The 72089-nt window shown below is 37.7% G+C and overlaps 2 protein-coding genes and 1 pseudogene across 5 annotated transcripts; 2 read left to right on the forward strand and 1 right to left on the reverse strand.

The window, feature by feature from the left end:
- Positions 1–9362: 9362 nt before the first annotated feature.
- NSL1 (NSL1 component of MIS12 kinetochore complex) lies at positions 9363–43041 on the reverse strand. The gene is given in 9 exon segments (XM_044004910.1): positions 9363–10488; positions 10490–10546; positions 10548–10699; positions 12014–12035; positions 12037–12077; positions 30965–31019; positions 35558–35688; positions 39105–39186; positions 42751–43041. Coding segments are annotated over 9 exon segments (918 nt in total). The 5' UTR covers positions 43009–43041; the 3' UTR covers positions 9363–10368.
- On the forward strand, positions 27442–27798 carry LOC122755943 (annotated as a pseudogene).
- Positions 43042–43103: 62 nt separating the features above from the next.
- Positions 43104–59951, forward strand: TATDN3 (TatD DNase domain containing 3). Of its 4 annotated transcripts, XM_044003708.1 has the most exons (11): positions 43104–43213; positions 46021–46136; positions 47743–47775; positions 48348–48421; positions 48703–48787; positions 50247–50309; positions 53110–53219; positions 54036–54091; positions 55193–55305; positions 56349–56429; positions 59362–59951. In XM_044003708.1, the coding sequence occupies exons 4-11, from the start codon at positions 48405–48407 to the stop codon at positions 59503–59505; spliced, it is 669 nt and encodes a 222-aa protein (XP_043859643.1). In that variant the 5' UTR covers positions 43104–43213; positions 46021–46136; positions 47743–47775; positions 48348–48404; the 3' UTR covers positions 59506–59951. The 4 variants fall into 4 exon arrangements, with proteins under 4 accessions (XP_043859643.1, XP_043859644.1, XP_043859645.1 ...); XM_044003709.1 differs by lacking the exon at positions 46021–46136 and having other exon boundaries at positions 43117–43213; XM_044003710.1 differs by lacking the exon at positions 46021–46136 and having other exon boundaries at positions 43117–43213; positions 56352–56429.
- Positions 59952–72089: the final 12138 nt, after the last annotated feature.

Raw genomic sequence — 72089 nt, forward strand, 5'->3', positions numbered from 1 at the left:
AAGTATCTAGACCAAACTTTGCCAGAATTACTGTTAAACAAGTAACAATTATGTAGACACAAAATATACGTTGGTCTCCTCACTAGAGGAGATGAAATGTCTTGAGGAAGGTTTCTCTACAATTTATCAGAAAAAAAAAAGCATCTCTTGAAAAACAGGAGGAAATACCTCAAGGGGAAAATTTTTAAAAATCTGAAATGGCAATAGAGAATCAGAAGGTTGGAAAGAAAATGAATAGAAAATAAGACAGAGAAGGAAGACAAGAATGGCCACAGTACCTTTGGAACTATATAGTTATAGAAGATGGGACATCTTTCCTCATTCCATAGAATTAAGATTAGGATTTACAGATGTTGCCAGAAGAGCATCTAGTCATCATAGAAAGGACAGATGAATTCTGGTGAGATGGAGATAAGGTGAATTTATGTGAATAGATAAGAGGAATGCTATCTTCCCCAGGCAGGTGTCTGACAGGTTAGAAGGAAAATGTTATTCTGGAATTGATTTAGACTAGGAAAGCAGGAACTATTTGCCAAAATACAAATGTCGGGAACCTAGGAGAAGTGACCATCTCATCTCAGAGTTTATGATTGATAAGGAGAGGAATGCTACGGTATACAATGACTCATTTCCTAGATTCTAGGAGAATGGGTTTCAAAGAGTTCAAAGAAAAGAGAGTCAGGATCGTTCTAAAATTCTACAGGATAAAGTCGAGACAAGAGGGTAATATGCTTTCAAGAAGAAATGCTTAATTATGTACATACAACGGATTCTGATGAGGAAATAATGAAAGAAGCAAGCAAGAACAAGCAGCTGAGGAATAGAGGACTGAAGTGGTATGTGATATAGTGCACAGGAATGCCTGGAAGGAGAATCAAGTGCCTCTGAACATCTACTAGTCGTGAGATCTTGTAAGCTACTTCACCTTTTGGAAGAATGATTCCCAAAGTTGAAGCCTTGGCCCTTGGAGTCCGATGGGAAGATGCAATATGGTACCAAATGGCGGCTATGGGACTGACCTCAGGTTATCAGCTGGTCAAGAGAATGGGAAAATGGGTACATCCCACCCTCACCACCCCAATAAATAGTCAGAGGTCTTGTGTCCAACACACCTATATTCTTTTATCCTTTACCTCATATCCACCACAACTTCCCTTCTGAAACTAGGGACAGGCAGTTATAACTTAACCAGGGCCCACTGGGACAAGTCCCATCTCCCCTTCTCCCTAATTGCCCCCCCCTTTCCTCCAAATCACCTCAGGGCAGGGGCAGCCATCTTTCAAGAGGCAGGCTTTGGGGACTCTGGGGCAGGTAGTGATTTAGATCCCTACTACCTCTCCTTTTTTTCCTTTTGAGTGAGAACAAAATGGGTCATACCAGGATGAAATGAGCATGATGGGTTGTGATCTAATTATAAATCTCATTACAAATCTTTGGGGCCCTGAACTACCCCTATGAACTTCTCTATTTCTGTCAAGGATATACACCATCCTTCCACTCACCCAGACTTTCAACCTATCATCTTAAATTCTCCTACTTTCATTCACCCTACCTAGTCAGTTGCAAATTTTGTTGTTTGTACTCCCACAATATTCTTGCATCCATCCCCCCTCTCTCCATTCACACAATCACAAGCCTAGTTAAAGTATAGTTTGATAGCCCTTGGGCATGGTTCCAAATTGCTCTCCAGAATAGTTGGATCAGTTTCACAATTCTACCAACAGTGGCATTAGTGCCCCAGTTTTTCCACATCCTCTCAACATCCACATTTTCCTTTTTTGTTATATTTGCTACTCTGATAGGTACCAAGGTAGTACCTCAGAGTTGTTTCAATTTGCATTTTTCTGATTTAGAGCATTTTTTTCATGCTTTGATTACTTTGTTTGAAAACGTGCTGTTTCACTATCCTTTGACTATCAATTGGGGGATGAATTCTATTTTTATAATATATTTGATTCGTTTTCTATATATTTGAGAAATGAGGACTTTATCCAGAGATACTTGTAAAAATTCTTCCCCAGTTTCTTGCTTTCCTTATATTTTGGTTGCATAGGGTTTTTTTGTGCAAAAGCTTTTTTAATTTTATGTAAACAAAATTATCTATTTTACATTTTGTAATGCACTCTATATATTTCCTAAATTCTTCCCTGTCCATAAATATGACAGAATAACAATATTCATGATGAGTTTACAATTCTAATGGGGAAGACAGCAACTTATAAAAATTAAATATATAAATATAAAAGTTAATAAATGTAAATAAATACAAGGCAGTTCAGAAGGAAGGTAATGGAAGTTTGGGGGAATTCAGGGAGGCTTCATGCAGAAACTGGTTCCTGAGATTCATTTGGAAGGAAAGAGAGGACTCCATGAAGAGAAAGTAGGACGGATGGAATAGAAGATATGACCCTCATTTGTAATCTTTTAGGAAAGTAGGGTTAAGTCACTGATGAGGCCTTTTGACTCCAGTGTTTCTCCTGCATCCCTTTCCCCTCTTTAGAATGGGGATGGACTGAGGGATAACCTAGCGGTTTCAGCCCTGAACTATGTGCTGATTTTGTTGGGTGAGCGGGTTGAAGATTAAAAATTCCTGCCACCTTTTGGTTTAAGTGGGGCAAGACAATTGGGAAGGCTCCCAAAAGCTTTGGTTCTTAATCACACAAATAAGGGTTCCATTAGGGCTGGCTGCTCAAGAATGGTGGCAGACAATTCCTGGGTCCTCCATGGGGATTTATCCTCCCAGGATGGTAAGAGAGTCGGGGAAGATCAGGAACTGGACCTAGGCCAGAATGTAGGTAGGGTCAGGAAGTCAGGAAGTCTAGGCCTGACAGGATGGGCAGGGTCTTATCTGCAGACACGATATGAGCCACCCTGAAGTGAGAGAGGTGGTGGGGTGAGGTGAGCCCATTGCCTACCAAGGAAGCAGCTGTCATAATTTCTCCCCATCTCCAGGTGGTTTACTCTATTTTCCTTTTTTTTCGAGTTTTTTTTTTCATTTTTTTTGTTCATCCTACTTAATTCTGGTAGAAATGAGAGAAATTTCAGGGTCTGTGAAGGGATTTCAGGAGGATCTGACTTCCTTGGCTTTAAATTTAATAAATGTATTTCAACTGTTTATAAAAAAGATCTAAATTATTTAAAATCAATTTATAATATTTATTATTTATTTACTGCTTTGCCATATTCACCAGAAGTCTAGCCTATTATCTATTATTTTACATTTTCACTTTTTTTCCTCTTTAAAATCTTAGACAATGTTTGCCCATCTCCAGGCCAATTCTCCTCTTAATTGATTCCTCAAAGATTACTAACAGAAGTTCAACAAACATATATTTTTTTAAAAATTTTAAACATTTTTATTAAAAGTTTTGAGTTCCCAGCAAGAGATAGAAAGAGAAATTCTATTTAAAGTAACGGTAGATAATATAAAATACTTGGGAGTCTACTTGCCAAGACAAACCCAGGAACTCTATGAACACAACTACCAAACACTCTTCACACAAATCAAATCAGATCTAAATAATTGGAAAGATATCAATTGCTCATGGATAGGCAGCACCTAATATAGTAAAAATGACATATACTGCCTAAATTAATTTTACTTATTCAGTGCCATACATACCTCAGACTACCTAAAAATTATTTTATACAGCTAGAAAAAATTAATAACAAAATTCATCTGGAACAACAAAAAATCAAGATATCCAGCGGAAATAATGAAAAAAAATTCACAGGAAGGTGGGTTTAGCGGTACCAAACCTGGAGCTTTACTATAAAGCGGCAGTCATCAAACCTATCTGGTTACTGGCTAAAAAATAGAGTGGAGGATCAATGGAATAGGCTAGGCTCAGGAAATGCAGTGGTAAATGACACTAGTAATGTAGTGTTTGATAAACCCAAAGACTCCAGCTTCTGGGATAGGAACTCAGTAATTTGACAAAAACTGCTGGGAAAACTGGAAGATAGTATGGCAGAAATTAGGCATAGACCAGCATCTTACACCTTATACTAAAATAAGGTCAAAATGGATACAAGATTTAGACATAAGAGGTGATACCATAGGTAAATTAGGAGAGAAAGGAATAGTCTACCTATCAGATCTTTGAAAGGAAAACAGTTTTGACCAAAACAAGAGGTAGAGTATATTATAAAATGCAAAATGGATGATTTTGATTACAATTAAATTAAAAAATTCTTGTACAAATAGAAGCAATGCATCCAAAATTAGAAGGGAGGCAGAAAGCTGGGAAACAATTTTGAGGCCAGTACTTCTTATAAAGGCCTCATCTCTAAAATATATAGGGAACTAAATCAAATTTATAAGAATCCAAGTCATTCCCCAACTGAGAAATGGTCAAAGGATATGAACAGGCAGTTTTCTGATGAAGAAACCAAAGCTATCTATTCCCATATGAAAAAATGCTCTAATACTTCTAAATGATTAGAGAGATGCCAAATTAGAAATAACGCTGCAGGTACCACCGGACACCTATCAGATTGGCTAAAAATGGACAAAAAAAGAAGATAATAAATGTTGGAGAAGCTTGTAGGAAAATTGGAACACTAATGCATTGTTGGTGGAGCTGTGAACTGATCCAACCATTCTGGAGAGCAATTTGGAATTATGCCCAAAGGGCCATAAAGCTGTGCATACCCTTTGACCAGGCTAATTCCACTTTTAGGTCTTTTTTCCCCAAAGAAATCATGGAAAGGGGAAAGGGACCCACATGTACAAAAAATATTTATAGCTGCTCTTTATGTGGTAGCAAGGAATTGGAAGTTGAGGGGGTGCCCATCAATTGGGGAATGGCTGGACAAGTTGTGTATATGAATACAATGGAATACTATTGTGCTGTAAGAATGATGAGCAGGAGGAGTTCAGAAGAACCTGGAGGGTCTTACGTGGCTGATGATGAGTTGAGATAAGCAGAACCAGAAAGAACAGTGTACACAGTATCATCAACATTGAGTGTTTGACCTACTGTGATGGACTATATTCTTCTCACCAATGCATGGCATGAGTTCCAGGGAACTCGTGATGGAAGAGGATCTCCAAATCCAGGGGGAAAAAAAAAAAAAAAAAGAACTGTGGAGTATAGATTGCTGATTGAACCATACTATTTCCTTTTGTTTTGGGTGCTATTTTTTTTTTCTATTTTGAGGTTTTGCATTACTGCCCTGATTTTTTTTCTCTTATACAGGATTAATGCAGAAATAGGATTAATGTTATTATGTGTATATATATATATATATATATATGTATATAGATTATATAGATTATATCCTATATCAAATTACCTGCTGTCTAGGGGAGGGGGGAGGGAGGGAGAAAAGTCTGAAATTGTAAAGCTTGTATAACAAAAGTTGAGAACTATCTTTACATGTAACGGAAAAAATAAAATACCTATATGTAAAAAAAAAAAAGTTTTGAGTTCCAAAATTCTCTTCCTCCCTCTTCCCCCTCCTTGAGGAGGTAGCATTCACATATAGGTTATACATGTGCAATTACGTAAAACATTTCCATTTTTGGTCATTTTTGACCAACATATTTACAAATTCTTTACATACCCTGGGATGGAGTTTCTCCTATTCAAATGATACCTCCTCATTTATCTTGTGTTTCAATTCCCTGTTTACAATTTTTGCCCTATCTGGGACTCTCCTATCCTTGAACCGACTTAGAATTTCATGTTTCAACCTTCTCTGAGCTCTTTGAATACAATTTAGTAAACTCTAGGATACATGCTAGATTATGCATAGTATTACTCTCTATGTCCATTACAAGGTTCCTGTTATTTGCAAAGTCATTAACTATTAATCATAATCATTCAGATTAAATATATCCTTCCATTGGCACATTCCAGTAAGAGTAGCAACTCTAAACATTTTTTTAAAATAAATTTTTTTTTTGGTGGGGGCAATGGGGTTAAGTGAACTTGCCACAAGGTCACACAGCTAGTAATTGTTTAAGTGTCTGAGGCCGGATTTGAACTCAGGGACCTCTGAATCCAGGCTGGGTGCTTTATCCACTGCGCCACCTAGCCGCCCCAAATAATTTATTTTTGACATTACATTTTTAAAATTTTTGACCTCTGAATTCATTCCCCCCCTTCCTGTTCTTTCTCTACCTCTGAGAACACAAGCAATAGGATATCAACCATACATGTGAAATCAATGCAAAATATATTTCCATCTATATACATTAAAAAAAATAAAAGACTGGATTCTCCCCAACTTATCCAGGCCACGAAGTATAGGGGCTATTCATAGGCCTGATCCTTTTACTGATCATGCCTAAGTAAGAGTTGTATCTTGCTCCATTTCCACCTTGGCAAGTTCAGTTCTTTTAAGAAATCTGGTAGCACCTAATCCCAGGGCGGCTCATTATACTGATACCAAACTTAGTGTGAACAGCCAATTGACATAACCCATTGCAAACCTATGAATCCCAGAACTGCTCAGTCTCCCCCAATACCTGGGATGACAGGCATGGATTCACCATGCTTACCCATCCTATTAAATCTTAATAAAATACCTACTAAAACCCTCCTCTTAGAATTATCTCACTCACTTTATTACCCATTCTTCTGAATTGGTGCATTTAAGTCCATTATTACTACTTCTGACCCATTTTTTTTTATCACTGCCTCATTATATCATTGTGAACTACTTTTTGGCTACCATTTCTTGAGTATAAAAAAATTATTTTATTTTGCTAGAACTTTCCTCTCCTCCCCACCTCCCCCCCGCAACTTTCCATTAAAAGTGAAGCAAAACCATCTAAGATAGTGACTTAAGATAGTAATAGCATATGTAACATTTTTCTCAGTTACATTCCATTAATTTCTTAATGTAAAGGAAAGAAATGTGCATTAATATCAGTCATCTATAACCAGCATTGGTTATTTTCAGTTTGACCTGAGTTGTGTTATCTTTTAGTTAGTGCTACCTTCATTTGCAACTGGCATAGTAAATAGGGCACTAGATCTAGAGGCAGGAAGACTCATCTTTGAGTTCAAATCTTGCCTCAGACACTAACTAGCTGAGTGAGCCTGTTTTACCTCAATTTGCAAACTCCAATGTATCCCTCAAATCTTCCGCCTCTCCCTATCAACTGGTTCCTTCCCTACTGCCTTAAAACATATCCAAGTATCCCACATCATTAAAAACCTTTACTATACCACATTCTCTCATGTTATCATCTTATCTCTCTCCTCCCTTTCTCGGTCAGCTACTTAAAAAACTATCCTCACTGCCTTCCTACTTCTTCAGTCATTCCTCAGCCATTTTAATACTCTAGCTTGCAATCTTCATTCAGTTGAAACTGTTCTTTCCAAACTATCAAGGATCTCTTCATTGCTAAATTTTATTGGATCTCTTTTCAACCCTACTGTTGGGCACTTAAAACTGGGAAACCACTTTCTCCATACATCATACTCTCTTTTCTGGGTTTTTGTGATATTACTCTCCTGAGTTCACCTATCTCATCTCTCCTTCATTGCTTTTGATAGTGCATCATCCTTATCATGCACCATGTTTGTAGGTTTCTCCCAAGGTTCTAACCTAGTCCTTCTTCCCTCTACATTCTTGGTAAGATCCCATAGATTTAACTAACATTTTTGCAGATGATTCCCAGACATCTATCCTATTCAATTCTGGGTCATCCACTTTGAGATGTCCAATAAACGATGGGTCATGTGGGGACTGATGCTTAGGGAAAAAAAACTGCAGTATTTCCTAAGAAGACACATACTTTCAAATGCTCATACCCTACATCCAGCAATACTGTCCTTGCCAGTTCTTCGTAGGCCACACTCTCACCCTCAGTTCCATCCCTTTTCATCTCTGGAATGCTTCTCTCCTTACCAAGACTCAACTTAAATCTTACCTTCTGTTGGCCTTCCCCACTCTTCCCAGTTCCTTCGTTATTACGTTCAATTTATGCTAAATATATGTACAACTCACACGCACCATTTCTTTAATGGTCTCCCCCATTAGAATATGAACTCTTTGAGGGCAGGAGTCTTTCTATCCCTATACTTAATATAGTACTTGGCACATAGCAAGCACTTAATGAATGCTTATTGACAGTTGGTAAATTCTCCTCATTCTGCTGCAGAATGAAGTTGATTTCTCAAGTTCATATTTACCCTCTTGGCCTGAGGACTTTTATACCTGTTTACAACAGTTCTTTTACTTACTTTTTTTTTTTTTTGGCCATTTTGTTGGATTTTCCTCTCCTGTTTAGTCTACTTTTTTATTACTGAGCCTTTTCTATTATCCTTTTGGGAAACATTTCACTGAGTAATCTGCTGCAAAGTAGAAAGGGATTTCTCCTGCTCTTTTACATCCTAACTCTAGCATGAACTTTACTCTGCATGTATTTCATATATAAGTGCTATAGCAGGAAAGCAAATGTAGTATGATCCCTGTAGGTCATCAGAACAGTTCTTACCCTCCACAATTACTGAATTCCAGATCCTCTCAACTTTTATCTATTTGCTAACTACTACACTTAACTACCTTTCACCATGCCTATTAGATTGGCAATGGCCACTCTACCCCTTCCAAAGGAATTCTAATTTTTCCTTGAGCTTAACCACTCTAGCCTATGGTTACCAGTTTTTGCTTCAGTTTTCTCTCCTTAGGGATAGTCCAATCAATTTTTATAAACTTCTAGGCCTGGAAAACACTTATTAATACTTAGCCCTTAGGTAGTATACATCTAAACTATATGGAACAGATAATTTTCTACTTTAAAAAAAAATACTTTCTACTATTCAAATGGTGAAGAACCCTTACCTTTCATTCCTTTTGTTATGGCAGGAAGAAAAGATAATTCTGTTGTACAGTCCCACAATATTCCCTTCTTATCAAGTTGATGCAATAATCTTTCTTAGGTTCTCTTTACAGTTTTTGTATACAGATTTTTCCTAAAAGACTCAAGAGAGAATCTGATATCAGTTATTTGTACTTTAATAGAAGGTGAAGTTGAAATGACATTTCCTTATATGTATTTGCATTTTAAATTTTGTTTCTAACTGAGAAGTGGGAAATGTTATCACATTAAGTTAATTTTTAGAATGCTACATTTTGAAGCTTTAGAGAAGAAAAAAATCACCTAGGGCTGAAATACGGCACATTCCATAGATTAAAAGAAAATTTTATATATGTCTCTAAGTAAAAGATGAGTGTTATAGGAACTAGTGAATAAAGATAACAGACCCATCAAGTACAACTTAAAAATGCTTATGTAACAGCTCATAAACTGACAGATATTCAAGGCAACATGACTTCATTCTTAGTGTATTATTTTAATATAAACTATATTTCTATTTACAAATATACAGATTACAAATGAGGTACAAATATATACAAAAAACTAAAATATCACTATAATTTTCTTCACTAGGGAAATTTGATTCTATAAAAATCAGTTTTTATGCCTGACACTGTATGATTATCAATAAATATAGATTTTTCAAGTTCCATGATTAACAAAATCCTTTGAAAATGGAAAATATTGTCAGTCATCAAAAGAGAAAAACATATGGTATATTGTATGATTCTCATACTGTGACTAAAAGCTACAATAAGGAAATGTTAAAGGCACTGACTTGAGAAAACTGTGAAGGTAAAGGGTTTATTCATTCTCTTGGCAGACAATCTAACAGTGATTATATATTTATTATATCAAGATCTTTAAAATATACAATAGTTCAACATGAATTACATATATTTTTCCCTACAATATTTCAAAATTGTTTTTCAAAGTATTAATCTGACAAAACACCTGAAACTAGAACTAAACATGATATAAAATCTGATGATACTAGTCCACAGTAAAATGTTGTTTGACTAAAAGCTTTATGAAAATAAAATATACACATAGCATGGGAAAACACTGGAGTCTTCTTTTATTTACAAGAATACTGTCTGAAATAAACAATAAGTAAACCTTTGAAAGACTTACACAAAAAATATGGATCCATTAAGTCAAAAAAATTCTAATTAAGTGGAATAGGAATAGCGCTATTATATACCTATTTTCCCATCTGAACAAAGATTTAATTCATGGAAGCTTATACATTTACCTCAACCATGAAATTCCATGGAAAAGTGTCCATGAAAACAAAACATGATGGCACCTGAGGGACCCCATCACTGCCTACTGATGGGCCATCACACCTTAACTCAAACAAAGCAAGTTTTTTCATCTTATTGCAGATGAAATGGTGACTTAAGATAATCTATACATTAATCACATTTATTGATTAATTATACAGCTGGGATCTTGTTTAATGAATGACTAGTCAAAGAAATATAAATTATTTCCTATTCTATCTAAAATTCCAGGTCAGCTTAATGCTACTGATAAAGCCCTTTCACCACTTCTAGGACAAACAGGAGCATCTCATGAATTAAGATCATTCTCATCCGCCGCAATGGATACTGTTTTCTCTGTGGAGAGTTGTGAGGTTTCTTTCTTCTTCATTACTATCTTTGTGGTTTTCTTGGCATTAGTCTCTGTCGGGGTAGTTTCTATTTTGTGTTATAAAATTCTCAGGCTTTATAGCTTCTTTCGTGTGACTGCCAGAGAAAACTTCTTGGTGGAGCCTCTGAAGTTGTAGAGTGGGCTGCATCGTTAGAACTTTGGAGAACCCATCTGCTTGCTCAATCAACACTGGCAAGGACTTCAAAAACAAAATAACGATGCTTCAAGTTAATTCTCAGTGAAATAAAAACACAATACCCTAGATTCCACACGTATCAGGCTACAACCATTCTAAAGAAAATATGATGGAGTCACAACTCGTAGGTAGGCCAGAGTTTCTTCAAACTACCAAGAGACTGCATCAATGATAGCCGAGAAACTTCAGTTATAAGCTATAAAACCTTGATAAATGACTATGTGAAAATAAGCTTATAAAAAAAATCAGCTCAAGTAATACTAACTATTTATACACTATTTTTTGAACCTGGGAGCATGAAAGAAATCAATGGAAGAACAAAAACCAAAGGTAATGCCAATCTTGAAGTACTTAGTTTACTGGTATGACACATCCAACTTTCTATTGGAAATATAAACATTTGTTCTTTAGCAATATAGTCAGGGTAGAATATTTCAGAGAGCTAAAGGGGTATGGAATCTGAAGTGTTTTCAGATAACGATCTCAAGTTAGTTAGCTAGAGATTTATCCACTGCATGCAAGAAACAAAAGGAAGTCATGGTTTTTCAGGTAATCAGTTTAAATCACATCAAGGGTTAAAAGATTTAAAGCTAACCTCTGAAACCTGCCACAAACTGAAGCAACAGTTAATACTCAACCAGAAAGATGTTGAATAGTCAAATTTCAAAAAAAATTTTATAAAAAGAACTTTTTAAATTTATTTGATTTACTTTAAGTTTCAGGGGTGCTTTATTTTTGTTTTATTTTACTTTGGATAAGTAATTCAACAATATCAAGCTATGATAGTACTGTGAAGACTCCAAATTTTGAATGTAATCTATGAATCTGGTTGGATCAAAACCCAATACCCATAAAGACTAACTGACTATGGAGCCAATCCTTAGCTGCTGTTAGAAGCAGCTGGTGATACAGCAGATGGAGCACTAGGCCTGGACCTGTTATCAGGAAGACCTGTGTTTATATCTGGCCTCAGACACTACTAGCTGTGTGACACTAGCCAAAGCCACTCAAATGTTGTCTGCCTCAGTTTCCTCAATTGTAAAATAGGATAATAATAGCCCCTACTTCCTGGGTTTTTTGTGGTAGATCAAATGAAATATCTGTAAAATGTCTAGCACAGTGCCCTGATATGATCAGTGCTACATAGATGCTTTATTCTCTTCCTTTCCCTTGCTTCCCCTCTTAGACAAATGCAGAAAAATCAAGTAAAAAAAACCTGACAATTTCTGCTAAAACAGATTAAAAATACACGTCATGAATTTTCAGAGACCACCAAGCCACATATCTTCCATCTAAAAGCAGCATATAGATTTTACCTTCAATTACTTCAGTGATCTGCTTGGAAAGCTGTTTCTCCTCTACATTTCAAAATTTCCATGCGAGAATTCTGCAAAGAAAACCCCAAATACCACTTTATTTCCTTTAAAAAAAAAACAAAACCAAAAAACAAAACCCACAAAATAAAAGACTACTGGAAAATTTCTAAACAAATTTCTTTTATACGAACCAGTTAAAATGTTTTATTTTCTCTTCCATCGGTACCTCTATCCTTTATAACCTGTACATAACACTTAAGGAAATGGGTGAGAAAAAACAAAAAAATAGTGCCTTATACATGCATTTAAATTTCAAGTTGTTTGTTTGTTGCTTCATGCTCAAAGAGGACCAAAAAGGACACCAGGATGTTGGGGTCGATGTACAGTGTGTCTGGCTGTGGCTGATCAGCTCGGAAGGCTCTATTATTAACAGTTGGATACAAATAGGACATATGACCATTTGGGAGGGTGTATATCTCTAAATTTGTGCATCTTGTGTTTCTGTTGAGCTACTGCATTTCTGTTTTTGCTCATATAGCACAGGACCTTCTTTGATGTGGAAATGACCATCCCATGCCAGTTTCTCTCATGTCTCATAATCAATACCAAAAGTTCTTCAGAGAAACCTTGTGGGTGTCCTTGTATCACTTCTTTGGATCCCCATGTAAAATATATGCTTAGCACTGCCCATCTGAATGTGGCTCTCTCTGTAGTAGAGTTTGAATGCTTGAAGTTAGCTCAAGAAAAGACCTTAGCATCTGGTACCTATCTTGCCAGGTCATCTTCAGAATCTTCCTAAGACAATTAAAATGGAAGTGGTATCAATTTCTGGCACAATAGACTGTCCAGATTTCACAGGGTCATCACCAGGGCTCTGTAGCCCTTCATTTAGTAAGCAGCCTAATACCTCTTCTCTCCCACACATTCTTTTGGGGCCGCCCAAATGCTCAGCTAGCTTCCGGCAATGTGTGTGTTTAACTTCATCATCTACTTGTGCATCCCTGGAAAGTTAATCTGCCAAGGTAAGTGAACTTAACGACCATCATTCAAAATTTTTCCATTTACTGTAACTGATGGTTGCTCTACATGGAGAGGAGGGATGCTAGCTTGTGGAGAGCCCTCTGTTTTCTTGGTGTTAATGTTAGGTCAAAATCAGCCCAAGTGGCAAAAGAATAGAACCATACTTCGTTGCATCTCAGTTTCAGAGGCCACATTGAGTAGACAATCCTTTTCGAACAAAAAGTTGTGCACCACCTCCTCCCTCCACTTAGTCTTGGCTTATAGCTTTTCAAGTTAAATATTTTTGTTGGTGTGGTAGTTGACCTAAATTCCGTTTGCCATCCTCATTGAAGGCATCTGACAAAATTGCTGAAAACATGCTAAAAAAGATAGAAGCAAGCGCACAGCCCTGCTTCACTCCTTTCCATTAACTGGGAAAAATACAAAAGCATGATCCTTATCCAGAACCTGTTGCAGGAGAGAGAGCACTTTTCCATGTATAAAATTTCAAGCACATGGAGAAGACTGATTCAGCTTTCATATTTTATAAGGCTACTAATTCCAAAATTCTACTGTTCCATAATTATATTATTAATATCAAACATGACCATTTAAATAAGCATGACTACAAGCTAACTAAAAACCACACAAGAATGAAAAAATAAAACTAAATTTGCTGAAATAGGAAGAAAATTCTTGACAAAAAAAAAGTTGAAATGGAGAAAAAATGGAAAAGAAACTATTATTTTCTGAATGAAATTGACCCAAATGGCTTTTTTTTAATTATAAAAGTATTTTATTATTTTCCAGTTACATGTAGAGATAGTTTTCAACATTTGTTTTTATAAGATTTCTAGTTTCAATTTTTTTCCCTCCCTCCCCAAGACAGCAAGTAATCTGATATAGGTTATATATGTACAATAACATTAAACATAATTCTGCATTAGTCATGTTATAAGAGAAGAATCAGAGCAAAAAGGAAAAACCTCAAAAAAGAAAAACAACAGCACCAAAAACAAAAGAAACAGTATGGTTCAATCTGCATCCATATTCCACAGTTCTTTTTTTTCTTCTGGATTTGGAAAGCATTTTCTATCATGAGTCCTTTGGAACTATCTTGTATTGCTGAGAAGAATCAAGTCTATCATAGTTGATCAACACATAATGATGATACTGTGTACAATGTTCTCCTGGTTCTGCTCATCTCACTCAGTATCAGTTCATGCAAGTCTTTCCAGGTTTTTCTGAAATCTGCCCGCTCATCGTTTCTTATAGCACAATAGAATTCCATTACATTCATATACCACAACTTGTTTAGCCATTCCCCAATTGATGGGCAACCCCTCAATTTCCAATTCTGTGCCACCACAAAAAGAGCAGCTATAAATATTTTTGTACATGTGGGTTTTTTTCCCTTTTCTATGATCTCCTTGGGGAAAAGACCCAATAGTGGTATTGCTGGGTCAAAGGGTATGGACAGCTTTATAGCCCTTTGGGTATAATTCCAAATTGCTCTCCAGTATGGTTGGATCAGTTCACAGCTCCACCAACAATGCATTGGTGTTCCAATTTTTCCACAGCTTCTCCAACATTTATTATTTTCCTTTTTTGTTGTATTAGCCAATCTGATAGGTGTCAGGTGGTACCTCCCAAATGGCTTTTTTTAAATTTGAGATTAGATATTAGTAATAAATTTAAGAATGAAACCATATTTCAAAACCATCAAATGTTTGAATTAGATGACTTCTGTAGCATATTTTAACTCAAAAATTCTTCAATGAAAGCATTTAATTTAAATATGTGGCAAAATTACATTAAATTCTAACAGAAAAGTCCAAAATGTATAAACTTTTCACTAAACAGAAGACCTTTCATATTAAGAAAACTTCAATTAAATCTCTTTCTTTAAAGATCCTAAATTAACTCTCCATTATCTTTTTATTTAAGAAGATACTGTATAGGTAACATCATAATTTAGGAACATGGCCTAAATATACTAAAATATCTTGCTCATACCAAACCAGGAGATAGACTCCCTCAAGGGAAGAAGTATTTTTGATGTTGCTATTTTCCTGTCTGGGTGTAGTGGTAGTAGGATAGAAAAAATGTTCAAAGCACATTTATCTCCTCAGCTAGAACCATACAACAGGTTATGTTCCAATTAAAAAACATAAAGTTTACCAGGTTAGGTTACCAAGTTAACCCACAAAGATCCATTTAATGTATATTATTTCTGAAACATAACACACACAATAAAACTATTATTCACCAGGCCTGGAATGCTTTCTCTCCTCACCTCTACCTTGTAGAATCCTTAAGTTTCCTAAGTTTCCTCCAAGGCTCAAGTGTGACCTCCTAACAACAGGCCAATCCTGATCCTCCTAATCACTTGGTAATTATTTTGTACATAATTTCTATTTACCTTCATGTTACCTCTCCCGTCCCCTACTCCAACTCCAACAATTAGCCCAATTGAGGACTTTTATCTTTCCAGCCTAGCACCTGGCACATAGTAGGCATTAATAAAAGCTTGCTGAATTAAACTTTGGGTTAATAAACAGGCTTTTGTAGGGAACCAAATCACCATTTTTACTCCTCCTACAGGGGAATGAATTTTGAGTCTCAAACAACCAATTTGTAAATAAAACTTTAGGAACATAACAGGTTGCCTGTAAATGATGTGCCAGTGACTAAATAAATTTTGTTATAAAGAAAAAAAAAAAGAAAAGGAAATATAAAGATATCTATCTCTAAGACCACTGTTTGCAAGGTCAGCAAAAGAAACAGAAGCATCATGTCCTATTATGGTGAACCAAAGTTAGTTCTTTATATATCACTACAAATTCCATTAAGGATTAAGGATGTCTCTTGTCTCCTCCCCAACTGATAAATGGTCAAAGGATATGAACAGAGTTTTCAGATGAAGAAATTAAAGCTCTCTAAAGTTAAATAACTCTCTAAATTGTTATATAGCTCTCTATATAATATGCTCTAAATCACTACTGATTAGAGAAATGCAAATTAAAACAATTCTGAGGTACCATCTCACACCTATCAGATCCACTAATGACAGAAAAGGGTAATGATAAATGTTGGAGAAGATGTGGGACAATTGGAACAATAATACATTGTTGGTGGAGTTGTGAACTGATCCAACCATTCTGGAGAACTACTTGGAACTACATCCCCAAAGCAACCAAACTGCATACCCATGTGGAAATTTATTTTGATTTGGGGACCCTACCTTTAGGCTGAGATTAGAAAGCCTTAGGCCCTCAGGGTCTCTTCTGTGTGGGAGGTGCTGGTGCCCCCTCCCCCTCTGCTTCAGCTGAGCCAAAAAGCCCTGTGGGCTGTACAAGCCGCCAGGTCAGACAGCTGGGGAAAAAAAAGCCCCCAGCTCCCTCCAACCTGAGCAGAGCTATCCGAAAGATCCTGGATAGCCTGTGCTGTGGCAGGGGATGCTCGAGCGCACCCCCTGCGCCCCCACCAGCCACAGCTCTGGCTGGCGGATTAGCTTGGTCTGTGGGGGAGCAGGAAGCCCCGAGATTTGAGCGGAGAGAAGAAAAGGTATATATAGACCTGGGAGTTAGACAGCAAGGGGGGCGGACAAGGACAGTTTGGTTGGGACAAGGAGACGGGGCTGAGAAGAGGACTGGAGGCGGCAGACTAGAGACAGGGCTACAAGGACGCAGGAGAAGACAAGAAGGACTAGGAGCAGGGAAAAGAGAGGCCGAAGGGCAGACTGACGGAGCAGACAGACAGACAGACAGAAGGTCGGTGAGAGAGAAACACAGGGGTTCAGCGGTGGCAGTAAGGAGAGGAAAGTTAGAAGCAAGGGGATTTACAAAGTGAAAGGGGCTCAGAGTTAGAATAAAGGACCTGAGTGCCTTAAGGCAAGAGGCAGCCAAGGTACTTATTGTATTAAAAAAATTCCAGGCCCAGCAGGTGGGAAAGAGACACAGTGGAAAGAGAGGCACCGCAAATGCAGTCAGGTTGTACATTTTATTTCCCTGTATTCTTAATTTTAAATAGGATCTCATAAATAAACTCTGCTTTGATTATTTAGTTAATAGGCTTCTTAATATTTTGCTTATCAATTTGGGAGTGGAGCAGTGTGGTGGAACTTTATAAATGGCCCATGTTAAATTAATAGCAGTCAGATAGCCAAACAGTCAAAAGTCCCCAGATTAGTCCTCCAGTCAGCTTTAGCCCCAAAATTAGGCAAAGTCATCAAAATATTCCTACACCCAGCAATACCACTACTAGGTCTGTATCCCAAAGAGATCATAAAAGGGAAAAGGCCTCACATGTACAAAAATATTTATAGCAGTTCTTTTTCAGGTGGCAAAGAATTGGAAACTGAGGGATGCCCATCAATTGGGGAAATGGTTGAACAAGCTGTGGTATATGAATGTAATGGAATACTATTGTTCTATAAGAAATGATAAACAGCAGGGCAGCTAGGTGGCGCAGGGGATAGAGCACCGGTCCTGGAGTCAGGAGTACCTGAGTTCAAATCCGGCCTCAGACACTTAACACTTACTAGCTGTGTGACCCTGGGCAAGTCACTTAACCCCAATTGCCTCACTAAAAAAAAAAAAAGAAAGAAAGAAAAGAAATGGTAAGCAGGCAGATTTCAAAAAATCTTGAAAGACTTACATGAACTAATGCTGAGTGAAGTGAGCAAAACAAAATTGTGTTACTGTACACAGTAACAGTAACATTGCGTGATGATAGACTTAGCTCTTCTCAGCAACACAATGATCCAAGACAATTCAAAATGACTCCTGATGGATAATGCTATCCACATCCAAAAAAAGAACTATGGATTCTGAATGCAGATGAAAGTATACTATTTTGACTTTTTTTCCCCTCATGGTTTTTCACTTTTGTTCTGATTTTCTTTCACAACATGACTAATGTGGAAATATGTTTAACATGATTGTACATGTATAACCTATATCAGATTGTTTGCTGTCTTGGGGAGCGGGAAGGGGAAAGAGAAAAATTTGGAACTCAAAAATCTTATAAAAATGAATGTTGGGAAAAAAAAAAGGGTGTATCCTCAGTTACTAATCTCAAAGTAAGTAACCATTTAAAAGGAATAAGATGTGGAAGCAGCCTTTAAGATAGCCTAAAGATCATGAAAGCGGTTTTCTTAAAATAGCTTAAAAGGGAGGACTAAATGCTTGCCATTTGCTATCTAAATAGCAGGCTAATGCACTGTTACTTTAAAAAGTATCTTAGTTCTTAAAAATGTGGAAGTTGAGTGCTACCCCTGAGAAAATTGTTTTCCCCAGTTATTGGCTTTCCAAAACAAAGGGAAATGAAAAAGTGGAAACGAAAGATTGAGCAACTGAACCAGTTTTGCTTTCAGGACACTGAAGTCCTTCAAGGAGAGGCTGCCAGATGACCCACCTCCATTGTATTCTCTAATTCATTTACTAATCTAGGAAACATGAACTTCTAAGAGGCTATACAAATATATAAACTCAGCAAAAGTGCTCAACCATGTACTTCCTTTTCAATTCCAACTATATTTGATTAATATGACCAATCTAGCGTTTATTTTGAATTCACTTCAAAAGTGATAACTAAAGCTACAAATAAGTAATAGAAAGTAGTATCTCTGGTGATAATGAAACAAATAAAAATATAACTTCCTAACGAATAATCCTCAGTTGAATGTGTCTCGTAGGAATATCCAGATAATAAACACTATCTTATACTTCCAAAGAAACTGATACTTCTTAATACTTCCCATGATTTCTATAATTCAAGAAAAAAACCCTTTCAAAAAACACCCACTTAAAGTTTTCTTTTAAGTTTGCACAAAACTACAAGTACATTCAATCACTACATTTAGAGAACTGAACTCAAAGAGTCGACTAAATTTTTTTATTGAAAATTAATAACTTTCACAAAGTTACAAGATACAAAAAACTCAACACAAATCATCATAATTTACAAATCTGTAAATTACCAACAAAAAAGTGGGAATAGAGAAAAATTCTATTTAAAATAACTTATGGAATGGGTCAAATATCTGGGAGTCTCACACAGAGGAACTATATGAGTACAACTACAAAAACTACAGAAATAAAGACAGACCTAAATAACTGGAGAAATAATAATTGTACATGATTAGGCTATGTCAATATAATTAAAATGACAATATTAATTAACTTACCTATTCTGCCACACCATTCAAAAAACTACCAAAGGAAGAGTACTTTATAGAACTCTAGAAAATAGTAATGTCATCTGGAGAAACAAAAGGTCAATCTCAAGGGAAATTAGGAAAAAACAATGGGAAAGATGAGGACTTTGAAGTACAATATCTCAAACAATTGTACATAGTAACAATCATTGAAATGATTTGGTTTTGGTTAAGGAAGTCCATTCCATTAGGTATAAAACATACAGAACCAAACAAATTTGGTATAGCGTTCAATAAGCCCAAAGCCCCTCCAACTACTGTGGGAAATACTATTTAACAAAAACTGCTTATAAAAAGTAGTCTGGCAGAAATTTGGTTTGCACCTTAATCACATACAAAAATAAGCCCCAAAAGATTCTTGCCATTATATAAAAGGTCACATCATAAACAAATTGGAGGAAAAACAAAGGAAATACCCTTTCTTTTGCAGCTATGGATAAGGGAAGAATTTATGGTCAAACAAGGGATGGAGAGAATCACATACAATAAAATGGGCAATTTTTATTACACAAAATTTAAAAGGTCTCATATAAACAAAATCAATGAAGTTAAAATTAGGAGAGGAAGTTAACTGAGAAAAATCTTTAGAGCAACTTTCTTTGATAAAACGTCTGATATCTAAGATCTATAAGGAACTGATTCAAATATGTAAGAACAAGAGCTATTCCCCCAACTCCACAGTGACCTAGGATAGTGCCCAGGTAAATTTTGCTATGGTTGAAAAATATTCCTCACTTGGTAGCCAACCTGGGAATTAGTCTCTCAATTTAGCTAGCCTGGCCTTTGAATGATAAACATGCAGTACAATCGGATCTCTATTCAAAACTTTCCCAATTTGGCAAGAGCTTATTTTCCACTAGAATATCTTTGGAACTCAGTCAGTATCAGTGGACTAGTGGAAGAATGCTAATTCATATTTATGTAGTATTCAATGGCATATGAAGTACTTTCATCACAACAATTCTGTGAGGTAGGAAGTACAGATAGTATTTCCATTTACAAATGAAAGTCAAGTATAATCAGACTAAGTAACTTGTGACAATCTTTTAAGGAGAAAAATGTTTTCTGGGTCCTACGCCTAGCTGGCCAGATAACAGACACTATTCCTTCTCTTACCTCAATGTGGATACCTCAATTTCGAGTTATTAGTGGTGAGTCCCATCAAGTATACGGAGATTCCAGCATGGCTAACTTGGGGGTGAAAGATATGGAATGAGAATTATAAAGGGAGAGAAGGGAAGGAAAAGGATTAGGATTCAATCAAAGGCCAAGGGGAAAAAAGAGCTAAGGGGCATAGAAAGAGGTAGTGAATGGGGTTAAGTGGGAAGAGTCTGTGGGTACTAAAGAATCATGACAATAGTTCCCATTTTCATTCTCTTCCTACTTTCTTTATATCTCCCCTTCTTTACCCTTAGTGTTGCCTGTGACCAGCATTATAAGAGGAAGAACAGCTAGGGACAGAATAGCAAAGAGGGATGGGGAATGAGAACGTTAAGGCCAGTGAGGATGGTGGCAGAGCAGATGACCTTTTTCTCTACAGCCTATCAAGTCCCCTGAACACTACTCACCTTACTGGTATTAGAAAGAAGTAAGAAGTAGAGCTTGATCAGGGCCAAACTAGAGTGAGGAATAAAACTGAGGATGTTCCAGGCAGAAGTGGGAAGATGTGTCCTTAAAGCAGTTCAGCTAGGGCAACCATTCATCTAAATGAGTTGTATTTTAGTCAGCTACAAATATGCATGTTGAGAGTCTTCTATGTAGAAGTCTTCGACATAGAATCTTCCATAGAGAATTATATAAAATAAGGTATTTAAAATTACAAAGCAAAAGTATGCAAGTAAACCAAGTACCTGTATGATCACTTGATAGATCCTGTTTTTTTTCTAGGAGTATAAAAAAAGCCCTCTGACTACAGGGTACAAAGTTCAATATGGGTCACTGGGAAGGATTGATTCTTTTTCCCTGAAGCATGAATCTGAGATGTGATAGTGACTTGTCAAACCTGGAAATCAATATCCAACTGTGGTGATTCACATGGAAACAAATGATACTGTCAAAACAAACCTATATATTATCTCTAGGGATTATAAAATCCTGGGCAGGAAATTTAAGACTTTCCAGGAACAGGTAATATTTTCATCACTGCCATGAACTGAGGGAAGAAACTTCAAAAGAGAAGCAGATGTGGCTTCAATGGAATCAGAGAATGGGGTATGGATTTTTAAATAAGAAATTTGTATATAAAACATGCAAATTATGGGCTCTTAGCCAGAAATGAAGAATTTTTAATAAGCACCAGGAATACATTTGCCTTGAGATTTGAAGTTCTTTTTTTTAGTGAGGCAACTGGGGTTAAGTGACTTGCCCAGGGTCACACAGCTAGTAATTGTTAAGTGTCTGAGGCCGGATTTGAACTCAGGTACTCCTGACTCCAGGGCCGGTGCTTTATCCACTGCGCCACCTAGCTGCCCTGAGATTTGAAGTTCTAACGAAAAGTATTCAAAATCCAAAATGAAAGGGCAAAGAACCAATTTCCCATATTATAACTGTTGAACCAGAATCCAAAAAAGATATGACATTGAAAGAAAAAATATTAATATAAGTATTCAGTAAATTCACGGGAGACATATCCAAGAATAATACTAACAGTATTCAGTCATAGATTTCATCCAAAAATGTGAAAAATTTAGGCAGAAAGCAAAGTTGAATTAAGCCTCTTACTACAAAGAGATAAGTAGGCCTGGTAGGTGCCACTGCAATTTGATTAGGACATATGACTAAAATGACAGTAGAAGGGCATTCTTTATTCAAAAAGGGAATATATATATATATATAAAAGTAGTGGTTTAGTAATGCATACAAAGAAGACAAAAATCCGTAACTTCAGTGGGGAAGCACAGTGGGGAACTTTTGGGTAAGGATCAAAAGAGAAACAAAAGTTTGTTGTTGAAAAGTTTATTTGAAACAAAAAGAACATTTTAAAAATAAGATTTCTAAATTAGTACATTAGAAGAATGCTATGGAGATAATTGACATAAATCTTAGCAAAGCTTTTGATAAAGTATCTCATTCACATTTAAAAGAAATTACCAAAAAAAAAAATAATAAGGAAGATTGGAGAGATTATTAGATAATAACATAATTAGATGGATTCAGATTTGGATAGCTGAACCAGGTGTTCTGCTAGAATAACTGTTAACGGTTTTATTAATGTGGTAGATTTCCACTGGAGTGCCTGAGGGATCTATACTTGGCCCTGTGCTATTTAGTATTTTTAGCAAAGGCTTGAATAAAGGCATGCATGGTATGCTGACCAAATTTATAGTTGACACAAAACTCAGAAGTATATCTAGCACCGTGGATGGCAGTCAGATCTTGAAAGGCTAGAGCACTAGAATTATTATTATTATTAATAGCTAATACGTATATAGCGCTTGCTATGTGCCAAGCACTTCACAATTATTAGTTCATTTGATCCTCAAAACAACAGTGGGAGGTAGGTACAATTATTAGCTCCATTTTACAAACAAGGAAGCTAAGGCACACAGATATTAAGTAGCTTGCTCAGAGTTATACAGCTAATTTTTGAGGTCAAATTTGAATTCAGGTCTTCCTGACTCCAGGCTCCATGCTCTATCCACTGTACCACCTAGATACCCAATAAGATCTAATAAGATGAAATTCAATCAGAATAAATATTAAGTCTTGGGTACAAAATGGGGTGGGGTGAAGTGGATAAAGAGCAGTTTTTCTAAAAAAAAAAAAAATCTGTAAAAGACTACAAAATCAATGAGACAGCAGTATGACTGTGGCAGCCAAAAAAACAAATGTGATCTCAGGTTACGTTAAGGATGACACAGCTGGGATGATGTGTACCTTGTACTTTCCCACAGGATTTTTTTTTTTTTGGATGAGGCAATTGGGGTTAAGTGACTTGCCCAGGGTCACACAGCTAGTAAGTGTCTGAGGCCGGATTTGAACTCACAGGGCCGGTGCTTATTCACTGCGCCATCTAGCTGCCCCCCCACAGGATTTTAATTTATTCTGCTAGGTTCTATTTTGAAAGGTTTTCATTCCATGTAGTAGTAGGAAGCAAAACAGCCCAGCTCCCCCCACAACTACTCCAACAAAGATATGGAAGAGTACCAGACCAAGAAGTGATTGGAAATTCAGCCCATTGGAAAGTAACCAGGGCAGGAACCGCATGCAGCTCTCTTTCTGACTGCAGAATGGGATCCAGGATTCAATCCTTGAGCACAGATCAGGGAAGAGCCTGCAGTTATATCTCTGACCCCAAAGAAGAATCATGGATTCATGCCACAGCTGAATGACCAGAGGAGGGATTATGGGTCGGGGAAGTTGCTCTGAAGCTACAGAGCATGCCAACTAGCTGACAGGGCCCAGGGCCAGGAACTACCTACTATACTATTTAGGGGCAAGTTTATAGTTGTGTTGCCCCGATCCAAAACAAGGATCAGAATCTGCAAAACTTAGAAAAGGAGAAGAATGAGCAGACCATGCCCTTTATCAAGCCACTTATGGCTTGGTGAATTTCTTCTGTAGCTCCCTGGCCTGAATCATCCCCACGTTCCTTGGAGAAACGGGACTCTAGACCTGGAGAGTCAATGAACAGCAAAACCACATATTACATATCTATCTGGACCTTTCAAGGCCCCATCCTTCAAGAAGCACATGTGTAAAAAAAAAATTAATTAAAAAGAAAGAAGCACATGGGTGCACACACGAAAAAATGAGAAAAATTTTAAAATATCAATTAAAAGAGCTATTATGGAGACAGGGATACCTAATACATAAACACAGAGGAAAAGCATAATTCGAAAACATTAACAAGAAAGCCTTAAAGAAAAACACAGGTTGGCCATGAGACTGATTCTTGGAAAGAAGAGATACTTTAAAAAGTTTTAAAACAGTATTATAAATAAAATTAGATCTCTAAAGAAAATAGTTGGAAAAGAAATGAAAATGGAGGAAAGATTTTTAAAGATAATCAACAGCTTAGTACAAGAGGTATAAATTCTTACCCAAGTAACAGACTCCCTGACAATTAGAATGACTGAAATAGAAGTTAATGACTCCTTGAGACAATCAAGAAATATTAAAATAAAGTTAAAAGATTTTTTAAAATGTAAGATATATGTACCGTAAAACACATCAAGGAGACATAATGTAAGAATGACCGTTCTATCTAAAAACATGATTTAAAAAACTTGAATATCAAATTTCAAGAAAAAAATCAAAGATGTGCTGTAAAAAATAATGAAACAGACAATTTCAAAGAAAACTGGAAAAACTTATATGAACAGAATGAAGTGACAAAAACCAGAACAGTTTTATAACATTGTAAAAACAAAAAGGATTTTAAAGACCTAAGAACTCTGATCAATGCAAAGATAAACTATGATTCTAGAAGAGTGATGATTATGAAGAAAGAAACTCACCTTCCTGACAGGAAAGTGAGGAACTAATATGCTGAATGAAACACACATTTTTGATACAGTCAATATGGAAATTTGTTTTACTTGATTATGTGTATTTGTTACAAGAGTTTTGTGGTTTTTTCCAATTTTTTTTTCAAATGGGATCTTAAGGTGAGAGGGAAGAGAAATTAGTTCTTGATCATTTAAAAGAAATTACCAAAAAAAAAAAATGGGGGGGGGGGCACCTTCCATACAATTCTGAAAAGCAGCCAGAAAGAAAAAGTTCAAGTATGATGAATCAATGGCAGGATCACACAAGATTTAGGAGCTACCACTCACTATTCAAGAGCTTGGAAAACCATATTCCAAAAGATAAAACCTTACATACAATAAAGAATAACTTACCCAGCAAAACTGATTATAATCTTACAGGGCAAAGAAATAGACCTTGGATGAAAACGGATTTCAAGGGGGCAGCTAGGTGGCGCAGTGGATAGAGCACCGGCTCTGGAGTCAGGAGGACCTGGATTCAAATCAGGCCTCAGACACTTAACACTTAATAGCTGTGTGACCCTGGGCAAGTCACTTAACCCCAATTGCCTCACCATTAAAAAAAAAAAAGAAAAAAAAAGAAAAAGGATTTCAAGCATTTCTGATGAATAGAGCAAAACTGGGTAGAAACATATAAAAATATGGGGGTCAAGAGAAGGGATTTTATAAAAATGATATGTTTATATCCAAATAGGGTGGGGGAAGCAGTGATATAAGTATTCCCTTGGAATCCTCTCATTAGGGGCCATAGAGGGAGTCAAGACAGAGGGCCTTGGAATGCATTGGGTATGTTTTACACTTTTTTTTTTTCGGTGGGGCAATGGGGGTTAAGTGACTTGCCCAGGGTCACACAGCTAGTAAGTGTCAAGTGTCTGAGGCTGGATTTGAACTCAGGTCCTCCTGACTCCAGGGCCGGTGCTTTATCCACTGTGCATTGGGTATGTTTTAATAATTTTAATAGAAGAAAAATAAGCAAGGGGAGGTGGGGGGTGGTATATTATATGTTATGGAGAAACAATGAAGGTAGGTGAACTTATTATCTCACATCATCAGATAATTTAAGTAGAAGACTACAAAAAAGGAGGAAGGGGTAGGGGTTACAAGTGACGCCTGAACTTCATTTCATCAAAAGGTAGATTACATATTCTGAAAGCTGGGTGCAGAAATACATTTACATTTGATTTGAAAATCAATAAATTGATGAAAAAACTTGAAAGCAAAAAAAAACCCAGCTAAAACTCAAGAGCTATTTTTTTTGGTTTGGTTTGGTTTTTTTTAAATAAGACAATAAACGGGACAGCTAGGTGGCACAGTGGATAGAGCACTGGCCCTGGAGTCAGGAGTACCTGAATTCAAATCTGGCCTCAGACACTTAACACTTACTAGCTGTGTGACCCTGGGCAAATCATTTAACCCCAATTGCCTCACTCAAAACAAAAAAACAAAAAGACAATAGACATGAACTTAGTTGATTTGGTTTTTTAAAGAAATGAAATGCAAATATCAAAACTGAAAATGGAAAATTCGTAATAAATGAAGTAGAAATTGATAGATGTATTAAAAAAATTTACCCAACTATATGCCAATAAAACCAACAAATTAAACAAAATGGATAAATACTTTAAAATATATAAAATGTCCATGTTAACAAAAGAAAGAATTTAAATAATCCAGTGTGAGAAAAAGAAATTGAATGAGGGGACAGCTAGGTGGTGCAGTGGATTAAGCACCAGCCCTGGATTCAGAAGGACCTGAGTTCAAATCCCACCGCACACACTTGACACTAGCTGTGTGACCCTGGGCAAGTCACTTAACCCTTATTGCTCCACCAAAAAAAAAAAATTTTTTTTTAATTGAATGAGCCATAAATGAATACTCAAAGAAAAAAAAATCCAGGATCTGATGGATTTATAAGCAAATTTCATCAAATATCAAAGAACAAGTAATTCAAATATTATATAACCTACAAAATAAAAAAAGGAATCTTTCTAATTTTATGCTATGATACAAACACTGTCTTTTTGTTTTGTTTTGTTTTTTAGTGAGGCAATTGGGGTTAAGTGACTTACCCAGGGTCACACAGCTAGTAAATGTCAAGGGTCTGAAGCCAGATTTGAACTCAGGTCCTCCTGAATCCAGGGCTGGTGCTAAATACTGTCTTGATACCTAAACTAGGAAGAGACAAAGAGAAAGAAAACTCAGGCCATTATCACAAATGAACACTGATGCAAAAAATTTAAATAAAAGATATGCAAAGATATGCATTAGGAAGACCATAATTATAACTAGGTTGGATTTAAGCTAAGAATGCAGGATTTATTATTAGGAAAATTTTACATATAATTGACCATGTTAATAACAATAACAAAAATCATGATTATAACATTAGACCAAGAAAAAGTTTTTGATAAAATATAAACCCATTTCTGTTAAAAACACCAGAAAATATAGGAATATATGGATCCAAGAGTGGTAAAACCAAGAATCAGGATCATATATAATGGGAATAAATAAGTATCCTATCCAATAAGATCAGAGATTAGGCAAATATGTCCACTGTCATCACTATTTGACATGTTAGAAATGCTAGGTATTGCAATGAGAAAAGAAAAAGAAATAGATGGAATAAGCATAGGCCAAGAATAAACCAATCACTTTTTTGCAGATGATATGATTTACTTAGAGAAGCTTAGAAAATAAACTAAAGAGGGAAGCTAGACACCGAGATGGACGTGTTCCTAATGATCCGGCGCCACAAGACAACGATCTTCACAGATGTGAAGGAGTCGAGCACAGTGCTTGAACTGAAGCACATTGTGGAAGGTATCCTCAAGAGGCCCCCGGATGAGCAGTGGCTCTAAAAGGACAACCAGCTGCTGGATGACAGTAAGACCCTGGGCGAATGTGGCTTCACAAGTCAGATGGTCAGACCTCAAGCACCAGCCACTGTAGGGCTGGCCTTTTGAGCTGATGATGTATTTGAGACATTGCGCATTGAGTCTTTCTCCAGCCCCCCAGAACTGCCAGATGTCATGAAGTCTCAAGACTCTGGAAGTGGCACCAGTAAGCAAGCTGTGCAGTAAGGGCCCAAGGCCCCACCCCCTATAGTGACCTAATACAATAAAAAAATTTTGGTGTCAGGCTGTTGCCTCCAAAAAACAAAACAAAAAGAAAAGAAAAAAAACTAAAAAATTAACTGAAAACGAATAACTTCAGTAGGGCAGCTAGGTGGTACAGTGGATAGAGCACTGGCCCTGGAATCAGAAAAACCAGAGTTCAAATTTGACCTCAGACACTGAACTAGTCAAACAAGTCAATTAATTCTGCCTACATAAAACTGGAGAAGGAAATGGTAAACCACTCCAGTGTCTTTGCCAAGAAAATCCCATGGACAGTTGGTCCATAGGGTCAAGAAGAGTCAGACACAACCGAACAACAAATGACTTCTGCAAAGTTGCAGGATATAAAATAAATACACATACATACAACCTTCCTCTTTATTACCAAAATACAGCAGAATGAAATAGAAACAGAAATTCTACTTAGAATACCTACAAAATTTATAAAATGCTACCAGAATAAACATACAGCAACCATATGAATACAACAACAAAATAATCTTGTAGTTCTTTGTCCTTCCTTCTCCCCAAGAGGACCACAACATCAGGGTGATAGCATGACTTGCAATGAATTGGATTTAAGTGAGAGAGGGCTGTGGAAAGTCACCAACGTCACTCTCTCCTCCAGAGTCACCTGGGTCCAGTGGCAAGCTATATATCAGGACAACTAGAGATGGTCCCGGCTGTTTAAGGCAACTGGAGTTAAGTAACTTGCCCAGGATCACACAGCTAGTGTATGAGGTAAGATCTGAACTTAGGCCCTCCTGACTTCAGGGCCAGTGCTCTATCCATTGTACTACCTAACTGCCTACAAAATAATCTTACAGAAATAAAGTCAGACCTAAATGCCCATTTTTAAGCCCATAAATTGGAGTTTATGGAATTGTGAATTGGTCTAGCCATTCTGGAAAGAAAATAATAATGCTATTTAATTAATTTACTTATTAAGTGCCACACCAATCAAACCACCAATGAATTACTTTATAGAACTCAAAAAAAAAAATTCATTTCGGAGGAACAAAAGGTCAAGAATTTCAAGGGAAAAAAAGTTCCCAGGAGTATCAGATCTCAAACTATAGTACAAAACAGTAATTATCAAAATTATTTGGCACTAGTTAAAAAATAAAGGTCAGCCAGTAGAACATATTAGGTATACAACATACAGGAGGAAATGAAACTTGTGGCCTAGGGTTCAATAAACCCAGATCCAACTATCAAAGTAAGGACTCACTACTGGGTAAAAACCACTGGGGAAACTGGAAAACATCTGGCAGAAATTGGGTTCAGATTGACACCTCATACTATATATGAAGATAAGCTCCAAATGAATACTTAAAAGGTCACACCATAAACAAATGAGAGGAACAATGAGAAAAATGCCTTTTTGTAGCTATGGATAGGGGGAAAGTTCATAACCAAAAAAGGAACAGAGAATATCACAAAAGGTAAAAGGGCAATTTTGATTCCATAAAATTTTAAAAGTTTTACACAAAATTAATGCACCTAAATTAGAAAGGAAACATCTGGGAGAAAATCTATATAGCAAGTTTCTCTGATAAAGATCTTATTTCTAAGATTTACAAGAAAATGATTCAAATATATATACATATATATGTGTATATGTATGTATGTATGTATATATATATATATATATACACACACACACACAAACACATGCATGTATGCATGTGTGTGTGTGTTCTCCAATAGATAAAAGGTCAAAATAGATTTCAGGCTTTTCTCAAAGGAAGAAATCCAAGCTATTAACAATGACATGAAAAAATGCCCTTGAATCACTAATAATTAAAGAAATGTAAATTAAAGCCACTCTTGAAGCTCTCACACTCATCAGATTGGTGAAGATGACATAAAAGGAAAATGACAAATGTCTGGAGGGGCTGTAGGAAAACAAGACCATTACTGTGCTATTGGCAGAGTTCTGAATTGGTCTAAGCATTCTGGAAACAATCGAGAACTGTGCCCCCAAAGTCACTAAATTGTGCGTACTCTTTGATCCAGCTATACCAACACTACATTTATACTCCAGAAAGAGGAAAAGTACTGAAATGTACAAAACTTGATAGAATCTCTTCTCGTAGTAGCAAAGAACTAGAAACTAAAGCGATATCCATCAAGTGTCCACTGGTTGAATAGATTATGGCATATAAATATAATGAAAGACAAACAATTGTGAAAGACTGAAGAACTCTAATCAATGCAATGACCAACCATGACTCCAGAGGACCAAAGATGAAAAATGTGACCCATCTCCTGACAGAGGAATGATAGACTCAAGATGTAAAATGAGATATATATTTTTGGACATGCCTGATATGGAATGTTTTGCTTGACTATGCATATTTGTTATGATAGCTTTCCTTCTTTTTTCAATTGGGATTTGGGATGGGAAAATATTAATTAGAAAAAATAGATAATTTCATTTAATTTTTTTAAAAAGAAGCTATTTAATCCATAACAGGGTCATTTTCAGTATTCTCACCTGAAAAGTTCTCAGTACTCATGTTTAAAGCATATGTCACAAGGAAACCATTGTATAAGAATTTACTTACATAAGAAACTGGTGAAGCTAAGAATTCAAGGGTTCTCATAATAACAGCCAGCATTTATATAATACTTTAAAATTTGCAAAACTCTTTTACAAATACTATCTCATTTTATCCACACAACCAACATAGGAAGTAGGTATTATAATTATCCTCATTTTTACAAATAAGGGAGCTGAAGCAAAGAGTGGTTAAATGACTGGTAACACATTTAGTAAGTGTCTGAGGTCAGATTTGACTCAGGTGTTTCTGACGCCATGTCCTGTGCTTTATCCACTGCATCATCTGGCTACCTTCAAGAATATAATCTAGCTTTCTAAAGATAGTTTGTCCTTTATAAATTCTCAGGTTTTCAATGGCTGCAAATAAAATCTGCCTGTCTCACCAGAGAAACCTATCTTTTAAGATTTCTTCTCCCCTAAAGAATACTGTTTCCTTCCATGTTCGCTATAGATTTGTGGAACATCGAATTGGATGAATAAAGGTAAGGGCACTTGTTAAAACCTGTAAATTAAAAGAATCTTAAGCTAATACTTCATTTTCCCTGCAACCAAATATGGACTCACCTTGTTTGGCATCAGATTTTATCTCTTCTGGATGTACAACAGGTCGATAGTGCTTCTAAACAAAAAATAAGAATTGATGAAAAAAAGATCCAATTTTATCTAGAAGTACAAACTTTCTTTAAAAATGAAAATGAGTTTCCTTTTATCATTATAAGCAATTATTGCATATTAACATCAACATTTGCTGCAAAATACCAACTCTAGTCATCAGCTAGCAGAGAAAAAAAGGAGAGACTAGTTCTTCAAGTAAGGCTAAATTCTGCCTTTCAGCATTGCCACCTACTGTTCATATTAAGGAGCAATACCACCGATAATGATTATCAGAAAAAGCAATCTAGCAAGCAAGTGTAAGAATATTTTGACTTACTGGGGCTAATTTGGGGGCTAATTTGATTGGGGTACTTAATCTGGGACTGTTGACTCTTTGGCTATGTGGGCCGTTTATAAAGTTCCACCACACTGCTCCACTCCCAAATTGATAAACTAAAGGATTAAGAAGCCTCTTAACTAAATAATCAAAGCAGAGTTTATTTATGAGATACTATTTAAAATTAAGAATACAGGGAAATAAAATGTACAACCTGACTGCATTTCAGTGCATCTCTTTCCACTGTGTCTCTTTCCCACCTGCTGCGCATGGCACTTCTTTAATACAATAAGGGCCTTAGCTGCCTCTTGCCTTAGGGCAGGCACTCAGGTCCTTTACTCTAACTCCGAGCCCCTTTCGCTTTGTAAATCCCCCTGCTTCTAACTTTCCTCTCCTTACTGCCACCAATGAACCCCTGTGTTTCTCTCTCACCAACCTTCTGTCTGTTTGCTCTGTCAGTCTGCCCTTCAGCCTCTCTTTTCCCTGTTCCTAGTCCTTTAGCCTTTTTCTGCATCCTTGTAGGCACCCCCCCCCCCCCCCCCCCCCCCGCCGCCGTCTGTCTTCTCCAACCTTTCTAATCTTGTCAGCCACCCCCCTGAGTCTGGCCCCCAGGTCGGTCTCGGTCTCGCGCACGCTCTCTCTCTCTCTCTCTCTCTCTCTCTCTCTCTCTCTCTCTCTCTCTCTCTATATATATATATATATATATATATATATATATATATATATATATATCTTTCTATCTCTCCACTCAAATCTCGAGGCTTCCTGTGCCCACACACCAAGCTAAGCTGCCAGCCAGGGCTTCGGCTGGGGCTGGGGGGATGCTCAAGCATCACGTGCCTCAGCACAGGCTACACCAGAGCCCGGGCCTGGATGAGCCTGGGATCTCTCAGATACCTCCGCTCAGGGTGGAGGGAGCTGGGGGCTTTTTTTTCCCCAGTTGTCTGACCTGGCGGCTTGTACAGCCCACAGGGCTTTTTGGCTCAGCTGAAGCAGAGGGGGAGGGGCACCAGCACCTCCCACACAGAAGAGACCCTAAGGGCCCAAGGCTTTCCAATCTCAGCCCAAAGGCAGGGTCCCCAAATCAAAATAAATTTCCTCACAAGCATACACCATAAAGATTTTGCAGTTATTATATCCATTCTCTAATTTATGAACAGGTTCAAGAGTTACAACTGCATGGAATTTGGAACATATTGGGGTACAGATACAATGTTATAATTGGTGGCTAAGTTTCCAACACAGAAACCACTTTAAGGTTCCACAAAAACCTACTTTAAGCATGAAAAGGAACTATGACCTATGTTCTTGCTATCATCAATCGTCCAGTTTTGAATGTGGAGGGAAGGGGAAGAAAGGAAGGAGAAGAAAAATAGAAAGGAGAAGGAGCTTCTTCCCTTTCCCCCAGCCCTAAGCAAAATTTTGAAAAAAGAAAGATCTATCTTCTACATTGTCCCATCTTTATTTATTTGGGTGTTGGGGGTTTTTTTGCCTCTTTTGCACCAGTGACTCTCTAGGTAGGCTTTTAATGCCCTTATGCAGTATCCTACTCAAACTTGCCAACCTCACAAATTTCCCATGTTCCCAAATTACTTCCCCTCTCAACCTCACAGTAGGTGATCTCAACTAGGTATTAGGGAAAAAATGTGATTGAACAAATTCACAGCAATGTGTAAATATAACCCCATATCTCAATCAGAGGAATCTGAATATTTTAAAGGGGAATGGAATTTCAAATAGTGTAAAAAAGGAAAATAGGAAAATATTCAGTCACAGCTTCTTCCTTTCTTCTACTATGAGCTCACAGGTGCAATTGTTTTCATAATGGCTCCTATGGCAATAACAAATGGGAAAGAGCAGAAAAAGGGCAAGCTAGCTTTAAATTTGAGCAATTTGTAAGCCAAGAACTACCTTAAACTACTTTTCTAAAAAGACAAGTTATAAATGCATACAGATACACACACATATATTTAGACAGATAGATAAAAAGTTGCTCCCTGACTACAGAGAAAACTTTTAAAATGGATTTCAAGCAGGTTTCAGCAAGCTCACAGACTTGGAAAAGGCAGGATTAAAAAGGTGCAGCAAGGAAGAAAATTTCAAAATCCAGTGTATCTTAAAGGAAACACTTTTAATCAAATGTCTTCACTGGAACTTTAATTCATATTCAAGTCAAACATTTCTCTAAGTTTCTCACATATCAAGATTAGGCCCTATAACAAAAGCAGTTCGAAGATGCACTTAACTATCTGTCCTTGAGCTCCTCTACTGGCTAAGTTCTACAGAAGAACCTAAAGGTCCTAAGCATCACTAAAAATTAATTCACTCATACATACAAAAAGATATGCTAAAAAAAAAAAAAGGAGGGGCAGCTAGGTGGCGCAGTGGATAAAGCACCGGCCCTGGAGTCAGGAGTACCTGAGTTCAAATCCGACCTTAGACACTTAACAATTACTAGCTGTGTGACCCTGGGCAAGTCACTTAACCCCAATTGCCTCACTAAAAAAAAAAAAGATATGCTAATGTTGATGGGAGTGGGGGGGGAGCTAACATAAAATTTTTATGGAAAATTTGACTTTATGTCCTTCCCTCCTTTTAAATGGATAAATTTTGGATCCTGAATTTTTAAAAATAATTACTCAATGTTTCAGATAAGTTGTTCATATACTACTACCCAAAATTCTTTACATATACTTTACACCCCTACAATTATTCCTAAACACCATACAACTATCTATATCAAAGCATTAAAATTTCTAAAACTTGAATGTAAGCTAAAAGGGCATTTCTGCCTCTAGAACAGAGGTCAGCAACCTATAGTCCAAGGGCCAAATCTGACCCATCACCTGTTTTTGTATAGCCCATGAGTTAAAATTAGATTTTACATTTAAAAAAATATTTTTAAAATAGTTTAAAATGTAAAAAGCATGCTTAGCTTACAGGCTGTACAAAACCAGGTGGTAGGCCAGATTTGGCCCTTGGTCCAGATTCTGCCAATCCCTGTTCTAGAAGATATAGGCATTTTCAGAGGAAAACAGTACTTTCTTTGCTTATGAGCATTCTCTTGTTTTCTTGTGATTTAGAAACTGGTACATGTTCCTGGCCTCCTAAGTCTAAAAAGACTTGGGATGGAGTGGGCAATGGTGGTAGCACCCATTTCTTGCAGTACAGATCAGAAATAAGAAACTTCCTGTAATGGATGGTTCAAAAAGCTTGGAGACGGAGGGGTAAGATCTTAGAACATAAACCTAGAAGGGGAGAGAGCTAAGGCCATCTCATCCCATCCCCTTATTTTACCCCCTTACTTTTTTGTTTGCTTTTGTTTTTGTTTTTTTAGTGAGGCAATTGGGGTTGAGTGACTTGCCCAGGGTCACACAGCTAGTAAGTGTTAAGTGTCTGAGGCCGGATTTGAACTCAGGTACTCCTGACTCCAAGGCGGGTGCTCTATCCACTGCGCCACCTAGCTGCCCCTACCCCCTTACTTTTATAGACAAGGAAAGTGAGGCTCAGGGAGTTTACATGAGTAGCGCAAGATCATACAGGTCTTCTGATTCTACAGTCTTTCCACTTTCCCACATTGCCTCCCCTCACCTAAACGTTGTAGAAGTGGAAAAATGAAAAACTTAGGGCCCCCTTGCCCTGAGACCTTGTAATAAAATGAAGGATTTGGTGGAAAGTATCTTTCTTTGTTGGAAGATTATATACTGAGCAACATAAATTTATGTTTCCAAAACAATGAAGTGTTTGAGAAGTCTTAAATAAACTGCTATAAGTCAAAGAGTACCTTTTCCCCTTTGGAAGACACATTCTCCAACTGCTTTAAATGGAGTCTTTTCTGGAGAGCTGGGTCTTCTATTGAGATCAGTTCTGATACAATATTTAAGCCCATGAAACAAATACAACAGTCTACAGGTACATAAATAATACCATCATCAATTAAATCAAATGCTATTCCAAATCAGATATTCTTATGCCCTGAAAGAATCTCTGTCTAGCAGTGCCAACTACAAATGACAAAGAAAGGAGAAAATAGTTATTAATGAATTCACTTTGATTCTCTTTCCAAATTCTTAGGATTATAAAATCACTTTTAGTCTCCTGATAACAATTTCTACTTTAATACTAGCTTAATCCAACACATAGTATTCCTACCAAAATAGAATTCATTATAATAAGAATTTCTATAAGCTTATATTTTAAATAATTATAAAGATAACCCATCTTACCAAAATTTCATGTTGGGCTTTCATAGTTTTGATGACACATTCAGCAATCTTTCTGGGATACTGCTTACGTTTTGTAGCTGTATCTACTATGACTTCATCAAACTGATCTTCAAGAATTCTGATCTTGGGATCTAAATTTATAAAAAGAAATAATTAAAAACAAAATAAATTTAAAACAGAATAAAAATTAAAAAACAAAATTAATTAAATTTAAAACCCAAAGTAATATTTTTCTGAGTACTTTACTAATACTCTAGAAGAAACTATTAAATACTTATGCTAAAAAAAAAGCACATGCATCTGGAAAAACACAAAATAATTTTTGAATAAGGAAAATTAATTAACATAAGTATAAACTGCATAGTAAGGTGAAGCAAGCACTGGAGTACATATAATTTCCCAAATTCAATCCATGTAGGTTGTGCAAGTGAATGTCTTAGCTAAATTAAACCAGCTAAATCAGTTCTCAAAATGGTACTGTTATCCCTTAAAATGAAATAAGCTAGGTAGCATTCAAAGCAATTCATAAGAATTCTATCGTCAACAGAAGCATCTAAAAAACCAATAATCTACAAAATGAAGGTAATACTTGCAGGAGCTACTTCACAGGTTAATTAGGAAGAAAGTACTTTGTAAACTGCAAATATCATAACATAAGCTATCATTATCACTGTTATCAAAATATACAGGGGCAGCTAGGTGGCGCAGTGGATAGAGCACCAGCCCTGGAGTCAGGAGTACCTGAGTTCAAATCCGGCCTCAGACACTTAAAAAAACTTACTAGCTGTGTGACCCTGGGCAAGTCACTTAACCCCAATTGCCTCACTAAAAAAAAAAAATATACACACACACACACACACAATATACTTGAAGCTTATCCAATAAAAATGTTTATTTTGCAATATTCTTTTTGTTTTGTTTTGTTTTTGGTGAGGCAATTGGGGTTAAGTGACTTGCCCAGGGTCACACAGCTAGTAAGTTTTTTTAAGTGTCTGAGGCCGGATTTGAGCTCAGCTACTCCTGAATCCAGGGCTGGTGCTCTATCCACTGCGCCACCTAGCTGCCCCTATTTTGCAATATTCTTAATGTAAAAACATTAAAATTTTTCTCAATTAAAATGATAAAACAAAGAAATTAGTCATCATCCTAGAAGAAAATACTGTAGTACTTTATGATTAATTGCAAAACAGATATGAATGGAGAAAAAAAGAGCTTCTTGGCACCATCTATTGGTCAATGTGCAAAATGGAAAAATGTCATTTAATTTGAGCCTGTTTATGAATGAAAAAAGCATTTAGTAAGTGGTTACTATATACCAAGCAGTGTGCTAAGCACTGAGGATAAAATAAATGCTTCAAGAAGAATTTGCTCTAATTGGGGAAGACAATGTATATAACAGCTCAACTGCAAGTCGGAAGGCAAGGTGCACACATCCTTAGGATTTATCAGTATTTCAGAAGGCAGTTGCCAGGGGCATAGAGATCAGAGTAGCAAGGTAGATAGTTAAGGAGGATAGATGATAAGTATACATCCTCCTCCTGGATACTTTCTCTTCTCCAGGTATTCCCTATATAGTTGTCTCTTGGTTCTCTTCCTACCTGTATAATTACTTTTTCTCAGTCATCTTTTGCTTAAATTTCAGCCAGGTCATGCCCACCAACTATCGGCATACCTTAAGATTCTGTCTTGGGGACTTCTTCTCTGCTTTTCTTGCTATTACCTACAATTATCAGATCCCATGTATTCAATTATCATCTCTTCAAATAACTCCCAGATCTGCTTACCTAGTCTTAGTCTCCCTCCTGAGCTCCAGGCCTGAATCACAAACTGCTGACTGGACATCTTGAATTAAATGTCCTAGAGTTATCTAAAGCTCAACATATTCAAAGTAGAATTCATTTTATTTCCCCTAAACCAACCAATAGAATTAGTTCCCTAATTCTATTAAAAGCACCACTATCTTTCCAATCATTCAATTTTACATCTTCAGTGTCATCCTCATTCTTCCTCACCTCATACCAAATAGTGTCAATTCAATCAACACATCTTTCACATAGATCTTCATCTCTTTACTCACAAAGCCACCTATTTCCCTGGACTACTGCAATAGCTTTCTAATCAATATCTCTCACATCTCTTCCTATTCTAGTGCATCCTCTAGATAGCTGCCAAAGTGATTTTCTCAAAGCGTAAGTCTCCCCAAGTCACCCCCTACTCAGTAAACTATAATGGCTCCTTATCACCTCCAGGATCAAATATTAACTTCTCTGGCATTTAAAGCCCTTCCTCTTTTTCCAGGCTTGTTACACACGATTCCCTTCCACACACTCTATAATCCAGCCATACCAGATACTTGCTGTTCCTTGAACAGTAAACTCTATCCTCCATCTCTGTACTTTTGTAGTAGCTGCCCATCACTCTCCTCCTCACCTCCATCTGTCCTCAAAGACTCAGTTCAAATGCCATCTTCTGTAGGAGGCCTTTTCTGCTCCCTACACCTGCTGCAGATTTTCATCCTATAAAACAGACCCTTAGGGATAACTCACAGTTACGGGAGAGATATGAATGATGATGATCCAGCAAGGAGGCTGACAGTGATCTGATGGGTCGGAGGAGAATTAAGAAAGATCAATTTCATGAAACCCCAGAAGAAAGAATATTTAGGAGGCAGTAGTCAATAAGTGTGTCATACACTACGGAGAATTAAGGACTGAGAAATGGCCACTAGCTAAATGTGAGGTTTTATTAGAAGAAAGTCTCTTTTGAGCAAAGAGGGGTGAGAGATGGTTATTAGCACCACCTCTATTCATGAGTAAGCGTTTCCTACTCCCTTCATAGTGAGTGGAATGAATGGATGACAAGAAGAGGCTTCAATCATTTAGGAAGTTCATTTATTACAATGAACTAAAAATGTACTTCTGTACATTTAAAGCTACCCTGTAGAACAAAGTCAAAACTCTCCACACAATATAAATACTGGGAGGTATCACTGAAACATCGCCTACATCTTCAGCCCTTCAAAGTGGTAAGGCTGCTTATGAGTTAATTACCACCACAGGCAGCAGCTTAAGTCATTTTTCAAGTTTTCTTCAACAAAATGAAAGCCACTGGACATCAAACTAGCACCAAAACAGGTACTGAGACCAGCTATAGCACTCATTCCCTCCATGTTCTGCTGTGTGATGCTGAACAGGCTATGTGGCCTCTCAGCCTCCAGCTCATGATCAATAAAACTTGCATAATTCCATCAGTTCTGTCTACTTCACAGGACATTCAAAGGATCAAATGAGATAATATACACAAAATAGCTTCATTAAGAATAACCAGATAACAATGCTTATTACCAATACTAATTATAAGGTGTTAGTCCAAGGTATCTGTTTTGTTTATTTAGAATTTAAGTACAATATGCCTTCTTTATTGATTTAAAATTCTCTAAATTAAGTGTAAGTGGAAAACTGAAATCAGAGAGGAAACAGTAACATTAACATTCAAAATGAGCAATCATCCTTTATACAAATAGGTTGTAAAGGATTTAATCACATACCTACAGGAAGTTCTTTATCTGAAGTTTCCTGCCAAGCCTCCCCATTGAAACTAACATTCTCTTGCACAGCGGTTACAAAATTCTGCAATAAATAGAGGCCAGTTAAATAACAAAAACTGCAAATGTTTGATTAAAGCAGTGTCCACAACTAATGCTTCAGATTTAACCCATCTAGCAGGGAGACCAGTCAGAGCTGAGGAGGAAGTTGAGGACCCGGGTTCAAATCCTATCCCTGCCATATGCCTTTGTAGCATTGAGCAAGTCACAGAACTTCTCTAGGTTTCAGTTTTCCCATCAGTAAAACGGGGATCCTAATACTTGTACTATTTATCTAACAGAATTACTCTGAGCAAAATGTTTCATCATTCTTGGAAACATTATAAAAATGAAGTATTTATGTACATGTCTGTGGGGTGAGACTAATACCAAAAAGTGATATTATATTATGGGATATTTTTTCTTTAATAATAAAGTTAGGATCCATTTCAATGGTTAAAATTATAGTTATTTAAGCAACAAGCATTTATTAAGCACTATGTGCCAGGCACTGTGCTCAAGGCTCGGGATATAAAGTCAAAAACACTATCCCTTCCCCTAGGTGAACTTGTATTCTAATGGAACAAAATATAAATAATGTCAATAAAAGGTTAAATCAAAGGGAAAGCAGACATCTATCATGTAATTCTATGAACCTTTTAAGTATAAATTTCTTTATAACATATAAAAGTAAATAAAAACTAAGGTCCAAACCATAGTGCACCTAAATTAAAATGGTTAAATGAAGACCAAAAAATCTTTTGAATAAGAGTCTTACAAGCATAGGTATTATATTATGACCTGATGATTGACACAAGATAATCTACTATAAAACCATGTCAGTACTAATTCCTATTCTGCACAGAAGGGTGGAAAGAGTACTAGAGTTTTAGTCAGAAAGCTGGGTTTAAACCCAATTCAGGCATTTACAAGCTGTGGTTCCTTGGGCAAAACAAGTAACTTCTCTGGGTCTCAGTTTCTCAACTATAAAATAAGGGTATTAGACTAGAGGATTTCTAAGGTCCCATTCAGTTGTAAATCAGGGATCCTGTAATTACATCTATAAATTAGCTTATTTTCTACTCCAAATCTATAAAGAAGCAAATCATAAGATCATATCTTTAGAGTTACAAGGGATCTCATGGGCTGTCATGAAAAATTTCATACCATGCTTAATAAATATTGATTGTGAACATAAACTGTTTTTATGTAACATAGTAATGTTTATTCCACCAGTGCAATTAACATTGTCATTAGTACATGATATTATACTAGATAGTTTAAGATGCAGCCAAATCTCCTATTAAGTTACACTATTTTGTGTTTTTTTTTGGTTTTGTTTTTGTTTGTTTTTTTTTGTGGGGCAATGAGGGTTAAGTGACTTGCCCAGGGTCACACAGCTAGTAAGTGCCAAGTGTCTGAGTTAGATTTGAACTCAGGTCCTCCTGAATCCAGGGGTGGTGCTTTATTCACTACACCACCTAGCTGCCCCAGTTACACTATTTTGTAATAAAATATTGCCTTGTGTATTTTGTTTACCCAAACCATTATTTTTTCAAGAGTTTTGTTTTTCAATCTAAGAATTCTATTTTTAATTACATTTTAAAAACATAAATAATGACAAGTTACTAATTTCCTGAGAGATTCAAACATTTAAAATAATTTATTCAAGTTATTCCTGAAATAAATTCCAGGGACTTAACATAAAACAGTTTATTCATAGAATTGAGCTGAAAGGGGACTCCTAATCCCCTTCCCTTTACAGTAGAGATAACTGAGGCCTAGAGAAATTAGACTTACCAAAGGTTACACAGTAGTAAATGTCAAAGGCAGGATTTGGATTCAGACTGTCTCCAAACTATAGAGCCAGTGCTCCTTACATATTGTATCATGCTGCTGACTCCTAGTTAGTCAACAAGCATTTATTAAGTAAGCTCTTACTATGTGCCAATCACTATGCTAAATGTTAGGGATGCAAAGAAAGGCAAAAACACTCTACCCCAAGGCACTCACAACCAGATCAGGGAGATTTGTAAATAGTTGTGTACATACATATTCTGTGTTTTACACAGTAGAAGGTAGGATTTCAGTTGAGTCTTGAAAGCCAGGGAAGCTAACAGCTAGAGGTGAGGGGGCAGAATATTCCAGGCATGGGGGACAAATGTAAAGGCAGAGTCAGGAGATGGAGTATCACATAAGAGGAAGAACAAGTAGGTAGGTCACTGAAAATGGATTATAAAGCACATAGAGAAGAGTAAAGTGTTAAGACTGGAAGGTAGGAAGGGGCTAGCTTGTGAAAGGCTTTAATGCTAAACAGAGGAGTCCTGCGGGTAAGTAAATAAGGAGCCACTCTCACTGACTGAACAGGAGGGTTAAATGGTCAGACCTACACAACAGAAAAACCACTTTGGGAGCTGACAGAGAACAAAGTGGCACAGGGAGAGTTTCTAGACAGAGACCAGTTAGGAGGAGACTTCAAGAGTCAGTTCAAGAGGTGATGAGGGTGGATAAAGCACTGGCCCTGGATTCAGGAGGACCTGAGTTCAAATCCAGCCTCAGACACTTGACACTTACTAGCTGTGTGACCCTGGGCAAGTCACTTAACCCTCACTGCCCAGCAAAATAAAATAAAATATATTAAAAAAAAAAAAGAGGTGATGAGGGTCTGGACTATGTGAGCAAGAAAGGGACATTTACCAGAGAAGGGGTAGAGTCAAAACACCAGGATTTGACATAGGCTGAGGATAACCCTGAATTGCAGAGCCTGGATGATTAGGAGCCTCCTCAACAGTAATAACCAAGTTCAGAAGAGAGAAGATTTGGGGAACAAGAGTAATCAGTTCTGTCTTGGACATACTGAAGTTTGAGATGTCTACGGAATACCCAGTTCGAGACATCCAAAAGGAAATGTGGAACTGTAGCTCAAGAGAGCCTATGACTAGATGCTAATCTGGGAATCATCTGCACGGAAATTATAACAACCCATGGGAGCTGATGAGAACACCAAGTGAGACAGTTTAGGGGGAGAAGAAAACAGGGTTCGGGACCGAGCCACGGGGGACAGCAGCAGGAAGGGTGTGACATTAAGTAGCAGCAAAGGAGACTGAAAAAGAGTGGTTAGCCAGATAAACCCCAAAGAAGAAATATGGAAGATGCCTCCCCAGCTCAATAGCAGAGGTGGGGGTCCACAGCTGTAGAACCTTAAATAGGACAGATTTTTTTTTTGACGTATTGATCAATTAATTACGCTCAATTTTCTCCTTTCTTCCTTCAGGTCATAAACGGCATATACACACTGCACACCACGTCTCCTATTCCTCCCTTTCCCCCAACTTTCCCTTACTAGTCTCTCTTTTCCCTTTTCTCCATCTCTTCGGTCAATGCCATAGATTTAGACATCAGGAGCTGACTGAGAAGCCTCAGCTAAGCTGTAGATAACCCCTCCCGCTGTGGGCTGGAGAATCTGAGGCAACCCAAGTGCGAGTGACGCTTCACCCATCTGGCTTCTGTTTCCTTCTTTGTAAAATAAGGAGCCAGGGCCAGAGTCTCTAGGATCCCTCGCCCCTGTGACAGTCTAGGGGTCCATGCGGGGAAGGGGGAGCGACCATACCCACTGCGCCTCTTTCAGCACCAGCTCCCGGTTCTCCTCCGGCAGAACGTCCCCCAGCTCCCGGATGAAGCGGCCGCACATTTTCAGCACCTCGGCCACAGCCTTCTGAGAGGCGCAGCGCACCCGGAAGTCCTCTACGGGGCCGGTGGACGAGGTCGGCTCTGATTCTGTCCCTGTCGCCACAATTTTCTTCTCCTTTGCCTTTTCCTCTTCTCCTCCCTCCTCCTGCTCCGGCGGGCACTCCGCGTTCCCCGCCATTTTCCCTCAAGTTCGAAATCGGCGGCGCTTAGATTCCGGAGGCGGAAGGGCGGGGCTGGAGAACACCGGAAGTGCCTGGCGGTCCTATCAGGAAGCCGGCGCCTTTGCGCCTGCGTGCTGCTGGGGAGCGGAGACAGCCATGGGAGCCGTGACCCCGGGGTTTGTGGACTGTCACTGCCACCTCTCCGCGGCCGACTTCGACTCGGTATGTGAGGCCGTGGAGGGGCGGGGGTGAAAAGCCCCTGGATCCATCCACCGGATCCCTCGCTTTCCCCTTAACGTCCAGGCCCTTCCCCGCCGCTGCCTGCCTCCCGACCCGGGGCTGAGGGAGCGCGGACCCTGGGAGTTCTGCTGCCCCTACCTCCTCGGGCACAGGTGGAGGAGGGTGGTCTGTTTGGGACGTCATTAGTCGACAAACATTTGTTTGGCGCCTAATACATGCTGGGCAACGTGCTAATAAGTTAGTGCTGGGGGTGCAAATGGCGACTCCCCCTTCCATTCCCCCCCCCTGCCCCACACACGGGGGTGGGGACCCAAACTCCACAATCTCTGCTATCAACAATAGTAACTGACATGTATATCTATTTACACTGTACCGAACACTGTGCTAAGCGCTTTATAATTATTAACTCATTTGATCCTCACAACAACCCTGGGGTGTAGGTATTATTATCCACCCCCACCCCCTATTTTACAGATAGGGAAACTGAAGCGAAGAGAGGTTAAGTGACTTGCCCAGGGTCACACAGCTGGTGTTTGAAGACAGATTTGAACTCAGGTCTTCCAGAATGTTAGGCTCAGGGTTCTATCCAGTGTGCCACCTGGCAGCCCAAAGGACCTCATAATCTAATGGGAGAGACAACGTACCAACAAGCTATATACAAAGTAAGTTGAAGGTAACCAGAGGAAAAGGAAAGCAATAGCATCGAGGCGGAATCAGGAAAGACTTGCTGGAGAGGATGGTATTTTAGTGGGAACTTGAAGGAAGCCAGGAGGCAGAGATAAAGAGAACGTTCTAGGCATGAGGCCCCTTGAGTGTGAGGTGCTGGCGGCTCAGCCTCTTAAAGAAGCCATACCTGCATGTGAAGTCCCCAACAAGTGTACTGGCATTCCGCCTTTGCTTGCGGACCTCCAGTGAGGTGCTCACCCCCAGCTCCTTTGAAGCCCATTCCATTTTTGGACAGCTGTTTGTGAGGATGATTCTCCTTGTGGGCAGTGTGGATTTGCTTTTTTACAACTTCCACCTGCAGCTTCTCCTGCTTCTAGTCCCGTCTGAGGCTGAGCAGAATTGTTCATTGGACAGGCATTTATCAAGCACTCAGTATCCTGTAGCACCTCCTGCCCAGGGTTGTTGTGAGGATAAAATGAAGTAATATTTGTAAAGCCCTTTGTAACTTCAGAGAGCACTATACATGCTAGCCATTATCTCAGGGGCCAGGAATACAAAAATAAAACAGCCCCGCACTGGAAGATCTCATATTCTAGTTCTTCAGGTATTCAAGGGCAACTCTCAGTGCCAAAGAGGTTTTTTGACTCCAACCCATTCCAGTTCCCAATATGTATTAAATTTTCCCAAGTATAAGCAACAGAGGGACATGGCACTTGTGAAATGGAGAATTCAGGCTAACCCACTTTAAGAAAGAAGCAGCAAAAGAAACCCACTTCTGTTATGTTAATCCAAACACACCCTGCAAATTATAGGATTTAGAGCTGAAAGGGAAGTTGGAATCCAAACTCATCTTTTTACAAATAAAGAAACTGAGGCATGGAGTTAGTAAATAAGCAGGTTAAAAGTTAGCCCATGAAACTGGATACCACCCAATGTGCAGCAGCTTGTGCTTGATGCTTTTGTAATAAAGAAAGAGGTCTTGCTGTGGGCAACTCACAGTTTGAAAGACAGGCCTGAGAAATCTTCACAAGGATATTGGGTAATCCAATTCCTGGAAAAACAAAAAAGGGTAGGGGAAAAACATTCCAAAAAAGTCCAGGGTTTAAATATAGAAAGAACTGAATCCAGCTAGACTAATATGACCATTATTTAGAAAAAGTGTGCTTCTAATAGACAGCTAGGTCACACAGTGGGCAGAGCTCTGGCCTTGTAGTCAAGAAGACCTGAGTTCAGATCCAACCTCAGACAGTAGCTGTGTGACAGGGACAAGTCATTTAACCTCTGCCTCAGTTTATCCATCTGTAAAATGGAGATAATAAAAACACCAACTTCCTGAGGTTGCTGTAAAGATCAAATGAGAAAATATTTGTAAAGTGCTTAGCATAGTGCCTGGCACCTATTAAGTACTTATACCTATTAAATACCTATTAAGTATTTATATAAAATGTTAGGAGGAGGAAGAGAGTGATATGGACACTTCAACAAGAGGTAACATGCTCTAGTAGTTTACAGGAAAGCTTCCATCTGAGGAATGGCATAAATGGCAGGAAGAACATTAAGCAACAGAAAACAAATGTCATTAAGCTTATCAAAGCACTGTCAGAAATGGCTCTGGTTCCTTCCTCAGGGAAAAAACCAGAACATTATCTCCTCTCCAAAGGTTACTGTTCTTGGGTTTCACCTTTAGAATGTTAGGACTAGAAGGAACTAGAGATTATCCAGGCACAGGATCATGAGATTTAGACCTGAAAGAACTTTAGAGATCCTCTAGTTCTTTGTCTTCAGTGTAGAGAAAGAACAATAGTTATGATAAGGTTAAGTGACTTGATCAAAATTACATAAATTGTAAGTAGCAGAGCTGGAATTCAAACCCAAGTCTCCTAATTCCCATATAGGACTCTTTAAACTATAACTCTTTAAACTTCTCTTGATTTTCTTTCCTTGTGAAAGCATTTCCCCCCAAACTTTCCATATTTATTACACATAAACACATAGCCTTACTTAATTTTTATAACTGGGTATAAACATTGGCCAACTTGATGAGACTGAAAGATATTTATTGTTATTAATAGCACTAATATCATGCTTGGTTATTTATTAGTCTTTATTCTTCATATTCTCAGAGGCAGCATGATCTGTGAATAGATAACTGGTCTGGAAGACTTAGGTTTCATTCCTGCCTCTGATCCATACTGGCTATCTGACCCTGCACAAGACTCTTAACCTCTTAGTACTCTAGGTAACTTTCTAAGACTATTAAGTCTCTGTATTGGTAGTTTCCTCATGAGAGAGTTCCCTATACCAAGGAAATCATAACTACAGTCAATAACCCTATTCTATTCTTTCTCTAAACTGCCTGTCCCTTCTAATCATGCTTGCAAATTTCTTTTTTTTAAATAAACATTTTGATTGAAAGTTTTGAGTTCCAAATTCTATCCCTCCTTCCCCTCTCCCCTCCCTGAGGCAGTAAGCAATCAGATATAGGTTATACATGTGCAATTATGTAAAGTCTTTCCATATTAGTCTTTTTGCATAACAAGACTTAAATAAAAGAAAAAAATGAAAGAAAGAAAGTGAAAAGTAGCATGCTTCCGTCTATGTTCAACCAACATCAGTTCTTTCTCTGGAGGTGGATAGTATGCTTCATCATTAGTAATTTGGGATTGTCTTGGGTCCTTGTATTGCTGAGAATAGCTAAGTTATTTACAACTCTTAATCCAACAATATTATTGTTACTGTGTACAATGTTCTTCTGGTTTTGTTCACTTCACCATGTATCAGTTCATGGAAGTCTTTCCAGGTTTTTCTGAAATTATTCTGCTTGTCATTTTTTATAGCCCCATTCCATTACAATCATATACCTCAGCTTGTTTAGCCATTCCCCAGCTGATGGGCATTCCTTTGAGTTCCAATTCTTAGCATGCCGGCCAATTAAAGAAGAAGGGTGTGGGAGAAAGATGGACAACCCAACCAGGACCAATATTTTGTAGGATCCACTTTGATTAAAAATAACCTTTGGGAGCCCCCTTTCGGGGCACCCACTAGCTGCACACTAGGGTGCCTCCTTCTCATGAGAAGGAATTAAAGAACCTTTGCCACATCGCTGTTGAGTTCCTGAGAATTATTGAAAAGAGGATGATTTTTCCCCTCACACCTCTATTAAAAATAACTCTAGGGTTATAGGATTTAAAGTTGAAAGGGACCTTAAAGATCATCCATTACAACTCCTGCCCCCGCCCCCCCCCCCAAAAAAGTTTAGTGATGAGTTCTTAAAATCATCTTGTAAATTCTTTCCCCTGTCCCTCCCATACTTAAAATGGAACTCTTTTAAACAAGAAAAACAATAAAAAACCCACCAAAAAAAACCCTTTGGGGGGCAGCTAGGTGGTGCAGTGGATAAAGCACCGGCTCTGGATTCAGGAGTACCTGAGTTCAAATCTGGCCTCTGACACCTGACGCTTACTAACTGTGTGACCCTGGGCAAGTCACTTAACCCCCATTGCCCCACCCCCCCCATAATAATAACCTTTGTTCACTCTCCAATTTCAATAGGTCCCCTTGTTTATCCTTTGTTCTGAAAATACTGCTTAGTATGCTCTGTGAATGAATATGCATTGTTTACTGTGTCATTCTGTTCCTCTATATGTTTAACTAAACCTAAACCCAATTTGGAACTCTTAAATTGTCCTGTTTTCTACCTAACTTTATCTGTTGCCATTCCTTATGGTTCTTAAGCCAGTTTTCAAGTAATTACTTGTTCTTATATACATATTCATATAAAATTTAATTATATATACATATTTATGTGTTATAAAATATTTAAGATTAATTATTCTATCTTTTAGGATCTTGAAGATGTGTTAGAAAGAGCCAAAAAGGTTAGTGTGTATGGCCTATACCAATTCTATGCAGAAACAGCTTAAAATTGGGGAATATAGCTTCTTCTCTGGTTGACCAGAGTTGATCAGTAGCATTTCATGATGGTTATCAAGTATCACATTTAGATTTGAGGACATTGGATAAATTTTAAATTTGGGGGAAATAATTTTCTTTTTTCAGAAAAAATACAAAAATAACAAGTGATTAATTCTTAGAAGACCCCTTGAACCATTTTGTCTCTAGCTTTCTTTGCCATCTCAGAGAAATGAAAAAGCAGAAAGTAGATCCTAATCTTCCTTTTTCTAAGATAGCCAACTTAAAAAACAAACATGTTTATGGAATGGGGTTAACCAGGATAGTTAAAATTCATAGATGATGTGGAAGTCTTCTTGAACAAATGAGACTAACTCCATTTACATACCACTTTAAGGTTTACAAAGCACTTTCCTTATAGTAACCCTGAGAGCCAGGTAGTAGAAATTTCTTTATCTCAAGAGACTTGACCATGGTCACATAGCTTATAAGTATGTATTGTTTGCTGCTCTAAATGCTTTATATTTTCTTGTTGCAGGCTAATGTGTTAGCCATTGTAGCAGTTGCTGAACACTCAGGAGAGTTTGAAAAAATCATGCAACTTTCAGAAAGGTAGCTCCTTTTTTATTCATATATTTTCATACGTACATATGTATATTTAGCATTAAAAGTAGATACACTAAAACCAATGAAGGTATCGTCATTTATAGATTGAGGTATGAAATTTATAGTCTGAACCTTATTAGTGCTTAGTGCAAGGAAAAGTGAAACCAGCTTGAATATGGTCTTGAGCAAATGGGGAACCCTCAATATTTTTTCCTGATTATTCTCTAAAATGGGATGATAGTGTACTTTCCCAATCTCCTACTTGGTAATTGTTTCTCTATTTTTAGATATATGGGGTTTGTTCTGCCATGCCTAGGTGTTCACCCTGTTCAAGGACTTCTACCAGAAGACCAACGAAGTGTCACTTTAAAGGTACTGTCAGATGGAATGAGTAATGATACTAAATGTATAGATGACTGCTAGTAAACGAATATGTATTCCCTAGTATGTGCAGTGAAGATATAACAGTTTTTCCAAGGGTCTTGTGTTCTTTATTATTTAGAAAAAAAAAAATTCCCCACATTTGTGATCCCAGCCCATATTTTAAAATAGTTGCTGACTTCATTTTGAAGAGGAGCAGCTAGGTGGCACAGTGGATAGAGTGCTAGGCCTGGAGTCAGGAAGACTTATCTTCTTGAATTCAAATCTGGCCTCAGACTCTCACTAGATGTGTGACCCTGGGCAAGTCACTTAACCTTGTTTGCCTTAGTTGCTCATCTGTAAAATGAACTGGAGAAGGGAATGGCAAACCACTGCAGTATCTTTGCCAAGAAAAACCCCAAACGGGGTCATGAAGAGTTGTACGTGACTGAAAAACAACCGAACAACAACTAGCATTTTGAAGAAGTGGCAGTTTTTGAGTAGCCCCTTAACGGTCTCATAAACAAAGTCAGATTTGAGACTATTGATTTTTTACAGTGGTGATTCTCTGTTCTTGTATTGTGATGTTCCACTGACAAGTATTTAAGTACCTACTATTTTCTAAGCACCGTGCTAGAGGGGAAACAGGTGGGATCTGGCATACAGAGACAAAAATCGAACAGTCCCTGTCCTTGAGAAGCTTAAGTTTTATCAGAAGACTCAGTATTTCAACTTCCCCCAAAGTGAAGAATCATTGCTATACAATGCCCCAATCAATTACGAACTGATTAAAACTCAAATTACAAAAGCTGTTAATTAGGAGGGTAATTATAATACAAAAATTAAATAAGTACAACTTTAGGTTCTCAAAGCAAAGATTCTTCAAACCTAATGATACTGCTCTGTGACTGGCAGGTGATTTGTATTTATACCTAATGGTAGTTACAGGGCTCTTATCATTGCAAATAACCCAGTTTAATATTTACTTATTCCAACATATTTACTTGTATCTCCCTGGATTTGTAAGTTCCTTAAAAACAGAGACTGCATCTTTCTATTTTTTAAAAAAATTTCCACAGTACCCAGTACCGTGTTGGGCATGTGGTAGGTGCTCAATAAATGGTATTTTGGTTGATGGACAAAAGGTAAGTTACAAAAAGTTAAAATATTTGGCAGAGATTACACAAATCTTTAATGTGTAATAGTATCTAGAGTAGAATATGGAACTTTTGCCTTAATATTTTGCATGATTCCATGTAACTAAACAACAAACTAAGGTAAGGTTGTTGGTTTAAATTCTAAGGGGCAAAAATTAGCTGCTAAATCCTTGAACCCCCTAAAGATTCTGAGGCATAAAGTGTTTTCTTTAGCAACAGACTAGATATTATTAAACAAAGTAATTCAAAATAAGTAGGATTACATAAATATTTTTAATTTATTTTATTTAAAACAATCTTATCTTTTCTTTTAGGATCTGGATATAGCTTTGCCACTTATAGAACATTATAAAGATCACTTGTTGGCAATTGGGGAGGTAAGCCTCCTTTGATTTAGTTAATAAGATTAATTAACACCATCCCATCCCCCAGAAAACACCTCATCTCTAGCCTGAAAATATTTCTTAATTTCTGTCCTAGTAATCAGATTTGCTTGGGGTATGCCAATGTTCAACAATTCAACAAATATATATGTTGTATGCTTACTAACTGTAAAGCATTGTGAGAGGCATTAAGTTAAGTTAGAAAGGATGTTTACTCTTAGGAAACTTGTATTCTATGAGGAAAATTAACTAATAAAAAGTAGAATAAGTTAAGAACCTAAGAGATATAAGTATGTGCTTTATAAGAATTAACAGTAGGAAAAATTCATTTCTGGCTGTAGTATTAGAGAAGATTTAAGGAAGGAGGTAGCATTTGAGTTAGGCCAAACAAAATGGAATTATTACCGATAAAAAAGAGAGTTAAAGTGCAGAGGTATTTTGGAGATAGAATTGATGGGCCTTAATGGATATGGAATTAAGGTAGAAAGAAGTATCCAAGATGATTCTGTGATTACAAGCATGGGTGACTGGGAGAATGGTGGTGCCATTCATAGAAATAGGGAAGTTAGGAGGAGAATTGGGTGTTCAGGACCTTAGTGAACATAGGTCACCCCATACACTAAAGGAGTCCTCACTATAACATGCCTGACAAGTGATTATCCAGCAGAAAGAGGGGGGATTCTACCACCTCTGGAGGCAAACCATTCCACTTTTGGATAGTTCTAATTGTTAGGTTTTCCTAATATCAAATCTAAATTTTTCTCTTTTGCAACTTCTACTCACTGCTTCTCATTTTGAAAAGAGCAGATCTAAACAGAAAAGTCTAATCCCTCCTTGACGTGACAGTCCTTAAGATATTTGAAGTGAGCTGTTATATAGCCACCTGAGTCTTCTCTTCTCCACCCTAAATATACCCAGTTCCTTCAACTAATCTTTGTATGGCATGAACTCAAGGCCCTTCACCATCCTAGTTGCTCTCTTCTGGACACTCTCCAGCTTTTCAGTGCCCCTGTAAAACTATGGCACCAAGAACGGAACACAGTTCTCCCGTGAAGTGTGACTTGCCTTCCTGTTCCAAGAAGGCACGCTTCTCTTAAAGCAGCCCACAGTTGTTGCAGTAAGCTGCAGCACCCCACACAGCTGACTCCTATTAGAAGTGATATGGCGTATAAAAGGCTCCCAGTAGGACGGTTTGAGCTTTCAGGTCACTAGCATTTCTAGGTTTTCAGAAAAATTGGTATCTATCCATGTCTCCTCATCCCTCTTCTATTTGTGGAGTTGATTTTTTTTTTAACTCAACTGCAAGACTTTACATTTAACCTTGTTGGATTTCACTTTCCTAGTTTCAGCCCAGTACTTGAGCCTGTGAAGATCCTTCAGGATCCTGGCTCTGTTACCACTGTATTAACTGTCTCTCTCAGTTTATATCATCTGCAAATGTAGTGAACATACCATCCATGACTTTGTCAAAGTCATTGATAAAAATGTTAAATAACCTAGGAGGGATGCTATACTAAAGACTTAAGTAACTTTAACAGCAAATCATTAACAACTACTCTTGGAGTGCATCCATCCAACCAGTTATAAATCTATCTGATTGTATTATTATCTAATTGATATTACTCCATCTTTTCTTCTACAATAATATGAGATAGTCTAACAAAAGACCCTCCTGCTCTAACTTCCCCTGAAGCATTTTAGTCCATGGGATCCCACTTCTTTTGAACCCACTGAGCTGTTTTCCCAAAATATAGGGTAAATGCCAGATTCTGATCAGTTTTCTTCTTTTCTTTCATAAACTCTAGACTGGAATGAGTGTTCATTTTCTTTCACGGTTTTTATCATTTCCGTCCCAGCAACTAGTTCCTCTCTGTTAGTGAAAATCAGATTCAGAATAGAATTTCCCTTCATTGTTTCCTCTACCCTTTGAAGAATTACATTATCATTGAGGTAAGTCAAGAAATTATTAGCTGCTTTATTTTTAGCAGAAAGAAACAACCATCTGATGTCTATATGAAGTGTCTCTCATCAGTACTATCTTATACCTCTGTTCCAGGCTTGTGCTCTGTTCCCCAACTCCTCATGACTTTCTTCCTGTAAAGATAATGAACCTGTTTTGAGGACCTGGTAGGCTAGCCAGGTGGTGATATCCCCTGAGCAGAGGATAAGAGAGAGATTAGAATAAAGTTAGGGATTGTACATGTAGAAGCCACAGTTTAGAGTCTTCTGTATGAAGTGGTAGTTGAAGCTGAGATCTTACAGTAGATGATATCATTCAAGAAAAAGAGAAATAGTAGCAGGCCAAAGAGAGAGCCTTTAGTAGTACCTACAGTTAGATGGTAGGAGAAAGGACAGAGGTGAACTAGAACTTGTCAGTAAATTTGAGAGTTGGAGAGCAGAGTGATGTTCTCTCTACAGGCCTTTCAGAAGGCAAAAAATTAGGTCAAAAGTACTTGTTTTCATCTTCTATATATTTAACCATTTTCCTTCCTTTAAACAGGGCATTATTTGACTTAGAGCAGTTTTTAGACTTCCAAATAAGTAATTCTGAAACTGAATTTAAAGAAACTAAAAGTCTCAGATGAAGATCTCTGATCTAATAATAGTATTTTCTAGCAGGTAAAGCATTTACATCACTTGGTAGTAGATAATAGATTCTAATTCTTGAACTCATGTAAACATAGTCCATATTATAGCAATACATTTACACACTAGGCATGGTTTTTTCCTTTGTTATTTATTTGTTTAAAGTTAAGTCACCAAAACTGTAATACTTTCTTTTATCCATTTACAGGTTGGATTAGATTTCTCCCCCAGATTTGCCAGGACTGATGAGCACAAGGAGGAGCAAAGACAAGTTCTTATCAGACAGATCCAATTAGCTAAAAGACTAAATTTGCCATTGTAGGTAAAGTTTTTTAAATGTTAGCATTCAACATTTGTTAAGCATTTACTACTATATTCAAGATTCTGGGCTGGGTTTAGGGGAAATGCAGCTTTAAGAAGCTTATAATCTGGAAGAAGTGCTAAACTGTTTACACAAATAACTTTAATAGAAATTAGAATATGACAAGTATACAAGAAGAGTACAAACAAAATGTTTTGAGTTCAAATGATAGAGATATCACTACCTACTGTAGTAGGGATTCAGAGAAGGCTTTATAGAGGAAATGATGTTTTAGCTGGGCCTCCAGGGGTTTCAACAGGTAGAGAAGAGAAGATGGGCATTTGAGGTTCAGGGAAGAGCATGATTAAGGAAGGCAAGCAGTCAGGAAAGCCTAGGCCATCTGCAGAAGAGAGTGGGTTTGACTGAAGTGAAGAGGAGAGTAGGAGAATAGGCTCATAGATTTAGAGTTGGAAGGAACCTTAAAGATCCAACTCCCTCAGTTTAGAAAAATTGAGACCCCAAAATATTAAGTGACTTGTCCAAGGTCATGCAAAGATTAAGTGGCAGAGCCAAGATCTGAAACCAGGTTGTCTGATTCCAAGCTGGATACTCTTTCCACTGCACTGAATTGTGTAAAATAAGCCTGGAGAAGTATAGTAGAAATAGGCAATGAGGGCTTTGAATGGCAGGCTAAGGAGCCAGTGATCAAAGTGATTCTACTTAGAAAGACTTTTTACTTTTGTTCTCTCAAATATGCGTGTAATGAGAATAATAAAATAATCTGCTCTCTGTAGTTTTTTTAACCATAAGAGAAATGTGATTTTATTTTCTAGGAATGTTCACTCACGCTCAGCTGGCAGACCAACTATTAATCTTTTGCGTAAGGAAGGTAAGTGAGTTTGGGGGCAGCATGTGTTTCTCTGAGCAAAGGTTATTTTCTAACTGTAATAATAAGCATCACAAAATCAAGTGAAGCCATTAGGCTGGTGACCACAAAGTACTGCATGGCCCACTTTCCCCAGAATAAGAATCTGTCTTTCAGTACAGTCAATACAATAGCTAGCATAGCTCAGTAGTGTGTTTTGAAGCCCTTTGCAGCCTTGGAAGCCAGAAATGTATGCCTGAGCAGCCAAATGTTAATGAGGTTGATTTGGTTCTATTATGTCAATAGAATATAGTTAGCTTAACTATTAAGTTTCTACATAATTTACCTATCTTGTTCTCCATCTCCCAGTTAATATCTTAGAGCACTTACTTCCCTTAGAATGAACCTGTTTGTCCATTTGGTTATATGAAGGCACCTCTGGAAAAAGTTTGGTAATAAAGAATATTAAACTACTGAAAATAAAACACTGGTAGCCCGAACCACCTTGAGCCACCCTGACTTGGGCTGCCAGGCTGAGGGTGGCTGATTTCCCGGGTTGTGCCACAGCTTCACTTCTCAAGAGCAGGACACAGATGAAATACAGGGGGACAGTGAAGCAAAGCATTCTCCTCATATCCTTTTTGCATCTGAGTGTACCCATCAAGTGGTCATATATTATCAGTGAATTGTAGTTAGGCCTTAAATAAATGAAATTAATAAGAAGCATGAACTAGATGATCTCTTGGGGCCTTTTCGGGTCTAATATTCTGTGATTCTGTAGCTCAAAGTTCATGTTATATTTATTCTACTTCAAAGGGTTATCTTGAGGAAAGCATTTTATAAATCTTAAAGTGCCACATAAATAAGAGGTAGGTTTTCTTTTTCCTTACTACCATTGTTTTCCAAGGCCAGGGATACTCAAGAATTGACTTTATTATCTATTCTAATAATTGATGGAATATCATACATTCCTTCATTCAAATTTTAGAGATCAAGAAGTGGCATCCTGCTATGATTGTGGGCGTCATTTAAAAACTCTGATCTCTCTTTTTCAGTTTTGTTAATGGAGAAACCTCTTTTAAAGCAATCATAATGGAATGTGTCTCTATCTTTGCTTTTTGAGAGGTGCCGAAAAGGTGCTGCTCCACGCATTTGATGGCCGACCATCTGTAGCCATGGAAGGAGTAAGCGCAGGATACTTTTTTTCAATTCCTCCTTCTTCTGCAAGGAGTGAACAGGTGAATTCTTTATCTCTAAACTTTAGCATGGTCATTGTAGTCTACCAAACAAGCTTTATTTTACTTTCCTGGTATCATTAGGTGATATGCAAATGTTAAGCTTACAGGGTGTGATATTTGCATTATAATGTCTGTGGAGACTAATTTTAAAAAAGATAAATACAGAGAAAAAATAAGAAAAAGGAAGGATTTTCTTATTTTTATTATTTGTAGGGGAGAGCTCATATTTTGCAATTGCTAGACATATTTTGAGAAAATCCTATGTCTTTTTTTCAGCAAAGCAAAGATATGATAATCACATGGCTTTTTCCTTCTTGGTCAGAAACCCCATGAGATGGAAATTCCATTCCTAAAAAAAGTAGTTAATTTAGCAGCATCAAACAGTTTATCACATGATAATATTTTTTCATGCTGTGGTAGCATAATTGGATTCTGAGTAGAAAGAAACCATTCCTGGGGAGCATGTAATCCCAATTCTGATGTTGCCAATAGAATTATCATTTCTAAACCACAAAGGCATTGAATATTATGAAATATAGTAGGTGAGAAAGGAGCACTGAGAGATGGCAGTAGGTGAAAAACTATTATTTCAGTGATAATGTGATATTTGATGCCTTGATACCTTTCTAGGTGAACCCATTTCCTATTATTGGCCCCCTTGTTCCTTTGGGAAATACTATTTAGTATCTAGTACAGGGAATTGTAGTATATTAAAAAGAGCACTAGATTTGGGGTCAGAAAACCTTAGTTTTAACCATGGCCCCACCACTGAATAATTGTATGACCTTAAACAAGACACTTAGTCCTCCTTGTCTCTTCATCTGTAAAGTGTAATACCTGCCCTGGTACTTTACAGTGTTATCATAAGGATGAAAGGAGGTAACTTATGGAAAGAGCTTTTCCTATAGTAAAGTACCACATAGTAATAACTGTTAAAATGCCTAATAAATATGAAATTAGGATTCTGATATTTTCAATACAGACATATATTTAACTCACACTCTCATATTTTAATACTTAATAGCTTTTATTTTTTCTCTAAGAAGCAGAAACTTATAAAGCAACTGCCTTTATCTTCTATATGCTTAGAAACTGATTCACCTGCACTGGGACTAGTAAAACAGGTAAGTGGTACTTCCATTTTAAAGCTCTCAGGGATGTTTGCAATTCTTATGTATTTTTAAATTATAGTGTAACTACAATATCGAGGGAATTGAACCAAAACTCACCCTATAGTTTCCTTTGTGTTATGTTAAACCTTTATTTTGCATGTAGTTGTTATACTGAGAGTTCTGATTTTACCTGGGGTTTTTCCTAATTTATGCATTGAAGAGGCCCTAATGGAATTCTGCTTTCTATAGTATCTCCCATTTATTGTAGAAGCATTTAGAGGAATATGTATTCTTTGTCCATGTCATGTATGTTAAATTTCTAGAAGGAAGATCAAAGGCATTGTGGAATAGTATAGAGAGAGCTAGGCTCAGAGTTAGGACAACCTGGGTTCAAGTTTCATATCTGACACATTACTGGCTCCATGACCCTGGACAAGTCACCTAACCTCAGTGTCCCCGGCAACTCTCTATGAGTCTAAGTTGTAGAGCAGTTGTCAATGTGTATTGGTAGAGAGCACATCTCTGCTGAGTGTTCCCTCACCTGATGAAATCACAGGTCTGGGCCCAAAGAAGCAGGAAGGGGCAGGGAAGAGACCATGTCTGCTTTGACTGCACCTTACAGTCTCCAATGGTGCATTATTTATTCCAATTCGGGTAACTTTGTTAAGTTTCTTTTGGTGATGATGCTGTAAATACTTGAACAAGCATACAGCTCCCCTTTTTCATTGAGCTTGATATTATTAATCATTAGAAAGCCATGGAACAGTTACCCCTTTGAAATCTTTTGAGAAATGGTGTATGATTTTGACATATGTATGGGAGATACCTTGTCAAACAATAGCCTTTAAGGTGGCATTTCCTTCTATTTTAATCAAGTGCTTTTTTAGTTAATGAACAAACACACTGGGATCTTGTATTCTCTGTACCTTTTAGTCAATTATGAGACCGACGAGTCATCTTAGAATATCATTTAAGAAAACTTCCCTTCTCATACTTTCATCAAGGATGCTCTAGATGCCTATATAATTTATTGAGAGTTTATAAAAATGAAAAAATAAGCTTATGGGTTGGCAATTATTTTTTCTATCATGTTTTTGGTGATTAAATATTTCTATGGCTTTTTTTAGATATTTTCTATTTTTCCAAGTTTCATTCTTAAATGCCCCTGAAATGATACAACTTAGTTTTGTTGACAAGCTTTTCGTATTTTTTGTACATTTGTTTTTCTTTCCATGGCTTTTTTTTTTTTTTTTGGCAGGGCAATGGGGGTTAAGTGACTTGCCCAGGGTCACACAGCTAGTTAAGTGTCAAGTGTCTGAGGCTGGATTTGAACTCAGGTACTCCTGAATCCAGGGCCGGTGCTTTATCCACTGCGCCACCTAGCCGCCCCCATTTCCATGGCTTTTTATTGCTCTGAGGCAGTACTACTTGTAATCTCCCACAATCTTCCATTAAGTTAAATAAAACAAATTAAATTAAAATTAAATAAACAAATTTCTTTTTTAACTTGGCTTTTGTATTTGCCTGCTTGACTGGGTCAGCTTTTAGTCTCTTAGTCTTCTTGTTGATATGGATTTTTTAAAAATTGGTTAAACTTCCTTAGGAAATGGTGATAGTTTGTCCGTATTAATGTCTTTTTATCCATTTTCCATTTTTGACAGCAATTTAAATAGTTTGTTGAAAAATTAGGCTAGAATTGCTTTATTTATATTTCTTCTCATTTTAATTTTTTCTTCTCATTTGGTATTAATTTTCATCTTTACCAAGTCAATGGTCTGATTACATACAAACTGCTGATTCCTAAACGACTCACAAATCAAAAACAAGTTATTTCCTATTAAAATCAGTTTCATTTTGGGGGGCGGGATTGTGGAAGAATATTCATTATGTCTAGTGACTTCCTGCTCTCTTTTTTAGGTAAGAATTAATGATATATATTTGAGCCTTCTGTGTAGTCTTCAACCCTTTGACCTTTATCATTTCTTAGCTTTGAACCATATTTTCCAACAAGTTTTTTTTTGCTATTCTTTCTAGGACCCAACTTTACATTGGCGCCACTGAGTATACATTGATTTAATTTGAAGGGGGTCTTAGGTTCTTCATAAAATTTCTCTTCTCTCTGCTACAGCTGTTAATACAAAAACTGCAGTTATCTTTATGGTAGTATTTTTCCTTACACTCATTATGAACACTGTAGTATGAGATGATCAGCTGTTCCACAAGATGATATTTCTTGTTACCTTTGATCATATGTTAAAAACAACTCTGTTAACTCAATAGCCACATCTTAATTTGCCCTTTAATGTCTCCGTCACTGCAGAACTGGAAAGGGGCCATGCAAGACTTAGGGTCATTTTGCATTTTTCTTTTTTTCATATATTAAAAAATAAGTTTTTTTCATAAATAGCCATAGCTTCAGAATTCATCATCAAGTGGCCAGGCCACTGGTGTTGGGCCTCTCTGTACCTATCTAGGCTCTCTTTTGGAAAGCAGATATAGTTTCTTGCTGGGACTCTACTTAAAGCCTGGTCACATGGTAGAGCCTGCCTGATCCTACATTCTGCTGGTATCAAGAGTAGGACTTTGTAGAGGCTCAATATCACATTTGTTTAATGTATTTTTTTTTTAATTAAAATTTTTTTTGTTTAATGTATTTTGCATTGCATTGTTATCTTCATTGTAATTTTATTTTTAAGTGATCCACTAGACTATAAGTACTTAGTGATCCCTAGTGATTTTTTTCCAGCAGAGCATAAACATTGGGTGCTTTGTCCAGAGCAGTGGCAATCTTTGAAAATAAAGGACAGTGACTTTATCTTTTGTTTTCAGTGTAAAGCAACACATCTGTTGCCCTCTGAAGTTTCCCTTGGTTGTCTTGTTTCCCTCGGGCCCCAGGAATATGGTAGGTGTCCTACTTCATCAGGCCTATTTTGCTGTTTTACAGGAGCGGAATGAACCTAGGAACATTTCCATTTCCGCAGAATTCATTGCCCAGGTGAAAGGGATCTCAGTGGAAGAAGTTAAAGAAGTGACAACTCAGAATGCTTTGAAACTGTTTCCCAAACTCCGACATCTGCTTCAAAAATAACCTGCCAGGTTTCCTCCAGGAAAATCATTTCCTAATATACCACCAGGTGGCAGCATTGAAGAAAAATACATTTTCTGACCAAAGAAAGAACAGTGTCTAGATAGAGGCCACCAGCATAGAACTTATAGATAAGTTTGAATTGTTATACGTTCAGTTTGTGGAAAGTAAACTTGACTGGAATTTCTGGAGCCACGGTTTAGTTCCAGCTCTGCCACTGTCTGTTTTGTGTAAAAGTCAATGAAATGCTAAGGGAGGAGGGTGGGAACAAATGCTGCTGCTGTTGCTCCTGCTGCTTTCACCAGTGCCTCATGGAACAGAGTGGTATGTTCATTCAGGATGACAGTGTTCAGGTAGGCCAGAGGCAGGCATTGTCTAGCCTACTTTGTTTAGTGCTTGGCAGGTGTCATACCCAAATGTCAACCTAATAAATGTCATTTTTGTTTCCATCTGAATTTGCCACATTTCTTATTTCATATAGATTAAGAAAAATTTGCTTTTAAATATCAGTGTTTCTTACTATCTACAGCAATGATGTTACATTTTCATATGTATAATGTGAAATATACACATATAATAGAATATACAAATTTATAATTTTTTAAAAATTATGTGATCACCAAATTATCATTACCAAATTGTCATTTGAGTCCAGTATTAATAAAACTTGGTATGTAAAGCGATAAAGAATGTGAGCCAGAAAAAGGAGATAGCTATTTCCTAATGAGCCTAGCACAGGGCCTTGTCCTTATCAGGCACCAGGAGCCATAAGATGACCATGGTCTGTTTCCCTGCTTCTGGTCATCTCTACCATCTCCTTATTTTTTAGTGATCTGGTGGAGAGGAAGTAAGAAAATACATGGGAACCATTTGTAGAGCACTACAAAAAGTTTCAGTTGACACTTATGTAAACTGATAAAACAAAAGACATCTTTGATCTTTGTATTTTTGCTACTGTGATTATGCCTAAGGTAATTGTCATCAGTTCTTTATTAACCCGATTTGGGTTGATTGTCACTCATAAAGTCCTGTAAGATAGTGTTTACAGAATCCCAGATGTTAAGAGTGGGAAGAGTCTAGAGGTTATCCAGCTTATGTATGAAGACTTCTAATGAAGAGAAATATACCCCCTCTTAGGGAAACCCACCACCTCTTGAAGCAGCCCATTCTACTTTTGGATAATTTTAATTGTTAGGAAGTTTTTTTCCATTTATCAAGCCTAAATTTGCCTCTCTGCAATCTGTTCCCATTGCTCCTACTTCTGGTGATTTAGAGAACAAGAGTGACCCCTTTTCCACATGACACAACCCTTCAGGTAAAGACAACTTTAATGTTTCCACTAAGTTTTCTCTGTTCCAAGCTAAACATCCCAAGTATACAGGAAGTTTTCCAGTTCTTGGCCATCCTGGTCAGCCTTTTCTGGATATATTATACCTCATTCAGGCTACTTTTAAAAATGTGGTACCCAGGGGGCAGCTAGGTGGCGTAGTGGATAAAGAACCAGTCCTGGATTCAGGAGGACCTGAGTTCAAATCCAGTCCCAGACACTTGACACTAGCTGTGTGACCCTGGACAAGTCACTTAACCTTCATTGCCCCACCAAAAAAAAAAAAATGTGGTACCCAGAGTTGAACACAATATTCCAGAGGTTTCATCAGGACAGATAATAGCAAACACTATGGACCTCTCTCATTCTGGACACTAATCCTCATTGTCTAAGATCACATTAGCTTTTTTGGAGAGTTGGCTTATATTAATCTTGCAGTTTATGTTTGTGCTTCATGGTCCAGCTCAGGCCTTTTATGACCATCACAGATCCCAGTGATTTTTTCTTTCCCTAAACACTCGTGGCATTTACGTGTTGCTTTACACTATTCATCTTTACACTCCATGACTCTGGGCTCTCCCTCATCCCACATATCCAGTCAGTTGCCAGATCTTATCATCTATATTTCCACAACATCTCTTGCATTTGACCCCTTTTCTCTACTTACACAGTGACCTCCCTGGTCCAGATCTTCATTACCTCTTTCATGAATCATTCCAGAGGCCTCCTAGTTGTCCTCACTGCATCAAGTCTTCCCCCTACTCCAATTTAACTTCCACATGGCTGCCAAAGTGATTTTTCTTGAGTTCAAATAGTACCATCTCAACTCCCCTATTCATTAACCTTCAGTGACTCCCTCCAATGGCTCTAAGATAAAATACAAACCTTGACTTATCAAGCCCTTCTTAACCTGGACCCAACTTATCCTAGCCTCACTGGACGTTTTACTCACAATACCCCCACCCCCAACATACTCACTCTGCAAACTACCCTCTCTGTTCATCACATGGGACTACACCTCCTATTTCTATACTTTTCACTAGCCATCCCCTATGCCTACCTAGGATGCATTCCTCCATAGCCCCTTCATAATATACTTCTCTTTCTCCAAGCTGTAACTCAAACACTACCTTCTACATGAAGCCTCTCCTAATCCCCTCCCAACTGCTGGTGCTTTCTATCCCAAACTACTTTGTATTAAACTACTTTGCATTTGTTAGTATTTATTTTATATTTATAAATATATGTGCTATATATACTCTAGTGTTTATATCTACATGTATATGTGTGTATGTATGTATGTGTGTATGTATACACACATGCTTGTCTTCCCCCTTAGAATATAGGCTCTTCAAGAGTAAGAACTATTTCATTCTTTGTATCCCCAGTTTCTGGCTAGGAGTATAATAAAATTTTATTGATTGATGTCCACAGAATGCAAGCTTTGGCAGGCTCTACCTAGCTAAAAAGGCAGAGTACAGTCTCAACAACAGATCATGTCTGCTCTCTAAAGATGTGCCTAGCTAAGTACAGAAAAGCTCATCACTAATAGGTTAACCATTAGGGGATGAATTCTATAACAATTAATTCTTTACAGTATACAGGTTATACATAAGAAAAAATAATACTGCCCTCATTCCTGTGTAGTCGCCTGCTTCAAAGATAATGACAAATTGTTGGAAAGGTGGAGCAGAAAGTGCTAAGAATCACATGTTTTTAGATCATCTATAAGCATTAGTTTAATGTTGGTACTCAGAAAGTGAGATCCTTAGCCAACAACCAAATAATTGATCTATTACTGGAAGAAGTGAACTATATTAATATTGACATCTTTGGCTCTCTATGAAAAAAACAAAAGACAAATTGTGGTTAAACAGAAGGTTGACTCACACGTCCTCTATGGAGAGGCAAATAAATGAGACAGCCGAGTTAGTTTTGCCATATTCCCGAAGATAACAAGAGGCATTGTTTCATGAGATACTTAGTCATTTTGTTTTGCATTGTTCAGGATGAGCATAAGCAAAAAGACCACCATGAAAATAATTGCAGTGTGTGTGGCATCAGCTGTTGAAGAGGTTGAAAGGGTTCATTTATGAAAAACTGGACAAGATCTTTCAAGGCAATGTATACATTGATACTTGGTAACTTCAGTATGAAAGTGGGTATTGGGGAAGACAATGAAAGAATATGGTTCAAGATTAAAAAATGAAAGAGGACAGAGACTTGCAGACTAGTCAAATTTATTTCTTTAAGAAAGTTGGGAGGCAGCTAGGTGGCGCAGTGGATAGAGCACTGGCCCTGGAGTCAGGAGGACCTGAGTTCAAATCCGGCCTCAGACACTTAACACTTACTTAGCTGTGTGACCCTGGGCAAGTCACTTAACCCCAATCGCCTCACTAAAAAAAAAAAAAGAGAGAGAGTTGGAAGGCCTTGGATATAGCATCATACAATTCTGAAGAAAATAAACAGGTTTGCATGTTATAAATGTGCATTTACTACTGTGCAGTCTTAGGCCCTTCTCCCATCAATTAAGTGAATGGGAACCACCCAGGCCTGCAGTATAGACATTTCACGAGGGCAAAGGACACAATCTAAGAGGTGACCGAGAAACATGAGATTCAAGGATTAGATGGAGAAATGAGGGTTAGGAAAATGTCTCTCTACATACCTTTTTAGCCCACTCTTCTGTTCCACTAACTTGGAAGAAAATCTAGGGAGCAATTGCAGTCCTATACACACCAGGACATGAGTCATCTACTCTAGGAAGCAGTCAGGGAGCAGAATCAAAGATATTTGCCACCAACAGAGAGGTGATTAAGGAAAAGCAGCTGTGGAGGAATCAGTGCCCTGAGTCTTAAGTGTTCCCCACTGACTGGATATTGGCCCTTTGGGAGGTTGTGAATGAGAAATCAAATAGGGGGACACTTACTAGTTCCCAGTGAGAGAAATCAACAATGAGGTCTGAGTCAAAGTACCTGAACTGTGTCCATAGAACTCCATGCCTTTATACTGGTTCAAAGGTACCTTGGTTTAGGGCACATAGGTGGCGCAGTGGATAAAGCACCGGCCCTAGATTCAGGAGGACCTGAGTTCAAATGTGACCTTAGAACTTGACACGTACTGTTTGACCTTGGGCAAGTCACTTAACCCTCATTGCCCTGCAAAAACAAAACAAAATAAATAAAATTTAAAAACAAAGTTACCGGGGGCAGCTAGGTGGCGCAGTGGATAGAGCACTGGCCCTGGAGTTAGGAGGACCTGAGTTCAAATCCGACCTCAGACACTTGACACTTACTAGCTGTGTGACCCTGGGCAAGTCACTTAACCCCAATTGCCTCACCAAAAAACAAACAAACAAAAAAACAAAACAAAAACAAAGGTACCTTGGTTTGGGAGAAACAGTAGACATGCAGCTCATGTGGTGGTTATTGTAATATATTTCACTGCATTCTTTTTAATTTTGGGGGTTATAAATAAGGAACTATATACAGTTAAACCATTCTTGCTTGATCATTCTATTACATTATCCTACTGTGACTTCATTAAAACGTATTAACAGAAGAGGGCAGAGTCGAGTCCAATAAGTTAAACTCACATGCTTCTTCCATGGAATACTAAAGAATGTACTGCTACCTAAAAAACCAACCAACCAACCAACAAACAAACAAACAAAAACTGACCAAGGGTAAAGAAATAACCCATTCTCTGAGAACCATGGAGAAACCTAGTGATGGGTGAACTACAGAGGCACTGAAGTGAGAGTGGGATTGCCAGTGTCTGATTCTTATTATTGAAAAGAATCGTGCAAGTGGTCAGAAGTAACTGCTAGCAGATAAATACTTATTTTATTTTATTTTTTTCAGTAAGGCAATTGGGGTTAAGTGACTTGCCCAGGGTCACACAGCTAGTAAGTGTTAAGTGTCTGAGGCTGGATTTGAACTCAGGTACACCTGAATCCAGGGCCAGTGCTCTATCCACTGCGCCACCTAGCTGCCCCAGCTAAATACTTATTAATCACCTTTTGTATATGGTGCTGAATGAATATAAAGTTTTGATAAGCTATGGTCCCTTATCATTATAGAACTTACAGTCTAATAGGGCGATAGAAACAGACAATAATACTTAAATAGTTTGGTGATTTCATGAATGTGAGTATTCCTTCCATTGACAGAGTTTCCAACCCATCCAAGTCTTTGCATTCTAAGTAAATTTTTTTTTTTTTGCTAGGCAATGAGGGCTAAGTGACTTGCCCAGGGTCACACAGCTAGTAAGTGTCAAGTGTTTGAGGCTGGATTTGAACTCATGTCCTCTTGAATCCAGGGCCAGTGCTTTATCCACTGCACCACCTAGCTGCTCCCCCCCCCCCAAGTAATCATTAAGAGGACTTACCAAACATACTAAAATCTTTCCTTTAGGTCTTTTTGCCTAAAGGAAAACTAGCAGACAACCTGGGCTGTCTATATGTTATCCTTTACTCGAACCAAAGAACAGTTCATCTCTACAAATCTTTCATTTTCTCAGTGATAGATAGCTCTCAGACCATTTCTTACATGTAGGTCCTCGTTATATACATCCTCTATCTCTTCATGTCTCTTTGCATCACCTAAAACATTGATTTCTCGGAGACTATGGTGTTCCAATATTTATAACCATGCAGCAGGGGACCATCTCTGGTCGACCATTTCTCTTCCTTGAAATATATGCTTAGCAGTGGAATTTCCTGAGTCAAAGGGAATGGACATTTTAGTCATTTAGCATAATTATGGAAATTGAGGCAACCTGGTAGGATAGTAGCAAAGAGATTTTTATACAAAAGCAACCCTAAGATGCTCCTCAGATTATATCATGTAGGAATCCATCCACTCTTTTTTTTGGTGAGGCAATCGGGGTTAAGTGACTTGCCCAGAGTCACACAGCTAGTAAGTGTCTGGGGTCAAATTCGAACTCGGGTCCTCCTGACTCCAGGGATGGCACTCTATTCATTAGCTGCCCCCATTTAGCATAATTATGAATTGGCATCTATTACAGATGAACCTTTTGTACATTTATATCCTGCTGTTCTTATTGGTTTATTGTGATATCTATGCCAAAGATTACAAAGTAACTTAATTTGATGTCACTATCCAGCTTCTAAAGAAGCTAGATAATTCACGGATTAATAGCGTTCTAAGTTTAAATGTAAGACTAAGTAAAAATGTCACCTCTTAGCACACTTATATCCAGTGACATTTGGGCAGTAGGAACCCTGTTTGAACAACAGTTATGCCTACAGGGATTAATAATGAGGAAATAATGTTACAACTCAAGGAATATCTTATTTACCAGGTCACTGGAATCCATTAAACCCAATGAGCATAAAATTAGCTTAGGGCATCACACAGATGTTGCTTGACCACATGGCAGTCTGTTTGGAATCAGGGCTTGCATATTTTTGTGAAACCATTGGCTAGGCTGTGGCTTAGAGATGGTGTTGTTGTTGTTGTTGTTGTTGTCGATGGCATTGGCATTGGCATTTGGGGAAAGCAAAGAGGTGGCTAACCAAAAGGACTGAGATTTGCAAGCATATAAGCAAACATTATCATCCCTCTTCTCCCCAGTCATCACCACAAAGGTAACTGCAACAGTAGTCACAATAATTCACATTTCTATATGGAGTCAAAGAAACCTGACCTTTACTAATATATGAAACTGCTTTCTTGCAATAACCCTGTGAGGTGGTTAGTGCAAGTCTTGTTCTGCTCATTTTACAGATGAAAAAACCAAGATTGAGATTAAGGGGTTCCATGCTACTCTCCTCCTCACTTCTGTACCCACCTCCTCAGCTATCCTCTATATCTTTGTAATGTGGGAAACTTACCTGTGGGCAGGGGTGTCCTGGAGCCAGTTCTGACTGGCTCATGAGAGTCCATTGGTGAATTTTCAGTGTGAGTGTTCACACCTCAGAAATTGGCAAACACTACAAATTAGGGCTTGATTTCTTGCTTTGTTGATTTCTCTACTTAAAATGATGGAGAAAATATTAATAATGCAGACTGAACATAAAAGTGTGTCTTGCATATGTTATTTTGTTTGTTTGTTTCTGGAGAGTCAGTCATTAAATTTTACCATCTAGGGGCCATTACTTGACGCATGTACAGTTATTCTCTACCTAGTTCCAGTCTACTTCATGGAAGATTGGGAAAACACATTTCTAGCCATATGTGACTGAGGGGCTTGCACTATGGGAAAATTAAGACATACCTAACTGGCTGCTAAGCCAGAAGTTGTAACTCAAGGGTTATTCAAAAACAAGTTATTGGGCTCCTGAAAACTCTTTCCATTCTGGCCCTGAGGCAGGAGTACTTTGATCTGCCTTCTGAGAGCTGGATGGGGAAGGAGCAGCTGGTCCCATTCTCCAATCAGGCTTCCAATCTGCTTTTGTTCCTTACACCTTAAATTGCTCTAAACAAAAGAATGGCTACAATTTACTTTCTTTTAAGCAGTTTGATTTTAATTGGCCTTTTGTTAGAAGACACTTTTTAAAAAAAGATCAAAAATGGAAAGAAAAAAAAATCTGAAAGTTCCCTTGGGAATCCAACAAAAGATAGAGCCAGTGAAGCTCTATTTCACAATAACCATGATGTAGATAGAATAGGCCCTGAAGGAAATTGTGAGTGGATGACAACATCAGGTCAAACCTTACCTTTATACCCAATTTTCATGAATACACACATCTGGTATCAGTCCAAATTCCAAATTCTAGGACTCTTCCCCTTCTGTTCCAGCCTTCACACTCCCAGTTCTGCAACCTGGGATTGTTAGTACAAAGATAAAATTTATCTCTTGGCTTCCAAAGTATTACATGGATGATGTGATAAACGAATCTAGGTTGTGCTCATGACTTCTACCAGGTATGCAAACTGGATGAGAGTAGTCCTGGAAGCCTTTCAACACTGGTAAGACTTCCTTCATCCTGTGCTTTTATAGGATAGCTTTCAGGGAAGCCAAGATCACTTCTGTAGCATGAAAGATCTGAACAGTACTTCAGGGGAAAACTTTTGACTCTATGCCAAAATTTTAAGCCTTTTAGACTTGTTTCCTCTAGTCTCCTTACAGACATGGAACTGAAACTATCTGTTGTTGTTGTTTTTTAATTAAAAACAATTTTTTATTTATAGCTTTTGTTTTTACTTGACCTATATTTCCCAATATATGACTCTCCCTCCCAGAAAGCCATCCCTTTTGTTGTTGTTGTTGTTGTTGTTGTTGTTATTGTTTTGGTGAGGCAATTGGGGTTAAGTGACTTGCCCAGGTTCACATAGTTAGTGTATGTATGTATGTGTATATATATATATATATATATATATATATATATATATATAAAGTTTAACATGGTTGTTCCAACATTGCCCTGTTTATGATTTCTTCTGAATTTCTTTTTGCCCTTTTCTGTTTATTTTTAATGATTCATTAATGTTCTTATATTCCTTTTTTATGGTCACATCTCTATTTCTCTGTACCCCTCAATTTTCTACTCTTCCCCTGAAAAAGCAAAAACCCTCCCTTGTAAAAAAATAAACAGTTTCTAACATTGGCTGTGTCTAGAAATCTCTGTCCCTTTGGCCCATCGTCACCCTCCCAAGAGATGGTGGGAAGCATGATTTGTCATTATTCTTCTGGGGTTGTAATTGGCCATTGTACATTACAAGTCTTTCACAATTGTTTTCAGTGTTATGGCCATTATATAAATTGTTCTCCTGCATTTTACACAATGACAACAATATTGTAAAGACAAACAACTTTGAAAGATTTAAGAACTTCGATCAACACAATGATCAATCACAATTCTTGAGGACTTATGATGAAACATGTTTCCCACCTCCTGACAAAGAAGCAATGGCCTCGGAGTGCAGAGTAAAGTTTTGTTTTTGTTTTTTGTTTTTTTCTCCTGGGCATGGTTAATGTGGGAATTTTATTTGCTTGACTATACATATTTGTAATGGATTTTATTTTTCTTGCCTTATTGACAAATGGAGGAGGAAGAGATGGGAAGAAAAAATTTTTAAGTGAAATAAAATTGAATTAAAAAATTTTTAAATTTCTCCTGGTTCTGCTTACTTTATTCTGCATCAGTTCATACAAACCCTTCCAGGATTTTCTGAATATGTTATTTTTTGTCATTTCTTGTAGGACAATAATATTCCATTATATTCATATACATTCAGGCATTCCTCACTGGATGGCTACCCACTTTGCTTCCAGCTCTTTGCTATAAAAACAAAACAAAACATGCTGCTAGAAATATTTCTGGACATGTGAGTCCATTGTCTCTTTTAAAAATCTCTTTGTGGTATAAGCCTATTAGTGATATTACTGGGTCAAGTAGTATACATATATTAGTGACTTTTGAGACAAAGATCTAAATTGCTTTCCAAAATGGTTGGTCTGTATACAGCTCCACCAATAGGATATTAGTATACGTGTTCTCCTCTAGTTTTTCCAACAATTGTCTTTTTTTTTCCCCCTAAGGCCACTTTTTTTCTCTGAGACCACAATTCTAGCCTGCTGTTCCCACTCCCAAAGGAGAATTGAATGATCATCTTCTGCCTTTTACTTCCTACTTCTCCTCCTGGCAGAAAATAAAGTCTCCCTCAGAGAAGGGTAGGGAGAGAAGCAGCTAGAGATATCTATTCTGCCTCCCTCCAATCTGCACAATATTCCCATCTTACATGTTACAGACAGCCTTACTACATGGAGATTTAAGAGATGAAATGAGGGTTGAACATACTCTAAGTGTAGCAAAAGGTTGGAATAGAGCACTTCACATGGATGTGGACATGGATAACTTAGCCTCTTAGAGAGGCTTAGAGAGCCCATGGCTAAAGTACATACAAGTCAGAGGCTCCTGGTTGGTCCCATAGTTTCCATGATGAGAGGCAAAGGAGATGATGTTGTATTAAAGATGATTGGTGACTGAGTTGAGAAGCACTACCCACTCAGTAAACTTTAAAAAGAAAAACTAAGTCATACCTCTCTCTCTTCTCTTTTGAGGATGCTTCTTAGAAGTCCGCTAGCTCACCAGCAAGCAGACTTCCCAATGATGGATGGAGTATGTTTTTCCCTTCCCCTTCTTAGTAACAGTTATAGCAGCTACAAGCACATGTACTTATCTAAGCAAGCCTGAGACAGAAGTTCAAGTCCCTTGTTAATGATTTTTAGGGAAAACTCTAGACATGAACAAAATAATGTTTGATTAATAGATTATCTCTGGAACCCCAGAGCGGGGATATACTGAACTAGACAATTTAAGAAAGATCCTGAATCCCCTTTCTTTGAAGACAGACCGCCACTATTGAATCAATGGATTCAGTCTGTGGAGGTCTAGAGGCAGCCTATCATGATTGGAGGAGCCCTCTTGAGTCACAGGTGACAGGCAGCTTGTGCAAAGACCAAAATATAGAATGAGGAGTTAGGAAAATAGCAAATAATAGAAAAGTTAGGCTTGGATTTAATTGCATGAAATAGAATGATATGAAATAAGCCTGAAAAAAGGTAAGCTGGAGCCAGATTGTGAAAGGCTCCAAATGCCATGTTGAAACATTTTCCTGACCCCCAACTCTGCACAAAATGGGAGTGATAAAAGTTACCCTGTCCTTGCCTGGGCTGCTGAACCAATCTGAACACAAAGAACAGCCCATAAACATTCAAGGGAGTTTCTATAGCTATGTTTTTATCTAGCTGGCAGTCATGGACACAGAGCTGTGTTTAGCTAGTAATTTTCTATCATGCATGTTGATAACTTCTCCTAAAAACAGTCTCTACACTTTTGTTTTTTTTTTTGTTTTGGGGTTTTTTTTTGTGAGGCAATGGGGGTTAAGCGACTTGCCCAGGGTCACACAGCTAGTGTTAAGTGTGTGAGGCCGGATTTGAACTCAGGTACTCCTGAATCCAGGGCCAATGCTTTAACCACTGTGCCACCTAGCTGCCCCCCAGTCTGTACACTTTTAATCAGAGAGAGACACAGTTTTTCTGACTCTTCACTAGGTATATACAAAAAGACTTGTTATCAGTATAATTCTCTGTGCTTCCTGATTGTTCCTTGCTCTGTCTTGGAGACCTGTGAAAAACCAGACTGCAGTATCCCAAACAAAAGTGAATAGAGAGAGGGCTGAGGCATGGTTTTCTTTAACTCTGATCTATGGCTTGAGTGCTTCAGCACCCAAAACTCCCTTGAGAACTGTCTCATATTCTTTGGTCATTTATCAGTTGATAAGTGGCTTTTATTAATTTGAATATACTCCTTTTATATTTTGGAATTTTGTTGTTATTTAGTCATTTAGTCAAGTTCGACTCTTCACATTCCTGTGAACCAAAGCATGCTAAGCCTTTCTGTCCTCCACTATGTCCCAAAGTTTTCCACGCTCATGTTCCTTGCTTCTATGTCACTATCTATCCATCTCATTCTCCACCATCCTCTTCTCCTTTTGCCTTCAGTCTTTTCCAATGAGAGAAATGATTGTTAACTAATTATTGAATTAGGACCAAGGTTTTTCCCCTTTTCTACTTCCTTATCCAGAAATCAACCAGTGTGGGAAATCTTGCTCAAAGACTTGCCCAGCCAGAAAAGCTAAGATTTAATCAGACAGTAAAGAAATTCTCAGTTTAGGCAAATGGGTTGGATTCTTGCTCATTGTGTTTATTCAGATAGGTCTGGATTCTCCCTGTCAGCCAGGTGATATGGAAATTGATAAGTCTCTCTGACCAAGATTTACCAAGATATACCTCAAGACACTCACTGGAATAAGCCCACCTCTCATTACAATGGTTAACCTTTCTCCCATTAATTGTTAGCCAATCAGATTTGATTGCCACCCTCAAGAACAGCTAGTCTTCCAAGGCCATGATTGGTCTTTGGCATTCAAGTGTGTCACTGATTTATTTTATTAGTAGTACACTAGGAGATTGGTACCTCAGAGCCACGTGCTTTGTGCCTTTCTCTCCAAGAGAAGTCCAAGGATTTCTCTTGGTTTCCCTTCCCTTCCCTTCCCCCCCACCTTCTCTTCCCCCCCCTTCCCTTGCCCCTAAATAAACTACCATCTTATTTTAACTGCTAAAAAAAATATTAGTAGTACACTAGCATTATTGATAAAATGACTAATTACCCAGAAACTATGTCTCTTGAACTTTCTAAACATCATGCAAAGATCAGGGCCTTTTTCATAAGTCCTGACTTCTCATTATGTGGCCAAAGTATTTAAGCTTCAGCTACAGTATTTGACCT

The sequence above is a fragment of the Dromiciops gliroides genome, chromosome 4 (genome assembly GCF_019393635.1).
Source record: "Dromiciops gliroides isolate mDroGli1 chromosome 4, mDroGli1.pri, whole genome shotgun sequence".
In the NCBI taxonomy this organism is placed as follows: Eukaryota; Metazoa; Chordata; class Mammalia; order Microbiotheria; family Microbiotheriidae; genus Dromiciops; species Dromiciops gliroides.

Coding starts and splice junctions, on each gene's coding strand:
- TATDN3 (XM_044003709.1), top strand. CDS start 43,148: ATGGGAGCCGTGACCCCGGGGTTTGTGGACTGTCACTGCCACCTCTCC. Junction 43,214..47,742: donor CCGCGGCCGACTTCGACTCG/GTATGTGAGGCC, acceptor TCTATCTTTTAG/GATCTTGAAGATGTGTTAGA. Junction 56,430..59,361: donor CACTGGGACTAGTAAAACAG/GTAAGTGGTACT, acceptor GCTGTTTTACAG/GAGCGGAATGAACCTAGGAA.